Source organism: Hemicordylus capensis, chromosome 3 (genome assembly GCF_027244095.1).
Source record: "Hemicordylus capensis ecotype Gifberg chromosome 3, rHemCap1.1.pri, whole genome shotgun sequence".
In the NCBI taxonomy this organism is placed as follows: Eukaryota; Metazoa; Chordata; class Lepidosauria; order Squamata; family Cordylidae; genus Hemicordylus; species Hemicordylus capensis.
In genome coordinates, this window is record NC_069659.1 from 332,743,024 (window position 1) to 332,815,112 (window position 72,089).

Consider the following 72,089-nt stretch of genomic DNA (forward strand, 5'->3'; position numbering starts at 1 on the left):
AGAGCTGAAGGAATAAGGAGAGGACATTACTTCTTGCATGCCACACACTTTACTCTTGGCCTGCTGTAAAGCAGAGCAATGGGGGAGGGGGAGAAACCCCTTTCCCAGTGGTGCTGGGAAAGATAAAGGGAAAATTGGGGGAGTTGGAAATCTGGTGGGGAAGAACTGGTGGGGTGAGCTGAACCTCTCTGAGCTCTTGCTTGAAAGCACAGTTTCAGTAGCTTGTCCCTCTTTTTCATGTGGGCAATTTCAGTCCTCAAAACTTTGTTTACAATCTTAAGCCTGTAAAATATCATCAACATCTCTGCCTTATAAGACAGAGTCCCTTTGGTTATTTTTTACATCAGGAATATGGAGAAAAACGGAATCCGGATGAGGCAGAAGTGAAACAGCCAACATAATAAGAAATAAAGACTTGCAGACATTAATATTGAAACCTTGGTGGGCCCGATGTGGGTTCAATTAATTAATTGAGTTAATTGGGTTTGGTTTCAAGACTTTCATTTCTTGAAGCATTAATTCTTCCCTATTAATTTCTAGGATTAAATTTACTCAGTGGATCTGCCCATTCTCCTTGTGTGGGTTATACAAGAAGCATAACTGCAATGATTTTGAAGCAAGAGAGAAAATATGAAGGTCAGATGTGGGAACAATCATGACATAAGGGCTGCTGGAACTTCCATACCATCTTTATCCACCCTTTCTCAGGAGAAATGAAGAAGTCGTAAACAGGAACAATTGAAAAGGTCAAGCAGAGTTTTCATGCTATTTTTTCTTTTAAAGCAAAAGGAGGAAGACTCTGTAACAGAATCCACGCCCCCCCCCCAGATAATTTAGTTGTTTTAAGTTGCAAAGTTTCCAGTATCACAGACTCCTTCAGGCATAGGTGTTCACAACATAGCCTTCATTAGATTTTGTATCTTGTTAAAAAATGAGCAGATATCCCATGTTTTGTTTCTTTATTTTTCCAGAAGTTTGCATGTTCTGCATTCTACTCTTCCTAAATTCCAGCTTAACTAGTATTATAATATTAATTTTTTAATTGGAGCATGTGCTGTTTGCCACAGTGGTCAGTTTCTTCAGTTCTGCTTACAGAAGGAGTTTCTCTCCACTTGCTTTCCAGGGACTCTCCCCTCCCCCTGCAGCCACCAACGCCACATCCAGCACAGCTGCCAAAGGTCCCTTGACCCTCAAGAATGGTTTTTCAGGAGGATCGAAAGGCTACAGGAAAGAGGAAGCAGTGGTGACAGGGAAAGGACTTATGCTAGTGATTATTCGCCTGTGGTATATAAAGAAGATATGGATTGGACTTTGTAGGGTTGATTCCCATGGTCAGAGTCAAGGTAGGAGGAGTGTTCAACCTGCAATGTAGCCAAGAAACCCAGTTTGATGAGAACAGAGCTAAGGAAGGAGATCTGGAGACCACTACATAAGGGCAAAAACAAGTAAAGGTTTATTTCAAGAAGTTAAGAAGAGACTCCATGTGAGCACTGTAAAATATCGAGGCTTTCCACACGAGCGGTGTGGAGAGTACGCAGGGCTTCTGCAGGGAAAGTGGGTTTGAGCTTTTTAAATAACTTTTGATTTGAAACTTTTTAAAAAAATATATGTAATTTTAAATGGGCTTTTTTAGCCTGGTCTTTTAACTTTTTAAACTTTTTTACACTGTATCATTTTATTAATGTTGTGAGCTGCCCCAAGCAGTAGTGGAGGGGCGGGGTATAACTGTTTCCAACAAACAAACAAACAAACAAACAGTCTGACTTGGTATAAGACAGCTTCTTGAGTTCCTATGAAGGAAAAAGAAGAGAGAGAACAAAGAAGAAGGGGTCACAGAAGAGTTAGACCAGAGATAAGAGAGTAAATAAAGAAAAAGGGGACAGTCCTACACTCACTACCATTACTCCTAATGTCCCTAATGGTCAGCATGAATTATTAGTGTTGAGAATTGATGCCTATGAAGTCACATCTCCAACACAACCAGTCTTCAAACCCCATGTGTGCTCCTGAGAAACAGTAGTCAGTTGGCAAGATTCAAGGTAGGAGGAGGGGGAAGTGATCATCTGTGTGCGCTTATCTGGATTGATTGGCATTGGGATAGGATGACATCATGCTTTTCCTCCATCCTTGCTACAGTGCTGGGTATGCCATGTGGGATGACCATTGCCATCATACCCAGATCAGATCAGGGTTAGCCTATGATCACTTCCATTTTCTCCTACCTCATTGTTTGCTGACACATGCCCATGGTGTGCCAATAAAAATACCACAAAGACATAGGAAGCTGCCTCATACCGAGTTAGACCATTGGTCCATCTAGCTCAGTATTGTCTACACAGACTGCCAGTGGCTTCTCCAAGGTTGCATCATCTCTCTTAGCCCTATCTTGGAGATGCCAGAGAGGGAATTGGGACCTTCTGAATGCAGGCATGCAGGTGCTCTTCCCAGAGAAGCCCCATCCCCAAAAGGGGAATATCTTACAGTGTTCATATATAGTTTACCATTCAAATCCAAACCACGGCAGACCATGCTTAGCAAATTGGACAATTCATGCTTGCTAGTAAGACCAGCTTCCCTCTTTAAATACAAGGACTTGCTGCTCAGAATTTTGCATCATTTTTATTGGTAATCAAAAAGGTATTACTAAAATGTGGTTAAATGATGAGTTTCTCTTAGTGTGAAAAGGCTTCTTGTTTAATCTGAAAGAAAATGTCCCTCATGCAAAAGTAAAATGGTGATAGAAATTCTTCAAAAACTCTTTGAAATTTCAAAACAGTGGAACTATTTTGCTCTTTATCCCATAAACAAGTCAAATGTGACGAGCTATGTAATAGCTTTTTTATGGTAATTATATCTGTTTGTTTGGTCTTTTAACCAGATCATTAAGCTGCTGAGGGTGCTGGAGGACTAGATTTCTCCTCACAAGCTTTTTAATGGTTCTTATTTGATAGTTCCTGAATTTTTTGTAGTGATAAAGAGATCTTTAAGCAGCTGGAAAAATAGGTTTTTGAAAGGCCCCAAATGCTTTCTCAGTAAATTCTCATTGAAGAATTCTCTCATTTCTCTATTCAAAGATGGGAAGGATGCAAAGAAATACAAAGAAGAATGACTTGTGAAATGTGTCACCAACACAACATTTAGGAGACAAATGTCTTTAGTAAATGGCAGGGGATCATGGGCGTCTGCAGGACCTTTCCTGGAGGCTTCGGAAAGGCTGCAATCCTATACCCACTTATCTGGGAGAAAGCCCCATTGAATTTAATGGGAATGGCTCAATCGGGGTGAGGGGGCTGCCTCCCCCCCCCAGGATGCTCATGGTAGGGTTTGGAATTTCTAAAGTTACTTTTTCAAAAGGCAGTGAGGCTGTTCTCACGCTCAGGCAAAACTGGGCTAACAAAGCCAAGCCCAGTCTTGCCTGTGAAATGAGAACCGGCAGGATCACACCCAATCCTGGTGGCACCTCAGCGGCAAACCCACCCAGGCAGCCACCCTCTTAAATGGGGTTAAGAGAGCGAGTGCTCTCCATTATTCTGATCATCAAATAGCCAGGGCTGGGAGTTGTGGGGATCCCAGGTGCCACTGGGGGAATCCCCATAATGCATCGTGCACTCATGTGGTGCATTATGGGAGTTCTCGGGGTGGGGCAATACCTCCCAGCCCCCTGACCCTCCACACTGCCCGAGGAGGCAGCTACAGATCTGGGTGCGCAATCTCTGCACCCAGACCAACAGAGAGGATCATCTGTGGGAGAGTTCAGCTTTTTGAGGCTTCTTCCCCTGCCCCTTCAAGCCCCTTCTTTAGTGGAAGCGCCACAAATCCTGATAGCTGCTGGCATGGCAAACTATGGCTAGTCTTTCTTAACTGGCAAAGGGTTTTGAGTATTTAATCAGCAGATCACTGTAGGAACATGCGCATTTAGCAGCCAGCCTTTTTCTTAACTTTGTGACATCAAAACCTACTGCTGATATAAAATAGGCAACACCCCAGGTAAGCATTTGTACAGAAGGGACTGTCAAGCTAATATTAAGCCAGGACTGCAGTCCTATGCACATTTACCTAAGGCTTACTGAACCTTACTCTCGAACCTTACTCTTACAGTGCAACTTACGTCCGAGTAAACAGGCACAGATTGTACTACAAAGTCTCAACCTTTTTTCTTTTTCTTTTGGTCTTGCATTTATATAAATAGTAAGGTGAACTTTATAGTTTACCTACCACATCTTAAGTGGCGCAGCGGGGAAATGCTTGACTAACAAGCAGAAGGTTGCTGGTTCGAATCCCTGCTGGTACTATATCGGGCAGCAGTGATATAGGAAGATGCTGAAAAGCATCATCTCATACTGTGCGGGAGAAGGCAATGGTAAATCCCTCCTGTATTCTACCAAAGACAACCACAGGCCTATGTGGGGGCCAGGGGTCGAAATCGACTTGACGGCATACATTACCTTTACCTTACCACACACAACTTGCCCAACACCAACCATACATTCTAAGTCAAATTGCATGAAACCAAAAATGAAAGAGGGAGGCAGTTTATACATCATCATGAGAAAGGGCTCAGTCGTAGGGATGTGCACAGAACTGGCAGGGGGATAACTTTAAGGGTGGGGGAGGGTGTACTCCCCCCCCCGCTGCATTTCCTGCGCCAGTGCTCAGTTTTCTAAAACTCCATCAGGGAGGCAACATACCTCCCTGCCACCCAGTTTGCCCCATTGTCTGAATGTACCTGAAAGTAGCTGATGTGCCCGTGTGCACTGGGTGCGAGCGTGTGATGTGCACACGCATGCAGGTGCGTCAGCTACTTCTGGGTACATTGGACAATGGGGCAAATGGGGCAGCAGGGAGGTACGCTGCCACCCAGATGGATGTTTAGAAAACCGAGCACCGGCAGGGGAAATGCAGCAGGGTGGTGGTCATAAGTGCATCCTCCCCTGCCCTTAAAATTATCCCCCCCACCTGCTGTCCAGCTGGTGGAACTGCCTGTCAGTCGAACCAGTTTGGAGGCCCATAAAGGACCTTCAAACTGGTTCTGTGCACATCCCTACTCAGTGGCTGATATTCTGACATGACATGTGAGTGTAAACCGCAGCTTTGTTCTTGCACTGGGACTGTCATGCAGCTCCATTTATTCCCTTACACATGTGTTTTGCATAATGCAGTGAGTGGGCACCTGCCCTGGAGTGTTATCCTACGCTCTCAAAGCACACTGGAAACAGGTTGCTGCCCTGTGTAGTCCTGCTCGCTCTCCTCACTGTTACAATATCCAGGCCCTCCTCTGACATTTCTGCACAAACACACAGGACCAAACATCTGCAAATGGCCTGCATGCATAAAATGCAATGTGCATAGGCCAAAATCATAGGGCAGAGTACCTCTGTTTGTTTGTTTTTCCTTCTGAGAAAACTGCTATGGGATTTGGGCCTATATCCAATGCATTGCATTTTATGCACGTAGGCTGTATAATCCAAACTGGCCCACTTAAAAGCAGGGATGTCTGAAAACCCTCCTGAGGATTCTCATCAAGTTTTATATAAATTCTTTAAGCTTCCCTCAGATATCCTCAGCTGTTTTGTCCAATTAGGAGCCTCCACATTCTCTTTGAATTTCACATTGAATAGATGTGAGGAAACCCTAAAGTATTTTCCGTAGTCCTATTGACAGAGACACTCTTACCCCCAGACTTCTGGGCCAAGGTCCAGGGCCTCCATACCCCCTGGGGACCCCCCAAACCCTCTTTAGTCTGAACCAGATGGTGTGTTTGCTGTGTGACCGGCCCATGCTGCACCGGGCAGCCGAGCATGACTGTGACCTGTACCAGGTGTCAGGTGTGACCTTGCCTTAGAGAAGCGGGGAGTGGGGAAAGAAATATATGGGATGGGAATATGTTAAGTTGCGTGTTGAAATGTTTCTGTTAATGCATATCTGCATAAATCTACCTATTTTATATTCTTACATTCTTGTGTGTCCAGTTGCTGTTTGTGCCCTCAGATACCCACAAGATAAAAATACTATGTGTGTCATGGTGTGTGTATGTGTAGGGTTGTGTGTCATGGTGTGTGTGTGTGTGTGTGTGTGTGTGTGCTTAACTTGCATAGGCAAAGCATTCCAAAGGCCTTTAGGTCCAGGCTCCAAAGTTACCTAGGTGCACCTCTGCCTATGGATACAAATTATTTTAGCTTACCTTGAAATGCCTCCGATGTTCTGGCCTAGCAACAACTTCTGCATTCACTTTAAATTTCCCTCTAGATGAAATGTGTTGGCAACTCAGCTTCAATTGATTTTTGTATTTCACATCTGAACACTGCCTGCTGTATGCACATTGATATGTTAACATATACATGCTTTTAGAAACATCCTTTTCACTTTATCCATTAGTGCAAGAAAACTCATGCCCCTGGGAGAAAAGTCCAGATGGTATATTTCTCCCTGGCTGCCGATAATCCACATTATCTTTAAGAGCAGCATGTCTTTTATCGGGAAGAGAAAAGTGTTCATCTCCCAGATCACTCAAATTAAATAGCCACAATTCTGAGAACTATAATTCGGATTCCAAATAGCTGCTACTATTGTTATATGCCGCATTAACCATATTCACAAGTTACAGAATAAAACTTATTACAGACAAAAAAGTGAACACAGTCGGCTTTTGTATAAAGAGATTGCAATTGAAGAAATCAAAGAAGTAATGCAACATCATTAAAACAACAATGCTCCATCAAGAAATGGTTTCTCATTGAATGTTTCAAACTTTTACTGCTTCAGTCTTTGGTTTTGTTTTTCAAACAGGTTCTGTCCGGAATTCTTGAGAACAGGTCATGACCACACAGTCCCTGTAAAATCAGTCATACTGACCTAAGTCATGTCATTAAAAATACATCTTTTAAAAGAGGTTTTTAAATGTTTCATCTGCTGCTTATATCTGATAGGTTCTTTAGTTTTTATAGCTCCCAGTTTTTAGCTTTTTAACTTTAACTTTTAATGAGAAACTTTTTTTAAAAAAATGTAATTTTAATTGTGATTTTAGCCTGGTCTTTTAACTTGTTTAACTTAATTAAGTTAACTTTATTAGTATTATTTTACATTGAATCTATTTTATTAATGTTGTGAGTCATACCAAGCAGTAGTGTACTGGAGGGGCGGGGTATAAATATTTTAAATAAATAAATAAATGACAATACAGTACTATGAAAAAATGAAGAGCTTTGCCAGTGGTTTTCAACTGCCCTGAGCCATTTTTGGAAGGGCGGTATAGAAATTGAATTATTATTATTATTATTATTATTCCTACAAAATTAAACCTAAAATTAAAATTAAACCTCAAACTCAAGATTATGCTGACAATAATTTCTCAGCATAATCCAAGGATTTATTCTTGGAAATTGGTCTTACAAATTTCTGGTGAGATTTCATTCTGCTATAGCATTTGACTTCTTTGAGAACTTGTTGTTGTTGTTGTTGTTGTTGTTGTTGAAAAGTGATATAAAAATTAGCTCTGTGCATGATGGAAAATATTGGTCCCAATCTGAGCAGACCACAAGGGGGAATTCTCAAGAGGGCCAAAATGGCCACCCAAAATTATTGACTCATTGGAATGGGCAGAGGAGCTCTTTCCTTTGGACTTCCGGGCCAAAGTCCAGGGCCTCCACAGCCCCAGGGGCCCCCTAAATCCTCTTTAGTCTGTCCTGGGTGGTGTGGTCACCTGGCTGAGCAGGATGATGCTTAATTTGCAGGGGAGTGGGGACCTCCAAAGGCCTTTAGGTTCAGGCTCGAGAATTACCTAGTTGCACGTCTGGGAACGGGTCAGAATTTCTGGCATTTTTATGACATTTTGTCAGTGGTTTTCAGAGGATGCAAGCTAAAAATCAGTGGCAGGGGGAGATACAGAGGGTCAATCCCCACACAAAACCTACAGAGTCTGAAGGTGCCCTGGGAGGAGTTGCTCTACTCCTCCCTGTCCTCAATTTTTTACTCTGGTGGTAATTTTGAGGGACTGGGTGCTGGAAATTGGGAGCATGAGGAATTGGGGGCAGGAGAAATTGGAGGCAGGAGGCACAGGGGGATAGGCATCTCCCTATGGGAGACCCTTTTACCCCATGGGTCCTTTGGGGAGAGTCGCCCTTCTTGCCCCTCCCTCCACTTCTGGAGCAAAAGAGATTTAAAAGGGAAAGAGGATTCCCCCCCTTTAATCTCAAGCTTGTTAGATGCCTATAGTTTAAGAACTATGACTAGTCTATGAATGCACTAGGTTAAGATTTAGCCTTGGTTTCCCAAGTCACCAGGTCTGGTGGGGAGGGGACCACAGAAATCTGTCCAAAGAATGGGTTTGAGATTGATTAGTCCTGTGAGGTCTTCAGTGGATGAGAAGGAGGCTAGTTGGTTAGGGCAGGAATTAGTTTTGAGAGCTGTTATGAACTATGTAAGCTTGGGCTTCAGAGTCTGCTTTAAGCATGGGAGGGCACAAAAATGTGAAACATAATTCTAGGGCTGGGACACACTGATTAAAAATGGTGGCTGATGACAGAAATTCTGTGGCTGCCATTGTCACAGACAGCAGCAAAAAGCTAGTAAAATTTAAATTTAAAAAGCTCACTGCCATTACCATTAAGTCACCAAATCAATCAATGAATTCCATACCTTCCAATGCTCCTCTTTTGGGATGGGAGATTTTGCTGCCCCCTGCCCCCATTCAAGCCACAAAGCTTGTGTTTGGAACATTTATCTCAGCCCTAGCTAGGAGAAAGCATCAGTCATAGAGATGTGCTCATGTTGAATATGGAGATAACAGTATGGAGAAAACACACTTCGTACATCTAAGAAGTGAATTTCAACAATTCACAGATGAATATGGGGACACACTGTAACACACACATTCTTACACAATGGATGGTTCCCTTCCCTAGCTAACTCTGCTACTATTACACAGACTAGATGAAGATTCTAGTCTGCTATATGATTTATCCCATGGCTGACATCCTGACTAATGGAGCACCAGAGCAACAGGAGAAGCTATGGTGCTGCTGAAAAGTTCAACTAACTGACTCTGTCTCTGACAGTCATGCAACCCTCACGGACATATGTTTGAGAGGGACATATTTTGGGGGGAAAGGAAGGTCATCAACATTTCCCCCCTGCACTAGCACCATTTCAGCATTCATCTGGAACTCTTCAGAAGCACTGGTGCTCAACAGTGTTTCTCCCACTGCACTGGCACTTTGTTTGGACATCAGGCACTTACCATTTATTTCAGCCAGAAGGATGCTGGGTCTTTAGTTAGAGATACACTAGAAAAACACAATTGTCCCCAAATAAGACATTACCAGTTCCAAATATTCCTCCATGTCTGTAGCTGGTGAAATGGCATCTGCGCACTGTGTGGTGCCTTAGCATTAATGCACTTGTATTTATATGAATGAGCACTAGAGACGTGTATCCTTCCTAGAATGAGATTTCACTTCCAGAGACCTTGTGATGGGAACTTAAGGCATCACCAAAAGGCAGAAATAGGGACAAGCACTAGAAAATCCGAACAGTTGGAGCATATGTGAGGTAAGCTAACGGTGGGGTAGCAAGTAAGTGATCCCCTGCCATTTTACTTCTTTCTGAAATAAGTATGCACCGATTCCCAACTCTGTTAGAAAATATTTTACGCTCATGTAACCCCATTGATTGATTTAATTAAGCCTGTTGGTAAATTAGGATTTTAAAGAGTCACTCATCCAAATAAACAGCAAATTAGCAAAATGGGCAGCCTGCAAGGTCACCTCCTGATTTTCAAGCTGGGCCTGCAAAGCATCTTCCAGAAATGTACCGGATAATGTGATTCATTAGCAAAATCATCTAAGCAGTTGAATTCAGTTTGGGAAAATGGTGGAGGCTGAAGTCTGATTTGCTTAATGTCTGAAACATCCTGATGTTTCTTACATTCTGCTTGCTTGTAAAGATTTCCATTTTGAGTTGTAAAACTCTAAATGAAGGCAGCTTCATTTTAGTGAGGGAACAAATTGAGACCTCAGATGCTGTGTGTTCTCCTGCTAATAAATTTGATTTGCTCAACCTTCAAATAGAGTTTTGATTGAAAAGGAGTTATTTGGGAGGGCTTTTAAAAATGCAGATAAACAAGATGTGCCACCTAATACGGCAAATGACACTGCAAAACAAAATGATAAGACCAATAAATCTTAACTTTTCATCACTAGGGTTGAGTCAGTTAGGCAAAGCTTTGGCTGCTGAAAGAAACAGAGATATTCATTTACTGGTAAAAAACAAACCTCTGAGCATTTCTGTACCAGGCCAAGTTTTACATTAAAAATACTTTGTGGAAAAGACTGCCAAATTGCTAGAAACAACGGAGGCAAAATCAAAAGTTAAATCAGAACATAGTTTCATTTAATTGTTAAATTTGCATCCTACTTGTAACAGGAGCTGGCCTACTGGTTTACTGGGACCTCTAATCAATGCAAGAGTGGAAGGGCTATTAAAATAAAAGGTAAAGTAAAGTGTGCCGTTGAGTCGGTGTCGACTCCAGGTGACCACAGAGCCCTGTGGTTTTTCTTGGGTAGAAAACAGGAGGGATTGCCGCCTCCTGTGCAGTATGAGATGATGCCTTTCAGCATCTTCCTATATTGCTGCTGCCCAATATAGGTGTTTCCCATAATCTGGGAAACATACCAGAGGGGATTTGAACTGGCAACCTCATGCTTGCTAGGCAAGTCATTTCCTGTGGCTGTTAGAATAATATGCATCATATGTCATAATGGCTATTCATACTTTCCTTGTCACCTTTGGGGATTTTTCCATCATTTCTATAGGTAATTCTGCTGAAACCTTGGTCAACCTCTGGAATGAGAAAATGGTGCAGGGAGCTGACATGATTGCTCCTGAGCTTCATTTCCCACTAAGTAGAATCCAACAAGCTCCCTGGTTTTCTAGAGAGCCGGAGGCAATGAAATGACAGGGATGATGACTAGAGTTATGTTGCAGAAGACTTGAGATGAGACTGATTGAATCCAGGCTATCGCACACATAAGGATCTACTCCATGGCAAAGAAGCTTTACTTTTCGGCCACCATTGCACCCACCTCTACTGTCATGTAGATGTCATCTAGTGCAAGTGTAGTCATAAGGCTGTTACATCCAACAAGATAGGGATGGGACTGTAGCTCAGTGGTAGAGCATCTACTTTGCATGCAGAAGCCTCAGGTTCAGTCCCTGGCATCTCCAGGTACAGCTGAGAAAGGCTCTTTTCTGAAACCTTGGAGAGCCACTGCCAGTCAGCGTAGACAATACTGAGCTAGATGGACCAATGGTCTGATTCAGTATAAGGCAGCTTCCTATGTACTTCCTATGTTCCTATGACCAGTCTGTGGCCCACTGCGACCAGCTTGCAAGACACTGCTGTTCCAGCTTCAAGTTGTTGCATTTGCCTTTGGTGGCTGATTGTCTTATTTCGAAGGATACATTTATTTCCCTTTGTACAACATGAGGACCATTCTTGAAGCCGTGGTGGCAACTACCTGTGCACTCAGTCTTTGTGCTTTCTGGCTGATAAAGGCAGCTAGAAGTGGGCTGGCAGAATGTGTAAGAGGAGTGGGAAGCACCTTTGTATGGGAGGGTCTTTCACAACTTTAAAGGGAAATTAAGGTGAGATTTCAATTTCTTTTCAAGCCACCGGATCTTTAGAAATGTATGGATCCTTGGAGATTGCTCCTTAGTTATATAAATGAAATTTTAGAATGGATCAGTAGAAATATATGTACTTAATGGCTAATGTCCTGACTAAATTTCTCACTGGAAGCCTTATTGAAATTATGTAGTACTTTAGAGTAACTCCTTCATAGTAACTTAGTTACTAATGAGTAACTTAGCCTGGATGTCAGCCAGTTTTCTGAAGTGGGTTCATCTTCAGCCCCTTATTCAAGGAACAGGGGTGCCTCTGAATTTTTTTTTAAACACACATTTTTATTAAGCACACATTTCCATAATTTTGCATTCATCATCGTACAGGGGGAAAGGGAACTGCAGACATGCCCTTAAAAGTTATGTACAGACAAGACATGAGCAAAGGAAATGCACAAAATAAATATTTCAAGATTGCCTGTGTACATCTTGTTCTATCACCCAAATTCTGTGCATAATGAATGTGTGGAGAGAGGAGAAGGATCAGACTGGCATCCTCTGGCCCCATCCCCAACTCTGTGTTAATTCAAACCTCTACAGTTAGCATATGCATGTATAAACTGCGTACACATGGGTTCTCCCTCCACAATCTGTACCCTGCAGCAATGTACACATTCTGCATACAGGGTCTATCTGCCCAGTCTGACCTTACAGCAAACCAGTCAGGTTGGCCAGCTTCATAATCCACACATTTTACACACATAAGTTTGATCCAGAAGCTTGAATAAAATGCATTGAAGTTGTGGCCAGAGGCACCAGGTATGAACATATCCCACCATACATTCATTATTCACCGAACTTGGTCAACTGAACAAAACTAAATATAATTTTGGGGGGTTTGATGTGAAAGGCTTTTGTATAGCACGTTTGAAAAAAAATAATACATTATGTATATATTTCAACTTTTGTACCTGGTGTCACAGATCTAATACAGCAGAATGTATTGAAATATTAAACTTCAGAGCAATGCTAATAATTGAATCAAATATCAGTATTAAACTAGAGTAGCGGAATTCTAAAGAAAGTGCCATTTATTAAAAGCACATAAAGCCTAACTTATCTAAAAGAATATTTCTCTATTTTGTTAGCAGGACAAAAGATAATAGAATTGTAAGGGAAATGCTGTCAAAGAGACAGATAATTTTGAATAACATTTTATAGTTATGATGCCTGAGAGAGGCATTAAAAAGATTATTCATCAAGATTATTAATATAAAATATTAATTATATTTTAATAATTAAAAGGTTATTAGTTTTCAGTTGATGAGTCATGCAGCACCTATTATTGATCATATGAAGTCATCCAAAAACCTTAGGAGAGGAGAGCTGGTCTTGTGTAGCAAGCATGACTTGTCCCCTTAGCTAAGCAGGGTCCACCCTGGTTGCATATGAATGGGAGACTAGAAGTGTGAGCACTGTAAGATATTCCCTTCAGGGGATGGAGCCTCTCTGGGAAGAGCAGAAGGTTCCAAGTTCCCTCCCTGGCTTATCCAAGATAGGGCTGAGAGAGATTCCTGCCTGCAACCTTGGTGAAGCCACTGCCAGTCTGTGAAGACAATACTAGATAGACCAATGGTCTGACTCAGTATATGGCAGCTTCCTATGTTCCTATGGTTTAGGATGAGGGTTAAGATGCTCTGGACGCACCTGCACACTCCAATTGTCCTCACAATCAGCCTTGAATACAATAGGAGATTCACATACCTTCCTACGAAGGAAGGATGATCAGACACAATGCATTCTGAAGTAGCCTGTATGGTCTATCCTATTCAGCAAAGTATGACTAAAGAAAAGTGCCCTCAAGGCACGTTTTATTTTAAAACATTTTGGGATACAAGTATCTCTAACTCCATGACCCAATGTGCTTCCTCGTGTATTATTACACCTGGGACTCCCACTGTGAAACATCACAGCAGCCTCATCAGACTGCAACAAGAAACTCCAGAAGACCACCTCAGTCTTATTTCTGAAGCCTTGCCCCTTTATCTTAAAGTACCTCTCTAGCCCGCCTGGGAATTTACACATAATTTGGAACTTTAAGCTAAATGTGCCTTACAATAGTCTGTTTCTTAGCATATTTGTAGTGCCTTTAAACTAGGGCCACATAGTAATTTAGTCTGAGTTTACTTATAATAAACTCCTTTTTGATTTAATTAAAATCTCTCTCTCAAGCAGATTTTCTTGAGTTCATATGCTTGCACAAATTAAGGCTGATTGGAACTGTCTCCCCTTTTCACCTACAAGGGCTTGAGTGTTCATCTTAATTTGTTAATGGGGCTTAAGTAAGTAAGAGTTGAGGTGAGTTATGAATCAGGGGCTTGCTAGTTTAAAGCTCACACATTTCAGCTCACACATAAACTACATCAACACTTTTCATGGGTAATCATAAAATTTCTCTTCTGAAAAACTAGTAGAAAATGAACTAACTGCACAAGATTACTTTCAAGTCACATCAGGAGGTCGCTATTTTTTGCTCTTTCAGAAACATTAAGAGGAATTCAGCCAACTCTCTTGCTCTGTACCTGGCAAAGCAAGGAAGCAAAATTGTAATGACAGAATCATAACTCAGAAAACAATATTGCATCTCTGCCAGGGTTCACCCTGACAGGAGCTATGAGAACCTGTCCCCTTCCCTTGATCTCTCTCCATTGCTCCTGGGCCCCCAGTAATGGGAGTGAAGCTGGATCCAAAATTCTAAAGATGGAGTGCCTGCTTGGGTGCCTAGGATTTCCCTCCCAATTGACTTACTTGTGAGGAGGGGAAAAACAACCAGAATATCTCTTAGAAGTCAAGGAAGTGTTGGGACTAGAAATGTGCACAAAATCAATTTTGCATTTTGTTTTGAGCTCGAATCAAAATGCAGATGGCCAAAACATTTCCTTGAAACAGTGGTTTAACTCATTTTTTTTTTTGACAAAACAAAACTCAAAATGTTTCAAGTGTTTCGGCCACAGGGAACAATGGGGAAATTCGAAACACCACATTGTTCCCCATGGAGAGCTCCTAGGAATACCAAAGTGGATTGGGTGGTAGGGCATGATGGGTGCTACCTACCATCCAACCCACAAAGGAATTGGGTAAGTGGATGATTTTTAACAAATGTTTAACCTTTCCCCAAAAAATCCATAGGATTCTTTGGAGGTTTGGGGGGAAGGTTAAAAAAGTGCTAACTTTTTCTTTTGGGGAAAAGGCTAAAAAACTCAAAAGATTCAAAATACGGCCCATTTTGAGTCAAAACATTTCAATGTCAAAACATTTTGCACATCCCTAATTAGGACTCTAGTTAGCGATATAAGCCCTCAGTTCTCACCTGCAACTTTGCTGGTTTAACTGCTTCTCTGTGAGCTTGTGTCTCTGGCTACCTGCCTTGAAAACTTGCCAGCCTTGTAGCCTTGCCTGGTTCACCTGCCTTGCTGCCCTAGAGGCATAACTTTAATTGGGTGGACATGTTCTAAGAGCATGGGTTCTAAGAGCATGGTGGACATGTTCTAAGAGCCCAAGGCCACTGAGGGCCCCTTACCTGTCACCCTGCCCCCATTCACCTGTAACCTCTGTAGTGGCCCCGCTAAACCCACAATCCCTGTGCATGGCTGGCTTGCCAATATGTTGCCGCCCTTGCTGTTCTCCCTTCTCCTCCTATGTCGCTATACCACTGGCTTTGCCTAACCTGGGTGTGTACATCTTCCCAGACAGGTGTTCTCAACTTTGGGTCTCCAGATGGGATTTGCCTCTGGTAAGTGGGCAGCATCATTCTAGACTAAATATGTCATGATTTGGCACCATTGAAATAAAGGAGAGAAAATGATGATGACTAAACTTTAAGTCCTCATAATTTCAATGGGGCACTACAGTTAGAAATGACTAACTCATCCTGGATCCTGGCCAGTGCAATTAGGACTACAGCCTTAGCTGGACTTTAGTTGGACTTAGGGAAGAAAGAGAAAGTATTGATAATCTGCTAAGTCATTTTTAATATTGAAATCTGTGTGTTATTTGTGGGATGGGTAGTATAACCAGAATCTTCCATTTGAAATAGGATTATTCTGATGTACTTTGGTGTTATGTCTACTGTGCTATTTTATTTTATTTTAATTAGCTGATATCGCTAGAACAAAAATCTATTTAATATCATCAATGAAAAGAAATAATATTTGAACGTAAAAGGAGCATTTTTTTAAAAAAGGCTATTTGATCGGATTTGCTAGTTTCCTTATTTCTTATTGCATAATCCAAATTAGCATAAATAACTTTAAGAATCTGGTATTTCTTCCTCTATTGCACTAGTCATTTCCAGATAATGTCAGCGTTGCAGTCCATGAGCATTTTGAGAATTAATTAAAATGTCATGAAATCATTCTTTCATTAACATAGATGTGGCCATAAAAATAATTATAATTATTTCTTAGAGGTTGAAGAGAGTTAAGTTTGATTGATGGAATTAATGAATATGTAATTTTGACTAACTAAACAACAGAATTACCATTTTCCCCCTCCCCTTGCCAGCTAGGACCAAAAACTAGAATTAGTGTACTAACAGTCCATAGAACATAAGAATATAAGAACAGCCCTGCTGGATCAGGCACAAGGCCCATACATTCCAGCATCCTGTTTCACACTGTGACCCACCAGATGCCTCCAGGGAGCCCACAAGCAAGAGGTATGTGCATGCCCTCTCTCCTTCTTTTGCTCCCCTGAAACTGGTATTGAGAGGCATCATGCCTCTGAGGCTGGAGATGGCCCACAGCCACCAGACTAGTAACCATTGATAGACCTGTCCACCATTAATCTGTCTAAGCCCCTTTGAAAGCCATGCAAGCTGGCGGCCATCACCAGATCCCATGGCAAAGAATTCCATAGATAAATTACGCATTGTGTGAAGTACTTCCTCTTGTCGGTCCTAAATTTCCTGACCTTCAGTTTCATGGGGTGACCCCTGGTTCTAGTGTTGTGAGAGAGGGAGAAAAATTTCTCTCTGTCTACCTTCTCCACTCCATTAATAATTTTATACACTTCAGTCATGTCTCCCCTTAGTAACCTCTTTTCCAAGGTAAAGAGCCCCAGATGCTGTAGTCTTGCCTCATAAGGAAGGTGCTCCAGGCCCCTGATCATTTTGGTTGCCCTCTTCTGCACCTTTTCCAGTTCTACAATATCCTTCTTAAGGTACGGTGACCAAAGCTGTATACTGTACTACAGATGTGGCCGCACCATAGATTTGTATAAGGGCATTAGAATATTAGCATTTTTATATTCGACCCCCCTCCTAATGATTCCGAGCATGGAATTAGCTTTTTTCACTGCTGCCACAAACTGAGACAGAACTTTCAATGAGCTCTCCACTATGAACCCAATATCTCTCTCCTGGTCAGTCACTGACAGCTCAGATCCCATCAGCGTATATGCGAAGTTGGGGGGTTTGCCCCAATGTACATCATGTTACACTTGCTTATATTGAACCACATTTGCCATTTTGTTGCCCAGTCCTCTGGTTTGAAGAGATCTTTTTGGAGTTCCTCACAATCTGTTGTGGATTTCACTACCCTAAATACTTTAGTGTCATTTGCAAATTTGGACACTTTGCTGGTCACCCCAACTTCTAGATCTTTGATGAACAAGTTAAAGAGCACTGGTCCCTTTACTGATCCCAGGGGGACCCCACTTCCTACCTACCTCCATTGTGAAAACTATCAATTTATGCCTACTGTCTGTTTCCTGTCTTTCAACCAGTTACCGATCCACACATGAACCTGTCCCCTTTATTCCATGAGGGTATTCTCACGATCACTGGAAAGCAGGCTAAGGGAACTTAGTCCACTTTCCAGTCATTGAGAACCAGTGGGCTCACAGACGAGCGCGGTGGTTCCCTGGCAGCTAGCCTGCCAAAGTAGCCCTCCCCTTACCCCAGGTTAGTGGAGCAAGCGCTCCGCTAACCCGGGCTTCCTGTTTGTGTATTGCTGCAGTGCAGCTCCGCAGCACGGCAAAACATCAGGAGACCCACAGCCGGGAGGCTGCAAGCAGTCTAAGCAGGCTAAGCCCACTCTCCCCACAGAACCCCTTCCGGCGGGTCTCAGTGATCACGAGACTCACCTCCATGACTGCTAACTATACTCAAGAGCCTTTGGTAAGGAACTTATCAAAAGCTTTTTGGAAGTCCAAGTATACTATGTCAACAGGATCACCTTTATCCACATGCCTGTAGAAACTCTCAAAGAACTCCAAAAGGTTAGTGAGGCAAGCTTTCCTTTGCAGAAGCCATGCTGGTTCTCCTTCAACAAGGCCTTTTCTTCTATATGCTTAACAATTTTGTCCTTCAATATGCTTTCCATCAATTTACCCAGCACCAAAGTTATGCTGACTGGCCTGTAATTTCCTGGATCCCCCCTGGATCCCTTCTTAAAAATTGGAGTCACATTGGCTACTTTCCAGTCCTCTGGTACAGAGCCTGATTGTAGGGACAAGTTATATATTTTTGCTTTGAGACTGACAGTTTCACAGTTGAGTTCCTTCAGAACTCTTGGGTGGATGCCATCTGGCCCTGACGATTTGTTAATTTTTAGCTTTTCAAGACAGTTTAGAACATCTTCCCTTGTCACCTTGAATTCGCCCAGTTCCTCAGCTGCTAAATCTGAAAAACTCAATTCTGGAGAATGGAGGTATATGGTCAGTATCCTCCGCCGTGAAGACAAATGCAAAGAACTCATTCAGCTTCTCTGCAATCTCCTTATCCTCCTTAATAATCCCTTTCACACCCTCATTATCTAAGGGTCCAACTGTCTCCCTGGCAGGATTTCTACTTCTGATACATTTAAAGAAGTTTTTGTTATTCCCCTAGACACTTCTAGTGATATGCCCCTCAAACTCTCTCTTTGCATCCATTATTGTGTCCTTGCATTTCTTTTGCCAGAGTTTATGTTCCTTCTTGTTTTCTTCATTTGGGCAGGACTTCCATTTTCTGAAGCAAGTCTTCTTCCCTTTTATAGCTTCCCTGACTCTACTTGTTAGCCATGCTGGCATCCTCCTCGACTTGGTACCTTTCCTCCTTCTTGGATTGATCTTCTTTAAGTAAAGAAGATTCAGAAACCTTGGCATGATAAACATTAGTTCCTTTCGGATGTGTGGCATATTCAATGAATGCTCATGAGTGTGGGAGTGGCATTGCATTGGCAGGTTGTATGGTGAACTTTTTTTTTAGTATCTCAGTATTATTTGATTATATTTGGGATGTGGCTGTTTTATAACTACTTCTCTTGAAAACACAACAAAATCTTATGTAGGTTTAATTAAGAATTTATTCAAGAACCATTGCATTTTCTCCTTCTCCTTTCCCTCCTTTTTCTTTCTGACTCCACCCACCACAATCTCTCTACAGGATCCTCACTGGGACAAACATAAGACAAAGCATAAAAGACAAAACATAATAACTAGATAGAATGCAACTGTGGTTTGCAAGAGTACAGGGTACAAAACATGAGCTGTCCTGCTGTAGGAAATTCTAGTAAGACCTTTGCTCCAGCTAAATATCTCTATGACCTGACATCCCCCAAACATCAAGAACACTTAGTGTAGCACACTTTAATGTGTTGCCCTCTGCTTTGTTGGAAGAAAGATATCTAGGTATACCTCACTCCCAACATTTGTGCCCCTGCTGTTTAGATATGGTGGAATCAATAGAGCATGTGCTGCTGTATTGCTTATTTTACAAAGATGTACAATCCCTGCTTGTACTCCCGTTTTTGTTTGATTTACCAGGCACAACAGATGATTATTATATATACTACCTCCTCTCTGATCTTAACCCCCAAACCACTTTTAGGTAGTAAAATTCTGTGCTATGATGTGTGCTATGAGAAAGCAGCAGGTCAACTCTTTAATTAACTGCATACAGAAGTTAGAGTGATGATTTGGGGTTACCATATTTACCCAAATCAAAGATGATTCTGAATTTAATATGACCCCTTTAAAAAGTAGTGGTTAAATACAAGCGATACCTGCCTTTACTTGAAGGGAACAGGATTCTGAATTTAAGTTGAGTTCCTGATTACTAATATGAAAAAAATTGGCGGGGAGGGAACTGATCTTGGATTTAGGTATTGTATTGTATAACATTCATTGTTTGTATAACATTCATTGTTATACAGTATTGTATAACATTCATTGTTAATTGTATATTATGGGTATTATATGTTATGGATGATGTTTGTTGGTTTTGCTTGCTGTAATAAATAAAATGATTGATCGATATTTGATTATATTTGCTTAGGCAATCTTTTTCTTCTTCTTTAAAAACCTGTGTCTGTATACATGGGACCTGAAGCAGTCAATGTGATAAAATCTCATTAATTTCAAAAGGACAGCTATGTGCCCATTCTTTGCATTTATGTCAGTTTGGGAAGGCTGTTAAAAGTCTTTCATTGGGCTGAATTGTTCCCACAGATTCTTCTTGTATATAGGCTTCCATGGGTGCAGTCGTGCCCTGTGTATGTGAAGAACAGAGCACACATGCACTAACTGTGGGTGAACAAAGTGGGCAGCCTACTTCACAACAGCTAGAAGCATAGAATTATAGAGCTGGAAGGGACATTAAGGTCTTCTGTAGGAGTGTGTGAGCTGGCTTGAAATTGTGCTGGCTTGATCTTGAACCGGATTGGCTAAAAGGCTCAACCTCAAGCAGAGCCGGTTCGGGCCAGCTTTGAGGGTGGCAGGGCTCATTAGAATTGTTGTTTTTAAAAATGATGAAGTACCACCACCGAGGGATTTGGCAGCCTCTAGGGGTGCTGTGGCAGCCACAAGGTGGTCTCCAGCAGATCCCCCTCCCCGTGCTGGCTTCCCCCAGGCCGTTTCAGGCTGTTTTGGCCCTGTGTGAGCATGGTGGACATTTTTTTGGCTGCTGCCCATGTGCACTGGCCATTTGTATGACCCAGGCCATGCAGATGGTCAGTGCACATGCACGGCAGCCCCCCAAATGGCCACTGTGTGTACACACAGGATCAAAATGGCCTCAAAATGGGTTGAAATGGCCCAGTGGAGGCCAGCAGGTGGAGGGGGAGCCACTGGAGACCTCTCTCACAGCCACCACAGCACCCCCCAAGGCCACTAAAGTGCTCAGCAGAAATAAGTTATTTCAAAAAACAATTTTACTGCCCGCCCACTTTGAGCTGGGCCCAAACCAGTTCAAAATCAAACTGAACCCGGCTTAGCTCCAGTGTGCACAAAGCCAAACCGGACCCAGTTTGGCTCAAGACCAGTTCAATTCGAGCTGAACCAGGTTTTCCAGTTTTGTGCACACCCCTCGTTTTCTTGTCCAGATCCCTGCTCAGTGCAGGAAACTGCTCCAGCATCCTTGTCAGATGGCTTTCCAGCAGCTGTTTGAAAACCTCCAGTGAAGGAGAGCCTACAATTGAGTGAGGAAAACTGTTTCAGAGTCAAACAGCTCTTACATTTTGGAAATTTGTCCAAATGTCTAGCCCAAATTTGCACACATTTGGCTACTGTCAATAAGATAGAAGGTATGTAGGTCTCCACCCAGAGGTCTTTGAATGTATATAACACTAATAGTACTGGTGTGCAAATAAATGCTGAGATTGAGAATGATCAAAGGAGATGTAGAGCAGTAAGAATCATCTTTTTTTTTTTTTTTTAGTGGGCAGCTTTTCCTATTCTTCCACTGAGCACTCAGTGGGGAAAAGTGCAATACCCATGCACATTTTTATAGGTTTTGGCAGGTGTACTCAGGGTACTTTCAATTGAGCCATATATTTTCCTCTCTTAAATTAAGCATTAGAAAACACTTTAAATGTGTTAGATTTTTGGATAAATATTGCAAGCACTACCATTTTTCTTGTGCATGAATTCTCAGCAGGGAATCAGAGCGAAGTAACAGAAGTGCATAAAGCACAAACCAGTAAAAGTTAAGCACTTTGAAATCTTATTGATTTGATTCAGTTTTGCTGGATCATTAACAAAGTTTGGTAGCTGCCTATGCAAAACCATACGCCAAGTCACTCAAACCTAGCAAGGTTCTTTTATTTTCTCTTATTTTCTGAAGGTTGCAGGAATATAAATCTAATACATTGTTTATGGCTGTTGTTTATTGATGTGAAATGGTGTTTATTTATTTTAATTGTTTTATGTTTTTAATGTGTGTGTAAACTGCCATGACACACAAGCTTTGGTGTTATCTGACAAACAAACAAAACAAACAAACAAAATCTGCCAAACAAACAAACAATATCAGCCAAATAAACCCCCACAAACTGGTGTCCATAATATAAAACAATAGAAGCCCCTGTCTGGCTACACGTCCCTGTCTCCTCTTCCCAGCCTGATTAGGCTTATCGGGACCAGCCTCAGAGCAGGGATTCTGCAGGCCCTGATTTTAAAAGACCAACAATAAAACACTGATATTATTGTAGGGGAAGAATGGCAGTTCATTCCCCAAATAGCAAAGCAAAAACTGTTTGGTGAGAAAGCAGCAAAGCAAGAGGTCTTGAGACAGTTCTTTAGGATTGAAGAACTACAAAGATTTATTTAAAGAAAAGGTTACAAACAAATGTGGAAGAGCCTGCAGCTTCGTTTCAGCTGTAGCGCATGGCTGAAGAGAGAGACCAAAACAAACAGCCATCTCTGGAGAGATAAAATGGAGATGAACACTGGAAGAATAAGTAGGTGTCATAAATCTGTTGGCACGGCTGACCCGACAGGATTTACGATCCCTCCAGCTCCACTTCTGTGAGTCAAGATGGAAATTATGTAGATAAGAATGACGCTCAAAGCTAAAGAAATATAAGCAAAATAGTCCCTTGAAACTAAACTAGGTACCCCCTCCCCCCTCTACGATAACTGAGCAATAACTAAAATAAAGGAGCAAGGAAGGAACAGAACAAGGACTGGCTGAAACAAGAAAGGTTGAACAATTAAAGTACGAGTAACACTGTCTGCAGAAGGCAACATTGCTGACAGTACTGTCTCAGGAACAGTGTCTGCTTGATATAGGGCTCGAGATAACCGACAGCCAATCAGGTTTTCTTGACTCAGCATTTCTATTTCCTCTCCTGTGAGATTTTGCGCCTGCATGTCTCCCACTGAGCCTTTCTCTTGAGACATCTTCTTAACACAGGTGAAATTCCAGCTTCTTCCTGATCAGTCTCCTCAGCCCTCATCTCTGCCAGCTGTCCAGATTCCCCTGTCTGCTGCAATTCCACCTCAGCTTCAGAGTTTGTTCTCACAGCCAAGTCCTCCTGCTGTGCTTCTGAGCCTGCTCTCTCTACCAAGTCCTCCCGCTCCTCCTCTGACTCAGAGGTCTGAGCCATGACATGAGGGGATGAGTCCAGCACTTTTATCCATGACCCTAACCCCACCCACCCCCAGTGGTCACTATGACACATTGCAGCTGAGAGCTGATGCTGCCAGAGTCCTAGCTCCAACACTCCTTCTCATTAGCTCATGCTGCTGTCTATAAGTCCCAATTTCTCTCTCAAGATTTTGAAACAATCCCCAGGCAAGAGCTTAGTTAGCACATCTGCTACCATTTGTTCACTTGGACAATACATCAATTTTACAAGTCCCCTTTCTTGTGCATCCCACACATAATGATACCTAGTTTCAATATGTTTTGTTCTATATTTAATTTTCTCCATTTGTGAGATCTGAATTCAGCTTTGATTATCCTCAAATGTCTCTGTGGGTTTTGGTTCATGTTGAAATCCAACAATAGCTTGTGCAGCCACACCACCTCTTGACATGCTTGAGTGGCATATACATATCTCTGCCTCAGTTGATGAGAGAGCAACTACTGATTACATTCAGCTAAGCCAACTGACTGCTCTACCACCATAAAATAATACATAACCACTGGTTGACTTCCAGTCTGTTTGATCTTCAGCCCAGTCTGCATCCATATAACCTACTAATTTGGGTCCACTACTAGCAGACAACTTTACTTTTAGATGGATTGTCCCTTTTAGATATCTGCCTAGTCTCTTTACCTCAGTCCAGTCACCTTTGCTGGGTGTGCTTACTTTCCTACTCAAGATTCCCAAAGATGCAGCTATATCTGGTCTTGTTCTCATAGCTACATATAAAAGTTTTTCTATCAGTGTCCTGCACTCACTGTTGTTGGCAGAAGTTCACTCTCTCCTTCTGTTTTAGGTAACCTTTTTCTATAGGTGTACTCATTTCTTTGGCCTCTGTAAGTCCCAAATTATTTTATTTTCTGTTTTTGTTTAAGCAAATAGCTTCCATGCTTTTCTCTCTGTGTATGTATCCCAAGATAGTGTGAAACAGGCACAAGTTCTTTTACTTCTATCTCACTATTCAAGAATACCCCCACCCACCCACCAAGGCTGTCCTCTCTATTTTCATAACAAATTATTAGATCATCAACGGAAGTAAGTATATAGGTCCATCTGTTGTCTTTGAACTTCTAGCACAGGCAAGGGTCAGCCTATCCTTGGGTAAATCCCTCATTGACTAGCAACTGGTTTAATTTGACATTCCAGGCTCTTGCAGTGTGCTTTAGGCCATAAATACTTTTCTGCAGCTTACATACAAGTTTTTATTTACCAGGTTCCACAAATCTTGAAGGCTGCTTCATATAAACGTATTCTTTGATGTCTCTATGAAGAAATGCAGTTTTCATGTCTATGTGATACACCTGCATTTTCTTTGCTGTTGCAGTGCTTAGGAGTGTACTTACTGAGATGTGTTTTACAATGGGAGCAAAAGTCTCATCATAATCTCCCCCATATACTGGCAAGAATCCCTTTGTCACCAGTCTCGCTTTGTAACACTGGACATCTCCTTTTGCATTTTGCTTAATTTAAAAAATCCATTTGCACCCCCCACAGTCTTACTTCTCTCAGGTAGCTCTGTGAGTGTCCATGTGCTATTTTTGTGCAATGATTCAATTTCTTCTTTTTCAGCTTCCTTCAAGTTTTGTGCTTCAGTTGCAGGTAAGTTATCAATTTCTTTCCATGTGCTTGGTTCTTGAAATCTTTCTCCCTTTGTAATGTAGGAAAGTTTCTGTTGAATGCTGTACCATTTGTATGTCATGAACCTACCCCTCCTCTTGGCAAAGAGGCACCTTTTAACGTTCTCTTTATTTATGAGGGGGAGAGTAACTGGCCCTGTCCACCCCCAGCATAGTACCTCCAGTGACTGTTGCTGGTGTCTATCTTATGTTTCGTCTTAGATTGTGAGCCCTTTGGGGACAGGGTTCCATCTTATTTGTTTGTTATTTCTCCGTGTAAACCACCCTGAGCCATTTTTTGGAAGGGCGGTATAGAAATCAAATGAATGCATGAATGAATGAATGAATGAGCATCCTTGCTGAATGGCCTTCCTTACAGACTGGCCTTCCTTTTGGTCATATTGCCTTGATTCTTCCTCCAACTGAAAATTGGGCTCTAAATTTGGCAGTTCACTAGTGGTTGGTTTTTCATTTTCACTGAATCATGCTACATTGCGTATTTTAATGGTTTCTGTGGATCTAAAATCCTGTATCCTTTACAACCTATGGAATAGCCAACAAGTACAGTATTCCTTCCTCCTTCCTCAGATTTACAGTTGAGTTTGGTCCTTTTGGCTAGTGGTATATAGGTGTATGCTTTAGATCCAAATACCCTTGTATGACTCAAAGTGGGCTTGTTGCCATGCCATAACTCATGTGGTGTTGTTCCTGTGGCCTTTGCTGGCAATCTGTTTTGCAGGTAATTAGCAGTCATCACTGCCTCTCCCCAAAATTTCATAGCCAAACCAGCATCTCCAAGCATGCATCTCTTCATTTACAAAAGAGAACCATTCTTTCTTTCCACCACTCCATTTTGCTCCGGAGTATAAGGAACAGTCTTTTGGTGTTCAGTATCCTACTCCTTTAGGAATCTTATGACATCATTCCCCACGTAGTCACCACCATTGTCAGTGCAGAAGATCTGTGGCTTTCTCCCAAACCTGTTGCTCACTCTTGCAACATTTTCTTTTATTCTTCCTGGTACTTGTCCCTTTTCACTTAACAGGTTTGTATATGTGTATATAGAATAGTCATCAACGAAAGTAAGAACATGTTTATTCCCTCCTGATGTATTAACTTGCATAGGTCCACAAACATCACTGTGAATCAGATCTAAAGGATGCTGTGTTTTTCTTTCTGTGCATGGAAGAAAAGCAGGCCATGTTGCCTTTGCTGTTATACAGCATGCACACTTTGATTCAGTGCTGCAGGGGACTATTTTTACAGCCTTTACCAAATCCAACTTTTCAGCCTGACATATCATTTTGGCATCTCTGTGGCCCAACCTGTGCCAAAAATTCAGAAATCCTTTGTGTGTGCATTCCTTCACAGTTTGGCCTTTTCAGTCACACATTCTACTTCAAACAATCCATTCTTTTGTAAAACTGCTTTCATTCCTGAGGCCATTCTCATGATGGGAGAAAAACAGGCTAAAGGAGCCCAACCTGGTTTTCTCCCATAGTGAGAATGACCAGGTTCGTGAGCGAGCCCAGTGGTTCTCTGGAGGCTAGCCCAGCAAAGAAGCCCACCCCTTAAACAGGGTTAGTGGAGCAAGTGTCCCCATTTTCCCAATTGTGAGTCACCACGACGACTTGCGAGGAGATTCCCACCGGAAGGCTAAAATGAGCCTCCCAGTGTCCGGAGTCTCCCCGGGATGCCCGTTGCACTCACACGGGGCATCCTTGGACTTCTGGGGACCAGGCAGTCCCTGATCCCTGCAGCCCCTACCAACTCTGTGATGGAGCCAGTAGTCATTGGGCAACCGATCCAGCTGCCCAGCAATTAGCGGCTGCTCATCTGTGGGGAGAGCGCGCTAAGCCTGCTCTCCCCCAGAACCCTCCCAGGCTCTACACATGGATCGTGTGTAGAGCCTCCCTGTTTATGAGTAATGAAACAGTGCCTTCCTTTAAATTTTAGTTCATAGCCCCTTTCTATAGCATATTTTACAGACATCAGACTTGTTTCTAGAGTAGACACATGCAAAGCTTTTCCAGTTGTTAATCCAATGGTTTATCCTTTCTCCAATTTGCAGAGCAACAGTACAGATCCTTTCCCTTCTGCATACATCAGTTTTCCATCTGCCAAATATATAGGAATTTTACAACTTGTATCTAGGTTTATAAATCTCTCCCTCTAATCAAGTTGCTTGTAGTACCTGATTAATAAGATGGATCACTGTAGCAATGCAAATGCCACTGCTGCATTTCTCAGACTTAGCTTCCAAAACATTATCTCTTCTTGCAAGTTATATCTTTTGCTTATTAGCTTTAGTTCCTGATTGCTTGTAAGTTGTGTACTCTCTCTTTTTTTTTTTTTTTTTTTTGGCAGGGTCATACATGCATTTTCTTCACTTTCCTTTGCTTGCTTTTCATCCCTTCTGCTCAAATCAAAATCCTCTAGATGCTTAGTTACAAATTGTAAGTCTGCATCCTCCTTGATTTCCAAGGCACTAGTCATACAATCAAAGTAATGTGACAAACTATTCAACAGCAATCCTAGCAAAACTGCATCTGGGATTATTACTTCTTGAGCTTGCAGTTGCCTGGCTATTTCTAACATTTAATTTATGTGCTTGGACAGACTGACTCCTTCTCTAAGTCTTTTATTGCTCAGTTTTTAAAAAATATTTATTTATTTATTTGATTTCTATACCACCCTTCCAAAAATGGCCAGCGTGGTGTAGTGGTTAGAGTGCTGGACTAGGACCGGGGAGACCTGAGTTCAAATCCCCATTTAGCCATGATACTAGCTGGGTAACTCTGGGCCAGTAACTTCTTTCAGCCTAACCTACTTCACAGGGTTGTTGTGAGGAGAAACTCAAGTATGTAGTACACCGCTCTGGGCTCCTTGGAGGAAGAGCGGGATATAAATGTATAAATAAATAAATAAATAAATAAATAAATAAATGGCAGTTTACACAGGGAAATAACAAAAATAAATAAATAAATATTTAAGATGGATCACTGTCCCCAAAGGGCTCACAATCTAAAAAGAAACATAAGATAGACACCAGCAGCAGTCATTGGAGGTACTGTGCTGGGGGTATATAGGGCCAGTTACTCTCCCCCTGCTAAATAAAGAGAATCCCCATGTTAAAAGGTGCCTCTTTGCCAAGTTAGCAGGGGAATTATGAGCCAGTTGGACAATACTTCACATCTGAACTGTTTCCTTACTAGATGCACTTTGGAAACCACAGACGACTTTTTATATAATCCCTTCAGTTTCCCACATATTCTTTGAATTTTCTTTGTCTCTTAGAAGCACGAAGATTGGGTCTCTCATCGCCAAATCAAATCATTCCTGATGCCTTTTCATCTGCTCTGTCCCATTCTTTCTGCTTCTTTCCTGCACCTGTAGGATACTGGGTACGTAGAACACTGCCAAACCCATGACTCTTGAGGAGCATCTCCATCTTGAAAGACCAGAGCTCGTACTCAGGACCTTACAACTTTTCAATTATCTGGAATCCTTGTTCTGTCACCATTTTCAAAGCTTTTCTCTTTGCTTTGCTTTCTATTAAACTCTCTAGGCTTTTCTCTTTTATATACTGGCTTCTGGGCCTCATAACCCTTTGTAGGGGAAGAATGGCAGTTCAGTCCCTGTCCCCAAATACCAAAGCAAAACCAGTTTGGTGAGAAAGCAGCAAAGCAATAGGTCTTGAGACAGTTCTTTAGGATTAAAGAACAACAAGGATTTATTTAAAGAAGGTTACAAACAAATGTGAAAAATCTTGCAGCTTAATTTCAGCTGTATCCCATGGCTGAAGAGAGAGACCAAAACAAACAGCCATTTCTGGGGATACAAAATGGAGACGAACACTGGAAGAACAAAGAGGGGAGGAGTCAAGCACTTTTATCCATGACCTAACCCGCTCCCCAGTGGTCACTATGAGACATTGCAGCTGAGTGCTGGTGCTGCCAGCGTCCTAACTCCAACAACAATTAAATAGAGTGATAACTAATGTGAAACTCATTTGACGACATTTAAGGAATTATTTTATTATATTTTAAGCTTTGTATCTTACACACTGGTCTTTTAGGGGCCCTTAAGTGGATTACCTAATACAGCAAAATCAAAAAGCTATAAATCATAATTAAAATTAATTAAAAATCCCACCACAAAAACAAATTAAGATGAACAGAGGAGTCCAAGCAACACTTTATGCAATTTCCTCAGAAGTTTGGGGGGAAAGAAAAAAATTAAGGTCATCGGTGGTTTTCTAAATCATACAATAGAGTAGGTTTGGCATATTTCCTGCAGAAAAGCGTTCCATAAAGGGGATGCAGCACTATCCAAAGCTGGTCAACACATACCTGCCTGTGGGGGGGCACATATCAGAGTAGATGTTTTTTATGTTGTCCTGGACCCAGGTGTTAGACTTCGAAAATATTATTCTACCAGAAGAATTTTTTGAAATATTCTTCCTGTACAAAAGGAAAGGACTGCTAAGAGAATGAATCTGGCATGAAGTCATTCTCACTCAAATAATATCTCAATGACTGCTGACATTCAACTTGTATTAGGGTGTGCAGAACTTGTTCTATTTGAACTTGTTTTGAATAGAACCGGCCCCTTTCAACCATTTTGGACTTGAACTAGACCATATCCAAACAAAGTGTTGTCAGTCCACGTTTGAGCTAAACCCACCCTGGTTCTAACAGAACTGGTTTGAAACCGGTTAGGTGGTTCACGGGGGCATGCTTGTGAATGGGAATCCAGTGAAGATTCTCCTTTACAAGCAAAGGAGGGGACCCTGCCTGCCTTAAAAGGAAGTCCTAATGGGGCTGTGAAGAAGGCACCTTGTAGTGAGAGGTGGTGGCGATGGGTGCAGTGGTGTCCTGGCTCCTCCAAACTCTACAGACTGGGCCTAGTGCTCTAGCATGGCCTGGTTCCAGCCTCCGCGCATGTGTGGAGGCTGGAACCAGGCACACTATAGCACCAGGCCTGGTCCAGAGAGTTCAAAGTAGACGTGCCACCACTACTGCTGTGCCATTCTACACCTTCGCTCCCTCCAACTATGAAGTGCCTTTCACCACCCCTATTAGGAGTTTTGAAGGCAGGCAGGGTCCACCCCCCCTTGCTTGTAAAGAGGAATCTTAATTGGATTCCCCTTTACGAGCAGGCCCCCTCAAGCCTAATTGAACCGGTTCCTAACCATCTCAGCCTGGTTTGGCCCTTGGTAACTGCTACCTTAAACAAATGCAAACAAGGTAAGTGCTCAGCAATCATCATGGCCATTCTCAGCATTCCTGAGATTTAATGGCTCTTACACTGGCCCTGTTTGCACATACCACCAAACTGGAGTTGAATGGGGCAGAAATTGGAATTCGTGTACGTCCAAATGCATGAAATCTCAATTTCACAGCAAAAGCACCCTGTGGTTTCCCTCGCCAAACTCCAATTTTAACTTTCAGTTTGTAGTGAATTTTGCTGCTCCAACCTGAACTTTGAAGGTGGTAGTGTTATGTCCAAACACAGACACCACTATAACTTCAGTTTCATGCCTTTTCTGGAATCAAAATAATAGAGAGAGCAGCCCAGACCTGCCCAGGAATATGCCTGCTCCATGCCTGCTGTGCTTCTCACTGGCCTCTTCCCTGAGCACTTGCCCCGTCTCTCATCTCCACAGTCCTCAAGCTGCTGCCCAGCAACAGAGATGTCACATTGTCTTATCTCCAGCTTCTAAGCCTGTCAAAGGGAAAAGCCACATTGCGGGATGCCCGCTTTACACTTTGTTTCCCGCTCTGGCAATGAGAAGAGAAAAGGGAAAGGATGGTAAGAGGGGCTCCCCTACCATGAAACTGGAGCTTGCTATGCTGCAGTTGAACAAATGTTTGCCATGTGATTCACCATAGCAAAAATTAACCATAGGTTCGACAAACTCCAGTTTCATGTTATGTGTGAATGTGGCCAGTGACTTATATAAAGTGACTGATATTTTAGATGCCAAGTGAAGTCTTTTCTGTTCACTCATGCTTTTAAAAATTGCTTTAAAAAAAAAAGTTTTAAAACGTTTTATATTGTATTTGGTATTTTATATTGTAATTTGTTTTGCTTTGTGGGTTTTAAGTGGATGTTTTGACTGTGGTGCTGTTGTGAGCCGCCAGAGAACAATGTGTTATGGGGCAGCTAACTAATAAAGTTTCTGTTGGTTGTTGTTGTTAATCTCATAGATCTGCTGCCTTGACTGAGTCTTGGCAACTTGTTACTCAAGAAGGCTACAAGGTTCTCCCTCTATGTGCTTGGATAACTAGCCTTCTTTGGCTTGCAGCCTACTAGACTTCAACTTTAGCACACACGCGATGCCTGCTTATCTCACATCTATACAAGGCATTTCCGGCCTTTGCCCTGAGCACCCGATACCCCCACCTTCAAAGTGTTATCTCCCACCTGGCACCTACTTTGTCAGGTATCTAACAGACTGAGCTGACTTATCCTTTATGGGCTGGATGAATTATGTTTCTGAGGCTCACATACTGCGCAGCATTCCATGGGCCTTTTGTAATCTCGGACGCTGCTGTGGCTTCTAAATGCAGGTTGTACTATAGCACACTTGCACAAATGCTGAAATTGCACAAAGAAGTTGTGCAGTCTCACGGCCATTGGAAATACTGGCCATGCAATTGCTCAACTCCCTCGTGTAATTTCAACATTTGCAGAAGTGTGCTATAGTGCAATTTGCATTTGGAAGCTGCAGCAGCCCCAGACATTACAAAAGGCCTGTGCAATGCTGCACATTATGTGAGCCCCTGTGTATTTTATGACTGACAGGTTTTCTTGCCTTCTTTTAATCAGATGAAGTGGCTCTGTTCTATCATGCTGTTGCTTCATACTGCGGAGCTGATTTTTTTTGCTGTTGTTCCTTTGTAATGTATTTTAGATTGTTATTTCCACTGGTTATTTTTCATATCATTATTTCACCATTATCTTTACTTTGTAGTGTATTTCGCTACCCCAACCCTGTCTTTGACTTATGTAAGATGGAAAATGTAAGGTATGTGTGTGATTTTTGCTGATCCCTCTTTCCCTTTCTAGCTCCCTACAATCCACAAAAATCTACTCCAGGGTGCTCACAGATTCATAGGAATACAGTGGTATGAGGCATGGGGAGTTGGAGAGAGAAGAGGGGATTCTCAAACATTTGACCCCTTACAGCAAAAATCAGAAGGAGTGGAAGACAAGATTTGGATGCAACCCATTGTTAACCATTTTGGAAGCTTATGTAGAAACATAGAAAGCTGCCTTCTTCTGAGTCAGATCTGAGTCATATCATTGGTCCATCTATAATGACTGACAGCAGCTCTCCCAGGCTTCAGGCAGGAGTCTTTTCCAGCCCTACCCAGAGATGCCAGAGAGTGGAACTGGAATCTTCTGCATGCAGGCATGCAGATACTCTTCCACTGAAGTATGGGCCATCCCCTAAGGGGAATGTCACACAGAGCTCACCTCTCATTGGATGGTGGTCTCCCATCCAATAGAAACCAAGGTAGACCTTGCTTAGCAAAGGGGACAATTAATGCTTGCTACCACAAGACCAGATCTTCTCCCCATTTAGAAAGCTCCAGGAAAATGTTATAACTGAAAGAGAGATTTCAACATTTTAATGCTGAAATTTCAACTTTGAAATTTTCGAGTTCCCTTCAAAATTCCTCAGCCGTTTTAGCCAAAAGAGCAGGCCCCCCGATTCTCCATGATTGTTGCTTTAGGTGAAATTTGGGTGGTAGCTCTAAATAACAGCATCCATGTCACTTTTATTATTCCTACTACCTGTCTGTCCTCTGTGTGTGGTTTATCACAAGCCTAGAGGAAGGAATAGCTTAATAAATTCTTGTTGGCAGTTACTGTCTGATCCATCCCTTAAATCTTGTTATCAGATATTAAGCATCTGGATGACCCAATTTAACCGCTGTGATTATTCAAAGCAACGCTCTATAATAGTTTTCAAATGGTAGCTAAAAATTGTAAGCTGTATTGTGCATTAAAAAAAATGCAAATAAACAACATTAAAAGACTCATCGTAATTAGTAGTGTTCATAAAGCAGTTTCTGTAACCACAAGCAACCTAATTCCTTAGAGTAGAGTTTGTATTAAAATAGTCTAGATTTGTTTTCCCCCCAAAATGACAATTGGCTGTTCTCTTGTTTTGCTCTCAAAAATACAGGTGGAGCACTTCCTCAGCTGTTGGCATCAGTGAAATTGGGAGCGTCCCACTGAAGTAAACAATTTACATGCACTCAGAATGTATAATATTCCGCAGCTGATAAACAGGCATGCTCAATTTGTATAAAGTTCTTAGTATGGTGTAACAGGGAGAGGTCTGAATTAGTACAACTTTACCACACAAACACAGAATCCATTATGATACTACATTTATCTGCTTTTCTTGATGGCAAATTCTCAAAAAAACAAAAAACCACAGCCCAAAACCCTATCCTTGAGCAATGTTCGTGTTTGCAATGGACAAGGGAGAGCATTGTATCTTATCTATTATGCACCCATTATATGGTGACCCATGAGCAAGATTTCTGACAAACGGGCTTGCACTTTTTATTGAATTTTCAGATTGTGTTAAATGTCCTGATGGGCCAGGACCAGCCATGACTTGGCAAGCAGGGGTCGAGGTCAATTTTCAGCTCATTAATTATTACACTAAAATTAATTTTGAAAATTAATGTGAGGAGGCAGAGGGTTGGAGTCGGGGACAGGTGGGAGAAAAGAGGGATGAGGGATGGTGTTAGCAGGCTCCAGCCCAGGTGCAGGCCTAACCAGGCAGGCGAGGAACATCTGGTCTCAAGTGGACAAATGCATTGAGCTGCTGCTGCTCGTCACTGGACAGGCCCAGAGTTCTTCATGACTCCAGCTGTTGCTGCAGGACTTTCCCTCCTGTGGGCCAGCAAAAAAGTACCCGTGGGCCAGATCTGGCCCCCAGGCCTTAGGTTGTGCAGGCTTGTGTTAAGGTTTGCTTCCTAATCAGATTAAGATAAATATGCCACCTGCAGAATCATTTTATTTGCTGTTGCAATTTACATAACTTGAAGCAAATTTGTCCCGTCAGTTGCCATTTTCTGTAATAGTGAAAATATGTTTTAACTGCTGTGCCAGTAGATAGTGTTAGGAGATTGGCTTGCCAGTAGATTGCTGGTAATGGCCAGATGCCTGTGTTAATGTTTCAATGGCTTGGAGACATACAGAGGTGGCTCTGGAATGTTCTGGAAGGAGGAGAGCCCTCAGAACTTGTAAGGTGAGTCTTATTCTACCCCCTGCTAAGAAGAGGAGTTGGAAATTAGGAACATAAGAAACATAGGAACATAGGAAACTGCCATATACTGAGTCAGACCATTGGTCTATCTAGCTCAGTATTGTCTTCACAGACTGGCAGAGGCTTCTCCAAGGTTGCAGGCAGGAATCTCTCTCAGCCCTATCTTGGAGAAGCCAGGGAGGGAACTTGAAACCTTCTGCTCTCCTCAGAGCAGCTTCATCCCCTGAGGGGAATATCTTGCAGTGCTCATGCATCAAGTCTCCCATTCATATGCAACCAGGGCAGACCCTGCTTAGCTATGGGGACAAGTCATGCTTGCTACCACAAGACCAGCTCTCCTCTCTTCAACCATGTCTCTCTGTGTGTGTGTGTGTGTGTGTGTGTGTGTGTGTGTGAGAGAGAGAGAGAGAGAGAGAGAGAGAGAGAGAGAGCAAACAAAAGAAGTTGCTTGGGAGACAGACTGAGTTTGGATAGAGCTGAAGAGAGATGTTCCTTTCATGAGGCAATATCACCCAGACTGTTGGTAATGGGGACTTCCGTTTTCAGTTCCAGACTGAGTTGTCCAGAGCAGCTCAGGACTTCAAAGCAGCCATGACAATTATGGGCCTATCCCAAGTGGTCTAGGGAATGGCATGTGTTGCTTATTACACACTTGATTTGGTCTTGTGCTCTGATCAGGGTGGTGTTCTGTGGGTGGGGACTCCTGTTATTTCCCCATTGTCATAGATGGACCACCATCTGGTTAAGGTGGTATTTGCAGCCACAACACCTTTGCAGGGGATTAGGGTTAGGGTTAGGACCTATTAGGCGCATCTGCCCAAGAAGCCATAGAATCTAACAAGCTAGAAAACCTGGGTGGACTGGAGTCCTCCACAGAAACCCTGTGGGTGACAATACAAGGCCTGAAAGGAAACGTGCTACTGGGGACGTGCTATCGCCCTCCGGATCAAAATGCTGACAGTGACTGGGAGTTGCAGCAGGAAATCAGGGAGTCGTCAAGGAGAGGCAGGGCTGTAATCATGGGTGACTTCAATTACCCACACATAGACTGGGTAAATTCACAGTCAGGTCATGACAAAGACGTCAAATTTCTAGATACGCTAAATGACTGTGCCTAGAACAGTTGGTCTTGGAACCAACCAGAGAGAAGGCAACCTTGGACTTAATTCTGAGTGGGACCCAGGATCTGGTGCAGGATGTCAGTGTCATTGACCCTTTAGGGAACAGTGACCATAGTGCCATCAAATTCAGCATACATGTGGGGAGAGAATCACCAAGGAAGTCTAAGACAGACATTTTGAATTTCAGAAGAGGAAGCTTCTCTAAAATGAGAAGTATGGTGAAAAGGAAGCTGAAAGGGAAAATCAGGAGAGTCACTTCGCTCCAGAGTGCATGGAGTTTACTCAAAACCACAATACTAGAAGCCCAGTTAGATTGTATACCCAAAAAGAGGAAAAGTACCACTAAGTCCAGGAAGATGCCAGCATGGCTAACGGGTACTGTCAAGGAAGCCATAAAAGGGAAGACTTCCTTCCGAAATTGGAAGGCCTGTCCAAATGAAGAGAACAGAAAGGAACACAAAAGAAATGCAAGGCAACAATAAGGGAGGTGAAAAGAGAGGAACATTTAGCTAAAAGCATCAAGGGGAATAATAAAAACTTCTTTAAATACATCAGAAGCAGGACACCTGCCAGGAAGGCAGTTGGACCATTAGACAATGAGGGAGTGAAAGGGATTATTAAGGAGGATATGGAGGTTGCAGAGAAGCTAAATGAGTTCTTTGCGTCCGTCTTCACGGCAGAGGATACTGAGCATATACCTGTTCCTGAACCAGGCTTTTCGGGGATGGTGGCTAAAGAACTGAGCCAGATAGAAGTGACGAGAGATGATGTTCTAAACTGTTTGGAAAAACTGAAAACTAACAAATCACCAGGGCCGGATGGCATCCATCCAAGAGTCCTCAAAGAACTCAAATGTGAAATTGTTGACCCCCTTGCTAAAATATATAACTTATCCCTGCAATCAGGTTCTGTACCAGAGGACTGGAGAGTAGCAAATGTAACACCGATTTTCAAAAAGGGATCCAGGGGTGATCTGGGAAATTACAGGCCAGTGAGCTTAACATCCGTTCCAGGCAAATTGATGGAAAGCATCCTCAAGGATAAAATTGTAAAGCACATAGAAGAACAGGCCCTGCAGGGAGTGAACCAGCATGGGTTCTGCAAAGGTAAATCTTGCCTGACCAACCTTTTGGAGTTCTTTGAAAGTGTCAACAAGTGTGTGGATCAAAGTGATCCAGTTGACATAGTATACCTGGACTTCCAAAAAGCTTTTGACAAAGTTCCTCATCAAAGACTCCTAAGGAAACTTAGCAGTCATGGGGTAAGGGGACAAGTACATGTGTGGATTGCTAACTAGTTGAAAGATCGGAAACAGAGGGTAGGTATAAATGGAGAGTTTTGGCAATGGAGAGAAGTAAGATGTGGGGTCCCCCAGGGATCTGTATTGGGACCGGTGCTTTTTAATTTATTCATAAATGATCTAGAAGCAGGGGTAAGCAGCGAGGTGGCCAGATTTGCAGATGATACCAAACTCTTTCTGGTAGTGAAATCTATAACTGATTGTGAAGAGCTCCAAAAGGATCTCTCCAAACTGGGTGAGTGGGTGACGAAGTGGCAAATGCGGTTCAGTGTTGGCAAGTGTAAAGTGATACACATTGGGATGAAGAACCCCAACTTCAAGTATATGCTGATGGGATCTGAGCTGTTGGTGACTGACCAGGAGAGGGATCTTGGGGTCGTGGTGGACAGCTCGTTGAAAGTGTCAACTCAATGTGCAGCAGCTGTGAAAAAGGCCAATTCCATGTTAGGGATCATTAGGAAGGGGGTTGAAAATAAAACAGCGAATATTATAATGCCCTTATACAAAACTATGGTGCGGCCACACCTGGAGTACTGCGTACAATTCTGGTCACCACATCTAAAAAAGGACATTGTAGAACTGGAAAAGGTGCAGAAGAGGGCAACCAAGATGATCAAGGGCCTAGAGCACCTTTCTTATGAGGCTAGGCTACAACACCTGGGGCTATTTAGTTTAGAACAAAGACAACTGTGGGGAGACATGATAGAGGGCTATAAAATCATGTATGGTGTGGAGAAAGTGGATAGAGAGAAATTCTTCTCTCTCTCCCATAACACTAGAACCAGGGGTCATCCCATGAAATTGATTGCCAGGAAATCAAGGACCAGCAAACGGAAGTACTTTTTCACACAACGCATAATCCACTTGTGGAATTCTCTGCCACAAGATGTGGTGACAGCCAACAACCTGGATGGCTTTAAGAGGGGTTTGGATAACTTCATGGAGAAGAGGTCTATTGACAGCTACTAGTCGGAGGGCTGTAGGCCACCTCCAGCCTCGGGGGCTGGGTGCCTCTGGGTACCAGTTGCGGGAGACTAACAGCAGGAGAGAGGGCATGCCCTCAACTCCTGCCTGTTGCTTCCAGCAGCATCTGGTGAGCCACTGTGCGAAACAGGATGCTGGACTAGATGGGCCTTGGGCCTGATCCTACAGGGCTGTTCTTATGTTATTGTATCCAATAGGATACCAAGAAACCTTGGAAAGGTTTCAAGTTGCCTCTGCCAATGATCCTGTCAATGCTCTGGTGCCAACATGAAATAATGAAATCACAAGAGCAGTTGACACAATTGCTCCTAAGCGTCCAACCTGCTACAAAATTAGCACTGTGGTATTCAGAAGAATTATGGGAGCTGAAGCAGAAAGGCAGACAACTAGAGCACAAGTGGAGGAAGAATTGACAGAAATCCAATAGATTACAACACCAAGCACATTTGAAATTCTATGCTCTGGCAATATGAGTGGCAAAGAAGCAGTTCTTTTTGCCCGCATTTCTTCCACAAGTTCACATCCAGCCGGGTTGTCTAGGGTTGTGAGAGGGCTAGTATGTGCCCACTCCCCCTTGAACTCAAATTTAGAACCTTCAATCACTCACTGTGATGCTTTTAATGACTGTTATTGTAGATAAAATCTCTCATATTCAGGCTGAACTGAATTCCACATTTATTGCAGAGTCTACTGTGGAGATGTCAAGCAACTCCTCTTATGGGATCAGATTAGATCACTTTCAATTTGTGACTGTACGTCCTACCACATATTTTCTTGACCCTTGTCCAACTTGGCTCATTTCATCTACCAACAGTACTATCAGAGAGGGTCCGGTACATATTATAAATGCTTCTCTGAGGGAGGGCAGGATGCTTCCTTGTCTTAAGGAAGCTATTATTAGACCTTATTTGAAGAAACCTGCACTAGATCCCTCAGAGTTAGCCAATTATAGACCTATCTCCAGTTTTCCATGATTGGACAAAGTGATTGAGAGGGTAATCAAACAATTTCAAACTGGCTTTCAGGCAGTCTATGGGTTTGAGACTGCCTTGGTTGGCTTGATGGATTATCTCCAATTGGTTATTGACAGGGGAAGTGTGACTGTGTTGATCCTTTTGGATCTCTTGGTGGCTTTTGATGACATCAACCATGGTAGTCTTCTGGGTTGCCTGAAGAAGTTGGGATCGGGTGGCATTGTTTTACAGTGGTTCCATTCCTACCTTTCTGGCAGATTCCAAAAAGTGAGGCTATTCCCATGATCACTAAGGGAGCTCAGCCTGCTTCCCAGTGATTGTGGGAACCACCAGGTGCTTCCGGGCGGCTAGCCCACCTAATTTCCCCTCCCCTTAAAGGAGGTTAACAGAGCGAGTGCTCTGTTAACCTCATTTTTTTGCTCGTGTGTTGCTGCATTCTCTCTGCAAATCGCCCAAATCAACGAGATTCGAGTACAAATCGAATTGTACCCAAATCGATTTGCACATCCGTAAATCTTTGCTCTGAAAATTAAACACAATCACTTTTTAAAAAGTATTTTAATTGGTTTTGAATTGTTTTATATTGTTTTTAGCACTGTGTTTTTATGTCTTTTTATAAGTTGTTGTATACCACCCAGAGCCCCTGGATGGGGCAGTTTATAACTGTAATACATACATACATACATACATACATACATACATACATACATACATAAATAAATAAACCTCCACAGAGCAATCTCTTCCCATCCAAGTATAACAACCAGTTTCCTACCACTGATTAAACCCATTCCCAAATATTTTTTAAAAATGGAGGTCATTCATACAATCAAAAACTGTGTTCTACCTGGGTTTCGGAGCTGTGCATGCTCCCAATTTTTAGTTGTGTGGAAGCAAGGTAAGAGGAAAACCTGGGTAGAAGTGATTGTATGGAAGCAAGGTAGGAGGAAAAACTACCCAGGTTTTCCTCCTACCTTGCTTCTACACAACTGAAAATTGGGAGCATGCACAGTTCCCAAACTGGGGTAGAACACAGTTTTTGATTGTGTGAATGACCTCATGATAAGATTAACTTCTGAAGGTGAGACTCACACCCATAGTGAGCTCTGCCCTTAGACGATTCAGTTTATCTGAATCCTAAGATAAGGATTCACATTCTAGAAGGTGGAAGGTGCTCAGCCCAGCCACTCACATAGCTCAACCTTTAAGGTATAAACACCACTCTCCAAAATAGTACTTTGTTCAGCTGTTGTTAAGCATTTGGATGCTCAGCGTTTGGTCCTGCATTGGGTTCATCATTTCATCCAGACTTTTTGGTTAGCCTGGCCAGCCTGCTACCGCTCATTTAAACTTATGCCCAAGCTGCTGTTCCTGGGAATTGAGGTTGCCCTGAATCTTATTATTTTGTCCATCCACCCCACTGAAAGCTCAGACTGACTCCTCAATCTGTGGATGAGTCCTAGATATTCCCAAGCATGAGAATCTCTGAACTGAAATTGCTTTAATCACTATTTTCAGGCCACTCATTTCCATGCAAGCCAAAAGCCTAGCTGCCCAGGGTTCCCCTTGCCAAATGGATCTCCCATCTCACTGCTCCAACACAAGGCAAACTTGCAAGATGGGTTGATACAGCCCCTTCCCACAACTGTCAACTTTAGAGGAGGGATTCCTTCCTCCTTGTTCCATTTCCTTTTTCTGTTTTTTTACCAGTAAAGCAGAGCCCACAGTAGCCCCTTAATTATTTGGTTAGCGAATGTCTAGATATACCAGTCCTGACCCTCTTTGACAAGTCGAAGCAGAGAAGAATTTGGTCTAAACCCTCAAAAAATACCCACCCAGATTCTCTCTGCTAAATTGTAGCCCTCTCACATTAATCTTCTCACAAGATCTAGCTTGCCCTGTGCTTTTTGCACTGTTTGCAGCCGCTGTTAATTTAAGCCACCTGATTCACTGGAAATACAGTTGCATTGCATTAATATATTTTGTCTATCCCCTTCTTTTCTAACCCACCTTTTTCTCCAATTTTTGTTTGTTTGTTTGTTCCCAATGTCAATTAACTTCCCGCCTATCCCAGAAACTATCCCAACGTAGTGTGGCCAGGTTAAGCAGCTAGCTTAATACTAAGGAGACTCACTAGGAGTCACATCTTTTAAAACTCTATAGTTGTTCCATTCATTTCAATGAATGCTATTGAATTGCTTTTCTGTGTCCTTTTGTATGCAAATGAGTTTAGTCTAGTGAAATTCCCCATGCCAACCATTTGGTTTGCTAGCATTACAATTAGGTACCTATTCTATTAATTCCCAAAAGAGAATGTACATTTTGATTTCCGTTCAAAAAATGTTTAGTATTTGGCATTCGTATGTGACATCAGAAGCTTGTCATTTCCCCCTTGGGCCGTCCCCACGTCAGAGCCCAAGTTAGCCCTTGCTGTAAAGTTCCCGCAGCGTACAGGTATTTTGCCCTACATGTCATCTAACAGTCACCTTTTCCCCCTGTGATGCCCTGTTAAATTAAACTACACAAAAATACTCTCACTTTCCTGTCAGTTTGGAAACGTACAGGTAGGTCCTTGCATCATTCAAGCCCTTTGTGAGTAAAGCAGTGCTTTCTAGTCTAACCTACTTTTTTTGTTCTTCTCTCCATACAGAAATGCCCCATGGTCCCTGATGGATGTTCCAAAAGATTCTTATCACTGCATAAAGTGGTGAAAAAATTTACATCTCTGAGAATGACTGAATTGGGGGGTAGGAGCGTGAGAGAGATTTCCCCCAACAGACTAACATGGATGGGACAGTCTTTAAAGGGAATTTTTAAAATGCTCAAAATGCCTGGGAAAATATGTTATGCAAATGATTATGTATCTCTAGTGAACAGTTACCTTTTTTAGTGGATAAAAGAAATGTACCATAGTGCACTAGAAAATACTCTGTATTTAAGATGAGATTTTCTGTCTCAGGGAAAAAAGTAAACTACTGAGTAATATAGAAACACCCCAGGGCACTTCAGACTTAAAGCTATGTATAGATATGAAGGTGCAGACAAGTGCTTGTGCTAGCACAACTTCAGCGGCAGGGATTGCATTAAGATTGCCCTCATAAATGCATGTCTATTTTAATCATATTTTACACTGGTTACTAATGGATGCTGTCAAACACAAGCAATATACAAGTAAGTATAGTTTATTCATGTATACCTCCTCTGCATAAAATACACTATAATCTATATATTTATTTCTCCTGGGTGTGCCTTCGAATGTGCATCTCAGCACCCAGTCTGGCTGGGTAGCGGAGGCACCTGATTGGCTGGTGCACCCCGGAGAATTTACCAAGTTGTGGCAGGTCCGGCCCAGCTGTGGAGGCGAGGCGAGGTGGCGGACCCGGCCGTGAAGGCAGCACTTGGCCCGGCAGCCTGGGCCCGTCCCACCCAGAGACTGGGGCAGAAGGTGGGGGTGGGGGACAGGTAGCCGGCCTCAAGAGGCCGGCTGCAGAGGCTGGCAAGTGGTGGCAGCAGGCCCGGTGGGCCGCGGAGGCGGTACATGGTGCGGCACTCGGCCCGGTGGCAGGCCAGGGTGCGGAGGCGCTGGGCCCAGCCGTGGAGGCGGCTCTCAGCCAGGAGGCAGCGGGACCAGCTGCCAAGGCCAGGTGCCCGTGGGATGCTGGGGTGGGAGGGACCCGGGCGGTGGGACTTCCCTGTTTGCCGCCCAGGAGGAGGACCGCTTGGTAAGACCGCTTGGTAAGACCGCTTGGTAAGGAGAGTAAAATGGTGAGGAGGGAAGGGGGGGGAGAGAGGGGGGGAGGGGAGGGCAAGAGAGTGGGGGAGGGGAGGGTAAGAGAGCAGGGGGAGGGGAGGGCAAAGGAGGGGCAAGGGCAAGAGAGCAGGGGGAGGGCAAGAGAGAGTGGGGAGGGGAGGGCAAGAGAGGGGGAGGGAAAGAGGGAGTGGGGGAGGTCAAGGGGGAGGGGGAGGGGAAGAGAGTGGGGGAGGGCAAGAGGGAGTGGGGCAGGGGAGAGGGGAAGGGCAGGAGAGAGGAGCAGGGGGAGGAAGGACAAGAGAGTGGGGCAGGGAGGATAGGGGGAGGGCAGGAGAGACTGGGTTGGGGGAGGGAGGGCAGGAGAGACTGGGGCAGGAGGATGAGAGAGAGGGGTGGGAGGAAAAGGGAGGGCAAGAGAGAGTGGGGCAGGATGGATGGGAGGGAGAGGAAGAGGGGCAAGAGTGTGGGGCAGAAGGGAGGGAGGGGAGGGCCAGGAGGTAGGGGAAAACAGCCAGCCCCAAAGGGCGCACAGATGCTCTGTGCAGGTTGGCTAGTACTGTAAATACAGTAAACATAGTGGCCAACATTTTTAATTCTGTGCTTGCTCACTGGTGGCTTAGCGCAAGGGCAAAGGAGTCATTTGCCTACGGTGGCAAAATTCAAGGAGCAGCATGCCTGAAAGTCCCCCTCCTGCCTCCTTTACTTTTTTTTTAAAGCCACGTCAGGATCAATAGTTCCTGCTCTGCCTCCTACTCTGCTATAGACTTCAGCAGAACTATAGACCACTAGGAATGTGCAAGCCAACTTGGTTCAAGCCAAGCTCGACATCTTTCTTGCCTTGCCAGGTTCAGGGTTGAACGGGACTGATCTTGGCCGGTCCGATTTCGAACCAAACTGGACCCAATTCGAACTGAGCCAGCTTGGAGCTCTACTGTTAAAGGGGAATCTGGTGAGGATTCCCCTTTTACCAGTAAAGGGACAGGGGTGGCTTGCCTAAGGGGATAGCAGGCGGGAGGGGAGTAAGTAACTACTTACATGTACCAACAGTGGTGGCTGCACTTTTAAGTAGTTACTTACTTCCCTCCCACCTCCTTTACATTTAGGCAAGCCCCCCTGCCCCTTTACTAGTAAAGAAGAATCTTCACAGGATATAGCCAGCCAGCCAGCCAGGTGACGGGGATCGCCCTTGTCACAACAGCCATCCAGACGGAAGATGGGTGACCTGGGTGTGTATGTGTATATACTGTAGCCAGCATGTATGGGTGTGTGTCCTGGAGCCAGCCAGCCACAGCCAGCCAGGGCAGATGACAGTGATGTGTTTGAATCCACAAAAGTTGAAAATTGTGTAAGTACTTAGCTAATGTGTTTACGTTAGCGGAAGTTTAGAGCTTTGTAAAGATAAAGTGATGTCTTAAGTTAGGAAACAGAAGTCTGTGGCTCATGTTGATAAGGCATATCCTGTTTTCTCATTGTTGTGTGACAGATGTTTATTCGAGCTGTGTAAGCACTATGCTAAGGTATAAAGACCTATTGAAATTGTAATTCAGGGTCCTCAATCTTGGTGAGAGAACCATTGAGCACCGCATTATCTGCAGTAGTGCAAATAGCAATAGCAATAGCAATAGCACTTACATTTATATACCGCTCTATAGCCGAAGCTCTCTAAGTGGTTTACAATGATTTAGCATATTGCCCCCAACATTCTGGGTACTCATTTTACCGACCTCGGAAGGATGGAAGGCTGAGTCAACCTTGAGCCCCTGGTCAGGATCGAACTTGTAACCTTCTGGTTACAGGGCGGCAGTTTTACCACTGCGCCACCAGGGGCTCAAATATTAAAAGCCTTGGAAAAGTTTCTCCTGTCTGGTTATTCTTAATATAAGGACCCAGACAAGAACCCAGAAAAGTGTATTTAGGCACATCAACAGGGATCACCAGACTGCCCAATGGGAGGTGCCTGCCCATGTGGGCAAAGGAACAGGGGGCACCAAAGCCAGGCTTTGCCTGAGGTGCTTCCGATCCTTGGGCTGGCCCCGCACAAGTGTACAGTCAGGAAACCTCTTTCTCATTTGCTTTATAGGGAACTTTTGTGGAAGAGCACAAGAGCACCATTCTGAAAATCCCCAGCTTTTAGTCGCACTTTCTTGCGATAGTGCAACATTGTTCATTGCTCATATCCTTGTTAGGATGTTGGACAGTCTGAGATGGCGCCAGGCATACCTGTCTGGGCATGCTATTGCACAATCTGGGAACACAAATGAAAATGACCTGTCCCTTTTGGATTCTCAATGTAACTCCAATAGCAAAGAAATATGAATGAGGGCCTCAGAAGATGAATTGAGGTCATGTGAAGGTTCATATGGGTTTAATTTGCAAAACTGCCTATGGGTCTTTCATTATTGAAATGACTTTAGGAGGCTACATCAGTGGATTTCATTGAAAAGTACAAATGTATACCACCCTCATTGAATGGTGGCTTGTTCTTTCTTCAAGAGCGGGTGAGGGGAAATATCTCACATATTGGTGAGAAGATGTTAATCTGTGAGATCAGCACAACCACCTTAAAGCAACTCATCTTTACAAAGATCAGCTTATCTGATCTGATCCAATCCAAGTGATTATTGAATCGTTCATACAGTATTAATACAAACCCAGATCAAAATAGCTGATGCATTGCTATTGGGTCAATGCATTATCCCTTAGGACAGGGGTGGGGAACCTTGGTCCTCCAGCTGTTTTTGAACTACAACTCCCAGCATCCCCAGCCATTGTGGCTGGGGATGCTGGGAGTTGTAGTTCAAAAACAGCTGGAGGGCCAAGGTTCCTCACCCCTGCCTTAGGATATGGGATTTCAACATTTTAGGCCATTTTTACAAATATTTCAAAAATTCATCACAAATTAAGAGTTTGACCAATTCTCTTCAAATATACTACAGGAGGCCCTGACCCCCTTCCCCACATGTGTTACAGGTTCTAGGCTCTAGGACCAATCAATGTCCATGTTCTAACTGAACTGGGCCTGGTTTGATTGAAGCTGGTTCGGAACTCTACTGGTAAAGGGGAAACTGGTGAGGATTCCCCCTTACCATAAAGGGGGCTATCCTAAGGGAAGAGGGGGAAGAAGTAAATAACTACTTACAAGTTTTGCTAGTGGCAGATGTGGCTTCAGGGGCATTGGAGAAAGCAGCAGGGGTGGCAGCGGTTCCCCTCACCCCTGCCAGCCTCCCCCAGAGTAGGCAGGGTCGGTGGGGCCCAGTTTGTGCTTTCCTCTGCTGGGTTCTGGCCTCTGTGCATGTGTGGAGACCATTTTAGTGACCATTCCTCATGCAGTGACCATCCCTTAGGAGAACCCCCTGCCCCTTTACTGATAAAGAGGAATCCTCCCAGATTCCCCTTTACCAGTAGGGCTCCAAGCCTGTCGAACCAGCTTGATTTGAACTCAAACTGCATCCAGTTCAACCAGGGGAAAACCAAACTGGGCTCAGTTTGGCTTGAATCCAGTCTGGTTTTGAGCTGAACCAATAAAACTGGCTTTGTGTATACCCCCTGATGCCTAGCAGATAGCATTTTCTGCTGTTTGTATTTTAACCTGCACTGGATATCATGAAAATGCAAACATTGTTGTTGTGGGGTAACTCTGTACCCCACATTGGCCAGCCTTGGCAATCATGGCAGAGAAGTACACATACGTACTTACTGTTGAAAGGGCATCCATTACGTATGTTTTGTTCTCCTCCTCTTCCTGTTCTCTTGCTTGATCTTCAAGCTTACTTGCTTTCCTGTCCTTGCTGGTAGGAAAGGGGCATTATAGGCAGTGATAACTGGATGACATGGAACCTTATTTTGAAAGGTCAAAAGTGCAATGACTTGGCATTCTTGAGACATCAGGTCAAGAAGAGGATCCTTCCTCTTGAGAACATATGATAAGGATGTTTTCTTGTGTCCAGGGGTGACACAGGGTCAGATAACATTGTTAGGTGTTAAGAGGTAGTCATTGCTAGACGAGATTATTCCAAAGTTGCCATTATAGTGAACTCTGAATGCATCCTGACCAATAGGTCCAGCAGAGCATAGTGGTTAGAGTGTGGGACTAGGACCGGGAAGACCCAAGTCTGAATCCCCATTCAACCATGAAACTCACTGGGTGATTCTGGGCCAGTCATGTATCTCTCAGCCTAACCTGCTTACAGGGTTTTTGTGAGGCTAAAAATAACCATGCACTTCCTCTGAGTTCCTTGGATGAAGAGCGGGATATAAATGTAAACAAACAAACAAACAAATAAGTGCCATGAGGTAAAAATGCTTTCCCTGCAGTTGCCCTGTTTTCTCCACCTGAGGGCTTCTCAGTTGCACTTGATTGGCCACTGCTTGAGGCAGGATGCTGGACTGGATGGGCCTTGTGTTGATTCAGCTGGTCTCTTCTTATGTTCTTAATGAGTCCTGGGAATGGCACAGGTGCTTCTGGAAGCTTTAATCTTTTCTGAGGTTGCAGCCATTTCTGCAGCCTCAGAAGAGACTACCCTGGTGTGTGTGTGTGTGTGTGAGAGAGAGAGAGAGAGAAGACAATATAGCTGGACAGTATTTATTGTAGGAACCAGGAGTGATTTTCATAGTGCTGTACGGCTCTCAGTAAGGTGCAGAAGCCCTGCCAAAAAAGAAAAGAAAAAGAAAAGGGAGAAAAATTAAAAATGAACCAGTCTTCACTTGTATTGTTAGTGAGATCCATTTCCAAAGCAAGATTATTAAAATATAGATAGAAGGCAATTTAAAAAAAACTGCAAAAGGTGTTTTTTGTAAACTCTCAACTGCAGCTGAGTGGGAGAAATTAGTAAATGCACAGTGAATGTTATATTCACAGCAATATAGATTTTTTGATACCATACTCTTCCTTTAAGAAAGAGAAAGGTTTCTTAGTTTATTTGAATCAAAATAACATGATTAGTAAATGACAAATTTGCTAAGGATTAACCTCTGTACAATTGGAATCATAGCTTTCGAGTTAAAAATTATTTTTCTGTTTAATTAAATCTAACACTGAATGCATGTTCAAACAACTAAGTATACATGTAATAAAATATGCTGCTTTCTAGTCCTTCTCTTCTAGGTAATGTTTTTAATCTAAGGTCTCATAAATGATCACTCTCAGAAGCCCTATCACAAAATTGAATATTTCCTGTTGTCATCCATTTTGTAAGTTGAACCAAATATGTTTTGTATTGTTTCCAAAATATTGATACAGATGGGGAAAAAATCTGTCTTAACTATTGCATTTAGATTCTCTTGTCCACATTTGTGCATTTCTGGAACTAGGGCTGCACGCATATAGCAATGGAAATCTGAATAACTCCAATCAGCTCTTTGCTGAATAGCTCTGATCTGCAGTTTGATGTGGAGGAGGAAGGCTAAATCCACCCCACTGCAATCCAGTCATCGGACCAATTTGATCTAAAGATCAATTTCATCCTTGGCTTACATTACTATCTGTAATACAAATAAACCTACTCCAGTGGGTATCTTCCACAATATAAGGTGGAAGGCCTTTTCCTGTTCTGTTGCTTAAGATATCCCAGCCCAGTGATGTATATACAGTTGGATCTGCCTCCTTCAGTATTGCTTATGTGAGTCTTTAAAAACTAGTCATATACTTGAGGGCAAGGACAGGTTGTTTTCACCTGCATTTTCTTGTATGCTCTTCTTTGATCTAGCATGAAAGTCCTTGCAATTTATGAGAGAAGGCAGCAGATGATACCTCAGGGAATTAGTAGTTATGTAAGACTTCATCCAATTCATTATTTCAGGAGTCTTTCTTCAAATAGCATTTTTGGAAAGATCTTGCCTGTTGAAACTACCATGGGTTTTTAGCTTTTCTGAAATCTACCATATTACATGCTCAGTGAATTTCTACCTATTCACGTTTGACTACCTGACAGTACCTGTCATTTGTCTTTTTATGTCTTGAAAGCCACTGATGGCAGCATAATCAAAGATACTCAGTAAAAAATATATCCTGGAGCAAAGACCCATAAAACAATCCTGAGTATATTTAAGATTGGATCATCAACGTCCATAACTTGCCGTTTCACTTTTCTTGTATCTATCAGCACTTTATTGCATCGGTGGGCATACAGGCAAGTTTGTCAACATTAAAGGAGACATGCCTTCAAGTTGGAGAATGAAAGGCACGGACCCTTCCAAACCTCACTGAGAATGTAATAAAAATAAGTATGTGATCCCCCAAGCAGGGCACATTATATGACAAATGAATAAGGCATGTTTCACCTCCCTTGACCTTGGTACAATTTTAATGACCAAAGGCTTATATTCAAAGGTTCAGTACTCTAAAAAATGATAGCAGTGACAGGTTTAAGGATCTGTCAGCTTGTCTCCTGCAGTAGAAAAACATCTTTGTAAAACTTGGCTGTAAAGATTGTACAGAGCACGGTCTGTCAGAAAACCATTTTTCCTTGGAGCAAGGCTTATTTGTTCATATGTATTTTTCAACCAAATGTTGGTCGGGAGGTTCTTTTTTTAAAAAAAGGAGAAAAGTGGATCCAGCTGTCCTACAGTATTAATTTAAACTATAAGTAACCATGGAAGGTTGAAAGTGTGCACTACATACTGAATGGAATATTTCCCATCTCTTTGTCATTTAATAACCGTACAGAAGGAACCATAAGAGAGAAGCCCTGTTCAGACAAGAAAAAAGGTATGCTGTACACATGTTCAGTGTCCCAGAGAGTTCCCAAAAGTCCCACTTCGGCTCAGATGCGCCAGGTAGCATTACCCTCCTCGTGCTTTCCAAGCTTATGGTCAGGGGCAGATTAAGCTCTTTGCCGCCTGTAGGCGGCCAAAGATTTGCCACCCAAGCAGCAAGGGAGGAAAGAGGGGGAGGAGCTTAAATCATTTTAAACATTTAAAACTGCTGCCATGCTCAAGCGGAACGGCGAGAGCTCCCTTGCACATGCACAAGTGTGGCAGTGAGAGCTCCCTTGCACCAGCCTGCCTCCCAAATTATGATGGTGGTAGGTCAGGGCAAGACAAATTTTCAAGCACGTGGCATGGATAGAGCAGCAATGGCCCTCCTAACCCAAGCCCGCCTACCTCCCAAATGACTGCAATCACCGGTTTCAGGCCTTTCTGCGCACACACACATGTGTGTGCAGAAAAGCCCAGTCAGGTGATTGCACTCCTGTGCAGTGGTAGTTTTAAGGATTAATTTTTTTTCATCAATCAAAATTTGCTGTTGGGGGGATTTTGCCACCATAGGCAGTTACCTCTACTGCCTCTCCCTTAATCCGCCAGTGCTTCTGGTATTAGAAGAGGCAAATGTCATAAGCATGATGTCAGCAATATCCATAATCACAAGGCTGAGGCACAGGGTTCTAACGGTCCCATCTAACATGCTCCACACATCTAACATGTCCTCCTAGACAAGTCCTCCTAGAGGGAAAAAAGGAATGACATGTCCTCCAAGACATGACTCCTAGACGTGACTCCTACATGTGTCTCCTAGGCGTGACTCGTAGACATGTCCTCCTGACGTGTCCTCCTAGACGTGTCCTCCTAGACATGTCCTCCATCTAAAGTGTCCTCTGCTGATCCTGGGTGCCCATCTAAAGTCCCATCTAATGTATCCTCTTATTCTGCCCAGGCAGCCGGTGAAATACCACCCTCCTCATGCTCTCCAAGCTAATGGTGTTAGAAGAGGCAAATGTCATAAGCATGATGGTGGCAATATCCATCAGAAGAAGAATGAGGTATCTCAGCTTTTTGAGGTTCAGCTAGAGTGCTTGGTTGCTGGGTTGCTAATGAAAACAAAGATATGGCATAATGGGAAAATGGTGGAATAGTGAGAACCAGTGGGGCAAAGTTATTCCTGGATATAAACTCTAAAGAAAGGCAGAGTGGGACAAATTGGGGGTGGAGCAGCACTGTATGTTAAAGAAAGGATAGAATCTAACAAACTAGAGCCTTCAGAGTCAGGCTGTATATAAATAACGTAACGTAACATAATCTAATGTAACATAACATAAATAAAACATAGAAAGACTGGATTATATATCTTGAAAACCTGATCAAAACACTGACAGTAACTGGGAGTTGCAGAAGGAAATCAGGGAGGCATCAGAGTCAGAGCTGTAATAATGGGTGACTTCAATTACCCACACATAGACTGAGTAAATAGGCTTTCAGGTAATCACAAAGAGGCCACATTTCTAGGTACACTGAATGACCCTAGCACAGTTGGCAACCAATGTAACCAACCAAAGAGAAGGTGACCTTAGACTTAATCCTGAGTGGCGCCGAGGACCTGGTGCAAGATGTCAGTGTCATGGAATCTTTAGGGAACAGTGACCATAGTGTGATCAAATTCAGCATATATGCGAGGAGAGAATCACCAATGAAGTCAAGCACAGACACTTTGAATTTCAGAAGAGGATTTTTTTCTAAAATGAGGAGTTTGATGAAAATAAAACTGAAAGGGAAAATTAGGGGAGTCACTTCACTCCAGGATGCATGGAGTTTATTTAAAACCACAACAATAGAAGCCCAGTTAGAATGTATACCAAAAAGGAGGAAAGGTACAACCAAGGAGGATGCCAGCATGCTGGGAGGATGCCAGCATGGCTAATAAGTAAAGTCAAGGAAGCTATAATGGGGAAGAAAACTTCCTTCAAAAATTAAATGCCTGCACAAATGAAGAGAAGAGAAAGCAACACACTCTGGCAAAAGAAATGCAAGAAGACAATAAGGGAAGCAAAGAGAGAGTTTAGGAACATTTAGCTAAAAGCATCAAGGGGGATAACAAAAAAATCTTTAAATACATCAGAAGCTGTTTTTCGGGGGGGGGGCACACCCCTGATTGCCGCCAGATTTCACTTTTAAAAAATAAACCTGCAAAGCAAAGTCCTCTTCTAGAGTCACTTGCAGAGAAAGATGATGTAGAGTGAATATGCCTATTGGGGAAAAATGGCATCATAGCAACAGGCTTTGCCCTTGAACTGGACAATTGTAGAGACCCTGTGATGATGGTTGACAGCAGCACCAGAGTTTCCAACCATCTTTTGAAGGAACTGCCCTGCAGGTGGGATTCTTGAGGGAGGGGCTTTAGAATGGAGCAAAGAATGGCAGTCAAACTGTCTAACTGGTAGCTCAGAGAGTCAGATAGGGCTTGGATAGAGCCAGTAACCAGGAGGGTTAGGCCTAAGAATAGAATCTCTAGTGAGGGTCTCTGGGTTGGGGGCTTGGATATTGGAAGGTGAGTAGTAAGTTGTACACACCAGTGCATTCCTCTGGTTAGCAAGCGTGACTCTTATCTATGAATGCAGGATGTATGGTATATATACAGAGCTTCAACCAGGGTAGTTTTTTCCAGTAAAAGGACTAGGAGTCAGGGAACGCTTGTTGAATCTAACACAAGCACCTCAGTAACACACAGGGCTGTTGTGAGGATAAACGTAACCAAGCATGAATTGTCCAGAAGCATGAGCTGTGCTCTTTGCTAAGCAGGGTCTACCCTGGTTTGCATTTGAATGGGACACTACATGAGTGAGCACTGTAAGAAATCCCCCTTAGGGGATGGGGGTCACTCTGGAAAGAGCACCTGGATGTTTGCATGCAGAAGGCTCCAAGTTCTCTCCTTGGCATCTCCAAGATAGGGCTGAGAGAGACTTCTGCCAGCAGTCTTGAAGAAGCCACTGCCTGTCTGTATAGACAACATTGAACTAGATGGACCAATGGGCTGACTTGGTATAAAGCAGTTTCTAACCATGTTTCTAACCATGCACACCATTCTGAACTCTTGGGACGAAGAATGGGATATAAATGTTAAAATGAAATAAAATAAATAGAATTCCATATTAGGGATGTGCAAACTGATTTGGGTACAAATCGATTTGTACCCAAGTCTAGCTGATTTGGAGAAAAACAAATCACCCCTGTGGTCCATTGGCTAAATTTTGGTACAAATTGAATCGCGCCTGATTCAATCCAAATCGATTTGAGATTTGGATCCCTCCTATTAATTCCCCCAGATTCCCAGCTTTCATTTTAAAAACAAAGCTAAGCTTTAGCCCTTGTAGAAGGGGAGTTATGGAGCAAAATGTGTGGTCACTATTTTTCAAGTGTTTGGATTCTTTGGTGTTTAATAACTTTCCCTCAATGAGTCCCTATGATGATTCATTACACAACTTCATTTCTTCTATTCATTTTGTCTGTCTTTTCAACAGTGCCAACTGTCAACTGCCATGTGCCAACTACGATCCACTCCCACCAACAAGGCTGTGGGGTACTACTCAGTTTACGTTGTAGGATTTTTTCTCCTCACGTGTTTAGGCTCTTTGGTATCTAATAATCTTTCCTCATAATGGATCCCTATGAGGATTTATTACACACCAAATAGTCTAAACACCTCAAAAATTCCTAAAATATAAACTGAGTACCCAGTGGCTTGTGGGTTGGGGGGTAGTTGGAACATGGGATGCCACTAATTCCCCACCCCCACCTGCAAAGCAATGGGGTCAAAATGAACAGAAGACATGAAGGTGTGTAATGAAGGCACCAAAGAATCTAAACACTTCAAAAATACCTAAAAAATAAACTGAGTACCCAAGTGTGTGTGTGTGGGGGAGGAGTTGACACATGACAGTTGACAGTTGGCACTATCCAATGATAGTCAAAATGAACAGAAGAAATGAAGGCATATAATGAATCCTCACAGGGATTCATTATGAGGAAAAGTTATTAGACACCAAAGAATCTAAACATTTCAATATTCCTACAAATTAAATTGAGTACCCCACTGCCTTGCAGGTGGTGTTGAGGGGGGCATAGTTGGCAAATGGCAGTTGACAGTTGGCACTGTCCAATGACAGTCAAAATGATCAGAAGAAATGAAGGTGTGCAATGAATCGTCATAGAGTTTCATTATGAGGAAAAGTTATTATACACCAAAGAATCCAAACACTTGAAAAATAATGACTGCACATTTTGCTTCATAACTCCACTTCTACAAGGGCTAGAGCTTAGCTTCTTCTTTAAAAAAAATGAAAGCTGGGGATCCGTGTTAGCGTTAGGATATGGCAACTCTGAATCTCTATTGTTTCCTATGGCAGAAATGTTCAAAATCAGTAAAAACTAAAAGAAAATCATTAAAAATCAACCAAATGTCCCACTGTTTTGAAATTTGGGTGGTAGGTGGCACCTACCAACCAGCCAAATTTGATGCTGCTAGGACCTTGTTAAATGGTCCAAATCAGTCCAAATCAAATCAAAGCAAATACAAATCGAATCTGGGGTGATTTGGAGGGGGTATATTTGGATACAAAACAAATCAGGGGTGATTTGTTTTGGGCACAAATCGAATTTAAAAAATTGATTTGTGCACATCCCTATTCCATATTGCTGGTAGAGTGATGCTCTTTATACTGTTGTGTGTGTGGGGGGGGGGTTGTTTGGGGTTTTTTGCTGTGGATAACTATTTATTGTGTGCTAAGTTTAAAGTCGAACTCTTCCATTATATTAGAATATGCTATATTTTCCATACCTTTGATATATCCAACAATGTGGTTTTATTTACATATGGCAGTGTCCATATGCATGTGTATGTTCAATACAGTTGTGTGCTAAGAGCATGTTGATATTTTTATATTGATAGAAAGACAGGATAGGAAGGCAGGAAAATAAATAATTAAAACACACAACCAAGATCCTGCTAGCAGAGGGATCGATATAGAGCAGGTGTAAGGACTCGGCAGCACTAGGACAGAGGCGCTCTTAGGCCCGGGCCATGGGTCACTGGCCCGGTCCTCTGCTGTGGGGTGGGGGGGCTCTGAACACTCCCCCACATGTCCTGCATCAGAAATGGCAGCAGGAGCCATATGCGTGTGTGTTAGGGACCAGGCACCAGAAAGAAAAACCGGCAGCGCTGCACCCTGCCACCTATACTTTGTTGCCCGGTGGCGGGTGGGCGGGGGTAAAAAATGTCCCCAGCGCAATGGCCGGCAGGCCTCATTGTGGCGTGCGACGGCAGTGGGGTGTGTATGTGTCTTGTCTTCAAAAGGCAAGACCAGCTGCATCTGTGTGCGCCCTCTCTCTTCCGTCTAGGTGGGGGCGGGTCAGCAGCCACCTGCCTGCCTCGTGTGCAGTGAGTAGGCAGTGAGTAGGCAGGCAGGAAACTAGGCAGCAGCAACAGTGGGGGAGGGGGAGAACATGATGGAACTGAGAAGGGAGGGAGCCTGAGGGACGAGCTGCAGCCACAGCTGTATTGGGCTCAGTCACTCTTCAGTGAGGCGAAGCTCTCACAAGGGGCCAAAGAGAGTCAGACAGGCAACAATAGGCAGAGCACAGCGGAGATGACCCAACAATCAGCGACTGAGTCAGCAGTGAAGAACCGCTGGCGTGTCTACTGATTACTGTTACTATTCTAGTTCTCCAGAGTCCAGACTCCTTCCTGTTATGCTGTGTGGCTGACTGGGGTCTTGGAGGATGGGAGGAGGGCTGGTGGGGAGACTCCTGCTGTTGTGTGGGCTTATGCTGTTGTGTGGGCTGCGTGTGTCCTTTCCTCTGATATGCTATTGTGTGGGCTGCCTGTGTGGTTTGGGGTCTTGGGGCGTGGGGGAGCTGGTGGGCAGACTCTTCTCCTTTGTTTTGCTGCTGTTGTGTGGGCTGCTTGTGTGGTTTGGGGTCTTGGAGGGTGGGGGGAGGGCTGGGTGGGGGGTCGTGAGGAGACTCCTCTCCTCTGTCATGTTGTTGTGTGGGCTGCCTGTGTGGTTTGGGGGTTTGGAGGGTGGGGGGAGAGCTGGTGACTAAGATATTGTCAGATTGACTGGTCCCGGTATGTTCTTCTCATATCCTCATCCAACCCTTCTTCTTGCCCATGTGCAAGTAACTCAAGCTTGTGTATTATTAATTTTTCCAGTTATGGCTCAATACAGGATTGCCAATAGATGTTATTTCCCAGTTTGTTTGTTTTTTGCGGGGGCGGGGGGGGGGTAGATTTAAAAAAGCACAATGTGTAGTAGACTTGAGCAGGTGGGAGTGGGCACGCACAGCTGTGTATGTAATTGCACTTTCTTTCTTTGCAGCTTTCTTACTGTTACAGATGCTCTGATAACAGCTGTGCCTATTTCTCCAAAATGCTAGTTTTAGCCAATTGCTAAATGGGGGGGACCCAATTAAATATGTGCATCAAATTGGAGCAGCATTTTGAAATGTATAACCTATCTCTATGTATAATTCTCTTAGATGTAAGAACATAACAACAAAAGAACAGCCCTGCTGGATCAGGCCCATGGCCCATCTAGTCCAGCATCCTGTTTCACACAGTGGCCCACCAGATGCTGCTGGAAGCCTACAGGCAGGAGTTGAGGGCATCCCCTCTCTCCTGCTGTTACTCCCCTGCAATTGGTACTCAGAGGCATCCTGCCTCTGAGGCTGGAGGTGGCCTTTGGCCCTCCGACTAGTAGCCAATGCTAGAGCTCTCCTCTATGAAATTATCCAAACCCCTCTTAAAGCCATCCAGGTTGTTGGCTGTCACCACATCCTGTGGCAGAGATTTCCACAAGATTATGCATTGTGTGAAAAAGTACTTCCGTTTGCTGGTCCTAAATTTCCTGGCAATCAATTTCATGGGATGACTCCTAGTTCTAGTGTTATATGAGAGGGAGAAGAATTTCTCTCTATCCACTTTTTCCACATCATGCATGATTTTATAGACCTCTATCATGTCTCCCCGCAGTCGTTTTTTTCCTAACCTAAATAGCCCCAAGTGTTGTAGCCTTGCCTCATAAGGAAGGTGCTCTAGGCCCCTGCATCTTGGTTGCCGTCTTCTGCTCCTTTTCCAGTTCTACAATGTCCTTTTTTAGATATGGTGACCAGAATTTTCACAGTACTCCAAATGTGGCTACACCATAGTTTTGTATAATATCAGAAGTTTTATTTTCAATCCCCTTTCTAATTATCCCTAGAATGGAATTGGCCTTTTTCACAGCTACCGCACATTGAGTTGACACTTTCAATGAGCTGTCCACTATGACCCCAAGATCCCTCTCCTGGTCAATCACTGATGACAGCTCAGATCCCATCAGCGTATACTTGAAGTTCGGGATTCTCATCCCAATGTGCATCACTTCACACTTGCCAACATTGAACCGCATTTGCCATTTTGTCACCCACTCACCTGGTTTTGTGAGATCCTTTTGGAGCTCCTCACAATCTGTTTTGGATTTCACTACCTAAATAATTCGGTATCATCTGCAAATTTGGCCACCTCACAGCTTACCCCAACTTCTAGATCATTTATGAATAAATTAAAAAGCACCAGTCTGAGTACTCTCACTAATTCCATGCGTGGCAGCTCTCGTGCGAGTTCACGAGCAAGAGGAGGGGGAGAGGAAAGCGACAGCAGAGAAGATAAGGTGAATGGCCAGGCGGCCAGGCAGGGAGAGAAAGTGGTGGTCAGGCCAGCAGGTTGGCGTGGAGAGAAAGTGGTGGCCAGGCCAGCCAGTGGTGGGCGGAGCGAAGGGGGAGAGAAAGCAGCAGCCAGGCTGGCTAGCAGAGGGGGAGAGAAAGTGGCGGTCAGGCCAGCAGGAGAGAAAGATGGAGGGGGGCCAAGAATGAGGGAGAACTAGAGGCACAGATGCTCTGCACCTGGGCCAGCTAGTAATAATGATATTTGTTAGCTTTATTTGTTAGCCGCCCCATAACAAATTGTTCTCTGGGCAGCTCACAGATAATTGCTTTCAATGCAAAATTGCTAATGCACCATTGGATCCAATTTTGTCCATATTGTATTGCACTGGAGGGTTGGATGGCTATTTCCATTCTTTTCTCAGTCATTTACTTATGTTCCAAAATGTGTTTCTCTTTGAAGCTGGTGATGTATCATATATGGAAAATGCCAAGGGGAGGAGAGCAGTTGCGTGAGTGACATCTCTAGCTGCACAATGCTTCAGTGCCTCCTTGGGTTTGCAACTGCTCAAGGCATGCTGCAGTTGGTTCATCTGCATCTCTGTTCCCTTCCAACCACAGTGCTTGGGAGAGGGACATAGAAATAGGCTGCCTGCCAGCCTCTGCATTAATTCTGCTCCCCTCTGTCTTATCTAAGCAAAGCAGAAATGTGAGGAGAGGGTGCACCTTCTTCTCAGACACCACTTCACATACCAGCCTACACATTGGGGGACAAAGTCCTCTCAGGAGGAGCTCTGAATGCCTTCAAGCATCCAAATAAAGAAAAGTTGTGTCTATTCAAAGCAAAAGGATGAAAAGGAAAGGAAGTAAGAAACCCTCGTTCATCTGCATGAAATTAAGGGTGGTATCAAGCCCTAAAAGATCTACCATGCCCAGAACATTTATCCCATTCTGACTTACAATACTATATTTACAGAATTTTTGGTGATTTACTATTATTTCTTATGGGCCATTATATATTAATTTTTAATGAATTTGTTTCAATTCCCCCATTCATCTCTGTGTGTGTGGGGGGGGGGTGTGTCCTATTCCATTTTCCTAATTCCAAAATTCTGAAGTATTTCTGAAATTAATTGCAATATTTTAGATTTAATTCTGACTTTACTGATCCAATTTTTTAAAAATTGGATTTGGATTTTACCTATTTTTACCAATTTTTTGAAATTTTGGGGAAAAAATGATTTTTTGAATCTGAATTTGCACAGGACTACTGCCTGCTTCCTTGCTGTCAAAAGCAAAGATACAGGAAAGCAGCTTTCCTCCTGATGCATGGGGGATTTAAGCTGGTCATGAAGTAGCAAGCATGAATTATCCCCTTTGCTAAGCAGGGTCCACCTTGGTTTCCATTTGGATGTGAGACTATATGTGAGCATTGTCTCCTGTAAAATATTCATCTTAGGGGATGGGACCATAGCTTAGTGGAAAAGCATCTTCTTGGCATGCAGACGGTCCCAGTTTCAATCCCTGGCATCTCCAGTTAGGGCTGGGAGAGACTCCTGACTTAAACTTGTACAGCTGCTGCCAGCAAATGAAGACTGAGCTGGAGGGACCAGTGGTCTGACTCAGTATAGGGCAACTTCCTCTTTTCCTATTCAGAGAGTCAACCACTGGAGAAGTTGGAGAAGTCAGTAAGGCAATGTGCACTCATCCCATATACGATGTTACAGTAGGATTCTCTAGTGGAACTGTGACTGCTCCATGTTCCAAGGTTCTATTTTGTTTGGCCAAAGAGGTGATGAGCATTTGGCCAGCAATAATTGACGTGGGGTGCTTGGCACACATCCACAAAGACTGTGTTCCCAATTGCCCACACCATTGCCAACAGGCCTTCTCTTTCTACACAGTGCACATTACCTCTATGTTCCCTTTGTAGGAGACACTAAAGCCACTCAGTCACACAAACATCCACGTTCTTGTGGAAAGTATGAGAGAAAAATGTGAGCCATTGCATTGGCCATGCTCCTGTTGTTCAGGAACATAGCCAGCATGCAAGGTTCTATTTCCCCCTCATCCATTCCATAAATGAACACAGAGAAACTGTATGTCCCTAATGTCCCTATTATTAAGGCAGGATTCTTAAACCAGGACAGAGTTTCCCTGTATTGTGGGTGGTGGGGGAGAGACATGGGAGACATTTCTAGAAGTCATTCTTTAAGGTGAGCATTATGAGTCACCAAGGTTCTTAGCCTGAGCCAAATTTCAGGCAATAGTTCTAGAGATATGACATATGACAAGTTGTGCGTAGCAAAATTTCCTCCTCCTCACAACTGTTAAAGGCACTGGAGCATTGACCTTTATTTCAGCTGGTTGTACTATTCAATAAAACTAAGATTTGCCACCTCATTTTATCTCCAGTGAAGTTCAAGTTGAATTTAGAGGTTCCTATTTTCTTCAAAGCATGATGGAAAGCCCAAAGAATGTTAATAAGATTAATGAAATTCTACAGAAGAATGTCATGCACTCATTGCTGAATTGCATCTAAAGCCAAATTCAAGGTGAATTTGAAGTTTTCTGCTTGGGTAGAACCTTAGAAGAATATCTAGGGAAGCTTAAACAGTCGAAATATGGGCTGTTCACACAATCAAAGAATCCCAGCTGACCAGAAAACCACAGATTGCTGAGCCATGCACACACCTGTGAATCATGTTGTATGAACCCAGGATTTTTCCTTTGATCCCAGATCCACATGGCAACTGTCCATCCAGCATTCAGCTGGAACTAGTAATCTTAGATCAGAACTTGTCTGGTCAATCCTGCTTAAATGCTGGTTTGTTGCTGCACAGATCTGGGATTGGCAAAAATCCCAAATGGGATTTGCACAACATGTCTTGGTTTGCACAACATGTTCTGTGGTAGCGCATGCAGCCCAGCCATCTGGGGTTTTCTTCTTTTTTTTGTAAACTTGGACTCCTTTGATTGTGAGAAATGCCACCAAGAGTAGTGAAATTTCTCAAGGAATGGTCCATGTATCCCTAAAAAAAAGGTTTATAATAAGTAGCTGTACTAAATTGATTGAATTTTTTCTGTCAAATCCTAAAGCTTTACTTTAATGTCTTGGCATTATGGTTTCTGTGGATACTGTTAGCATAAGTCAAGTGAATGCTGATATTCCCGTGAGTTGCAGTCTAGCTTACATAGGGAATTGGGCAAGACATTGTAATGTATAAACAGTGAGGATTAAATTTGAAAAATTATATATTCTGGGACCATACCGAAAAGTCAGGGGAAACTAGAAGCACTATATTGCTCTCAGATACTTCAGAAAATAATATTGTGAGATACTATATTTTGATTTGAAAGTGAACCTACTCCCTTTAGATTGGTGTTCTAAGATCTGTCTGTTTGCTATTTCTGTTCTAGGCTTCAGCTGTGAGGACCAGTTATTTCCTTGCTAGAAGGAAGAAAAAAAAGGATCTCAAGAGAATTGGTTCAGGGATTCAGAAACAGAAGGAAAGATTTTATACAGATTTAGTTCTAAGATGAGAACTGCAATAAGGACAATTTTCTGTTGAGGGAGCAGCTGATGTGGAAGTTGCTGGATAACATTTGTGGAAGACAAAAAGCTCTTACAAGGTTGACTGAGCTGTTGGAGAAGTTCAAGATAAAAAACGGGTGGATTTTGGGATATAAACAAGAGAAATGAAAATTTTGTACTGAAATCCCATGATTGCATGGAAATTTGCATAAAGAATTAGATGTGTTTACAAAACTGGAAAACCTGGATCAGTTTTGTATGCACTTGAACTGGGCCTGATTTGGTTCAAACCGAACTGGTGGTCATGCAAATGCATGGTCATGCAAATGGCCTCTGAACATGCATGGAGGCCATGTTATTGACCTCTACACAAGTGCAGAGGCCCAAACCAGGCCTGAACTGGCCCAGCCTGCTCCAGAGGGGGTTGAGGGGAGTCATTGCTACCACCATCCACCCCTGGGGCTGCAGCAGCCGCTGCAGCGGTGGCTGCCGGTGGCACTTCTAAGGTGAACACTTACTCCCCTCCTGCCTCAACTAGTTTTAACCAAGCCCCCTGCTAGGGATCTGCAAACAGGTTTGATGTTGAACGTGTTCGACCATTTGGGGTCGAAGTGAAGCAAACCCTGTTTGGTCTTACCCCGGACCAAACACCCCCCAATCATTTGGGGGGTTAGAGATTTTTTTAAAAATTCACTTACCCACTCCAGGGGAGTTGTTAGATGTGGCAGCGGCGGGGGGATCTGTGGAGGTTCCCCCTCCCCCCACTAGCTTCCCTTTGATGCCTATACCGGCCAGCTGGCTGGCTGGTTTAGGCCTTCCCCCATCAGCGTGGACTGGGTCACACAGAGGCCAATTGTGCAGGCGTGGTGGCCTCCAAAATGGCCACCGCACTGGAGGGGGAAGGCCCAAATGGGCTGAAGAGCCAGCCAGACAGCCGTATGGGCATCAAGGGACACCAGTGGGGGAGGGGTAAACTTGGTGGACCCCCCCCCCCCCGGCTGCCTCCAACAATTAGTAAAAAAAAAATCACAAACCCCCCAAACGGTCGGTGGGATCGGACTGACGAGGGGATGGTTCGGTTTGACCTCGAATGGTCGAACCAAACTGGTTCAATGTAGAACATGTTCAACGTCAAACCTGTTTACACATCCTTACTACCTAGACAGAGCTTCTAGTGCAGAGGAAGCACTAGTTTTTATCAAAAGCTGGAGCAGGACGGGTTGGCCTTGTCTTTCATTTTTCCGGCAGTTATCAAGCAATGAACATGACTGTGCAAGCAGCTTTAGTTTATCTACTTATAGTTCATAAGAACCTAAGAACAGGCCTGCTGGTGCAAGGCCTCCATAATGGCCACTGGGCCATCGCGTGACAGTCGAAAACCAGCCAAAAAGTGGCCAGACCGGCCAAGAGGTCATTTTGAAGGCCTGTGGGGAGAGGGGGAACCTACACGGACACCACCCCCCACCCCACCCCCACTGCTTCCAGGAACTCCCCCAAGGAGAGTAAAAGTTTTTTTTAAAAAAAATTAACAGAATTAAGCTCGCGAACCCCCATGAGCCTTCGGGGGTGTTCAGTCCAGGGTGGTTTGATTCGACCCTGAACAGTTGAACCAAACTGGTTCAACGTCAAACACGTTTGACGTCGAACCTGTTTGCACGCCCGTATTGTCTAATGATCCAGTGGCCTCCCTGGCAGGTTTCCTGCATCTGATGTATTTAAAGAAGGTTTTGTTATTCCACTTGATGCTTTTAGCGAACTGCTCCTTAAACTCTCTTTTTGCCTCCCTTGCATTTTTTTTTTTTTTTTTGCCAGAGTTTATGTTTCTTTCTGTTCTCTTCATTTGGACAGTCCTTCCAATTTTGGAAGGAAGTCTTCTTCCCTTATATTGTTCCTTGACGTTACCTGTTAGCCATTCTGGCATCCTCCTGGACTTAGCGGTACCTTTCCTCCTTTTGGGTATACAAACTAACTGGGCTTCTAGTATTGTGGTTTTGAGTAAACTCCATGCATTTGGGAGCAAAATGACTCTCCTGATTTTCCATTTTAGTTTTCTTTTCACCATACTCCTCACTTTGGAGAAGTTTCCTCTTCTGAAATTCAAAATGTCCATGTTAGACTTCCTTGGTGATTCTCTCCCTGCATGTATGCTGAATTTGATCACACTATGGTCACTGTTTCCTAAAGAGTCAATGCCACTGACATCACGCACCATGTCCTGGGTGCCACTCAGGATTAAGTCCAAGGTCGCCTTCTCTCTAGGTTGGTTCCAAGACCAACTGTTCTAGGGCACAGTCATTCAGCATATTAGAAATTTGACCTCTTTGTCATTATCTGACAGTGAATTTACCCATGTTCCTTAACTGCCATGTTATACTTGGATTTCTTGGGTTTCTTTTGCCATCTGTTTCTGTGATGTAGAACTAATAATTTCTAGTGAACTGTCGGCCACATGCACTTCAGCTTGCCTTGAAAACAACTTGGGCTTTTGAGTACTCCTGTTAAACACTGGAGATAGCTTACAATACACAGTAGAGCCCTCGTGGGGCCTTTCCTTAGTATAGCAGGAAATTATGCCTGAAATGTCATTTCCAGCCAAGAAGGGGTCCCTCAAGGCTTCTCCAGAGTGGTAGTGAGCAGTTCCCAGCAGTATCTTCCTTTAGAAACTATATCTGAACAACCATTTGAAGGGTAGGGTGAGGGAATGGGAATTAATTTAAGTCTATCTAGGATGTTGTTGTTTTAAAGAAAAATTATGATTAGAATAAAAATCTCTCTGTCTGAAATAGAGGACCCATAGAACAGCCAGCTCTGAAAACTTAATACAGTTTCATTATCCAGAAGGAACTGAGAGATAATGATGATATTAAAATAAAATGTTCTCAGTGCTATTTCAGACTGGTTAAAATAACTATTTGCCATAGACACTGGAAAGTAGAGTTATATATACAAGAATATCTGTACATCCCAAGTAACTGGGAGTTTTAAAAGTAAAGGTCAGAACATCTGTCAAAAAAGCCTTATTGCACATCTGTCACTTCAAAGCCTAGCATCTTTCTGTGGAAAGTGTGAGGAGTCCAGATGGCACATGTGTGAAACCCCTGAGAAAGTTAATGAATCTCATAAAAATTCTGGAGATTCCCCTCAGAACTCTTATAGATGCTTTTTACAGATCTGAAGAGAAACTTCCAAATTCAAGTTTTCCTTTTGGCAAAATTTTGGGCATCTCTAGATGGAATGTGCTCCCATTGAAAGAAATATGATTCTTCATACCATCGGAGATCATGGGTACTGAACTTGGATTTTACCAGGAGATTTGAATACACTGCCCATTCAGACATTATTACTCATGTACAGCCTGCGAAAGTGTGCCAAAAATCTCCCACCGCATGTCACTCACTCACCCTAACACCCTGGGCAGATCACTCATGGTTACAATGTTCATCTGAAGATGGGCAGCTCTATAAGCATGATAGCAGATGATAGCAGGCTCAGGCACCCAAACCTGCTTGATCACAGAAGCACCCACCAACATGCTTACAATGTCTACCTCTTCTAATAGTGTAACTGTGAGTGACCTGACAGAGAGGCTAAATGATGCACTGGGGTAGAGATGTTCAGTGAGTTATCAGAAGCAGTACATGAGTATTTTATTTATTGTTGAATTTTATTTATTGTTGAATTCCTATACCGCCTTTCATTAAAAACAACCCCAAGGTTTTTTACAAAAGTTTAAAACATACAATAAAAATGACAATTAAAATATTAAGCTAAAAATATAAAACAAATCTAATGTAAAAACTATAAAATACAAGCATAAAAACACATAGGCACAAGAATAAAAACACACAGAAGCAGCATAGAAATGGTCATGTAAAAGCCTGGGTAAAAAGCCAAGATTTAAGAAGCTTTCTAAAAACTGTGATGGAGTCTGAGGAGCAAATGGCCACTGGGAGAGCATTCCAAAGTCTGGGGGCAACAACAGAGAAGGCCCTGTCCTGAGTGCATGACAGACGAGCCTCCTTCATTGTAGGCACCCGGAGCAGAGGCCCCTCAGATGTCAAGCAGGCAGCAACCCTTGGGAGCAGGCGGTCCCTCGGATACCCCGGGCCCAAACCGTTAAGGGCTTTAAAGGTCAAAAACAGCACCTTTGGACCCGGAAACAAACTGGCAGCCAGTGCAGCTCTTTCAGGATGGGTGTGATGTGTTCCCACCGGGCAGCTCTGGACAAATCCCTAGCTGCCGCGCTTTGCACTAGCTGCAGTTTCCGGATATTCTTCAAGGGCAGCCCCACGTAGAGCGTAGAAAGTAATACTCTGAGAATAACTTCTGAATCAGGCTTGCATGTTTCTGGTTTCCCTCAACTTCCCCTGACTCATTAATCATTAATGGAGAATATTTACATTGATTTGCTTAATCCGGGATAAATGTGAAATATGATTGACTATGGAAAACTAAAGTAAAATTGGGCTGGTACAGACAATACTTGAGTATTTAAAGCAGGCCTGCTCAACTTAGCCTTCCCAGCTGCTTTTGGACCACAGCTCCCATAATCCCCAGCCACAGTGGCCAAGGATTATGGGAGTTGTAGGCCAACATCTGCAGGGGGGGTCAAGGTTGAGCAGGCCTGATTTAGAGCATGTGTAGAGAGGTCATTTGGATGAGCATCCCCCCAACCCCACCCCACCTCAAATGATAAAGGACTTTGCCAGGAGGGCATTGGGATGTCCTTGGAGGATATCTTGACAGGTGTGCTTTCAGTGCATCCCTCTCAAATCACATGCACATGGACAGAATTGTCCAAACCAGTGAGTATTGTCCGAACCAGCCTATATAGTCTAACATGTACCTTGAATTTCAATATAACTAATCTGACCAAGGTCAGAGAAGTACTAGGGAGGATTCCATCACTAGATAAACTACTGGGGAAAGGAGCCCAAAATGATTTTGTCAAAAATACTTCATCATAGGATGTGCACTATAATTTTCTTTGGAATCCAGGCTCTTAGGTCCTGCTGCTGCAAATTCAGTATTTAGAGAATGAAAAGCAGAGTAATTTTCTTGTGGGAAAGAATGTAAGATAAAACAATATCCTATGTTTGTTTTATCTCATTTCTTAACTTGTTCATATTTTCTTCATTCACCAGCTCTGGTTTCCATTAGGGATGTGCGCGAACTGGTCCGCAGGCCATGTTAGAGGCCTGCAAACTGGTTCGCAAGTGGCCCAGTCTGGTGGTTCGATGCCAGGGTGGGGGTCTTGCTTAAAGGGCAGGGGGGTTGTACTTACCCCTCCCACCGCGTTTCCCCCTCTGGCACTCAATTTTTCAGTGAAATTTTTGGGGCGGCAGCATTCCTCCCTGCTGCCCCTGACCCCTTGTTGACAGGTAAAAGCGGAAGTAACTTTCATGCATGTGCCCGCCACTGACGCGCGCCGTACACATCACACATTGTGTGCGCATGCTGTGCGGTGCGCACATGTATGGAAGTTACTTCTACTTTTACCAATCAACAAGAGGGCAGGGACAGCAGGGAGGAATGCTGCCGCCCCGAAAATTTCACTGAAAAATGGAGTGCTGGAGGGGGAAAAGTGGTGGGAGGGATAAGTACACCCCCACCCTAAAGTAAGACACGCACACCCCGGTGTCGGACCGCGGAGGCGCGAGTGCTCATCCCTAGTTTCCATGATGACATGTATAATTGTGACAACTAGTCTTGGGGGAAAATATTCTACAGTTCAATTTTTAAAGAAATATTCTGCACCTGCAGCAGGAAAGAACTGCTAAAAGAATAAAACTTCATCAGTAGATTCTCAACCATGGATATTCTCAGACAGCCAACATTCAAATTTGTAAAATCCTATTGCTTGAGGAGACAATAATGTCCTCAATTCGGGCCGACTTGGACTAATGTTCTTGTATTCGGGTCGACTTGGACTCCACTGTTTCTGCAGAGTCTTTTAAGCTGGTGTCCAGCAATCCCTCTTGCACTATTAGATTGGATCAGTTTCAATCTGTGATGCCTGAGGATGTGGGCAAGCTGCTTGGGGCAGTGTGGCCTACCACTTGTTCTCTGGATCCTTGCCCAACCTGGCTGCTTCGATCTAGCAGAGAGATTGTTGGAGATGGCCTAGTTAATATCATAAATGCATTGCTGAGGCAGGGTAGGATGCCTCCTTGTTTGAAGGAAGCAATGATTAGACCACTTCTTAAGAAGCCTTCCCTAGATCCCTCAGTGATGGATAGTTATAGGCCGGTCTCCAATCTCCCATGGTTGGTAAGGTGATTAAGAGAGTGGTGGCCAACCAGCTCCAGGCATTTTTGGAGGAAACCAATTATCTAGACCCATTTCAAACTGGCTTTAGAGTGGGCTATGGGGTTAAGTCTGCCTTGATCGGCCTGATGGATGGCCTTTACTGGGGAATTGACAGAGGGAGTGTAACTCAGTTGGTTCTTTTGGATCTCTCGGAGGCATTTGATACCATTGACCATGGTATGCTTCTGGATTGCCTGGGGGAATTAGGGATAGGAGGTACTGGTTTGCAGTGGTACGGCTCCTATCTCTCAGGCAGATGGAGCCTGGTGATAGTTCCTCTTTAAAATGGGAACTATTAAATGGAGTCCCTCAGGGCTCCATTCTGTCACCAATGCTTTTTAATATTTACATGAAACCGCTGGGTGAGGTCATCAGGAGATTTGGTACTGGGTGTTATCAGCATGCTGATGAAACCCAAATCTATTTATCATCATCATCATCATCATCATCATCATCATCATCATCATCATCATCATCGTCGTCATCATCATGAAATGGCATTCACTCCCTAAATGCCTGCCTACAGACAGTAATGGGCTGGATGAGGGTTAACAAACTGAAACTGAATCCAAGCAAGACGGAGGTGCTCATTGTGAGGGATTGGAATTTAAGGGATTAGTTAGATCTTCCTTTGCTGGATGGGGTTACACTCCCCCAGAAGGAACAGGTATGCAGCTTGGGAGTGCTCTTGGATCCAGGCCTCACCCTGGTATCTCAGGTGGAGGCTATGGCCAGGAGCGCTTTCTATCAACTTTGGCTGATTCAACAGCTGTGCCCATTCCTTGAAGAGGAAGATCTCAAAACAGTGGTGCATCAGCTGGTAACCTCCAGGCTCAACTACTGCAATGTGCTCTACGTGGGGCTGCATTTATACATAGGCCGGCAACTTCAGTTAGTTCAAAATGCAGCAGCCGGATTGGTCTCTGGGGTAACCCGGAGTGACCATATTTTGCCTGTCTTAAAACAGTTGCACTGTCTGCCAATATGTTTCCAGGCAAAATACAAAGTTCTGGTTATTACCTTTAAACTCTGAATGGCTTGGGTCCGGGCTACCTTAGAGAGTACCTTCTTCAGTATGATCCCCATTGCTCATTGAAGCAACCTGGAGAGGTCCGTCTCCAGTTACCACTGGTACGTCTGGTGGCGACTCAGAACCAAGCCTTTTCTGTAGCTGCTCCTGGCCTATGGAATGCACTCCCAGCAGATATTCACAGTTTAGGTTTGTTGTCAGCCTTTAAGAGAGCCCTAAAAGCTTATTTGTTTGGCCTGGCCTTCCAAGGTTTGTAAAGTGTTTTTAAAAGTATTTTAATTGGTTTTAAATAGTTTTAATTGTTTGTGAACTGTTTTTATATTGTTTTAGCACCACCACCCCCAGAGCCTTATTTTACATATGAATGGATGCTGATGATTATCCACAAATACCATTGTAGCACCAGGAATTAGGGATGTGCAAACCGGTTCAATGTCAAGCCAGTTCGACATTGAACTGGTTTGGTTCAACAATTCAGCGTTAAACTGAACCACCCCCTGTTGGAACCTGGACCAAGCTCTCCCCCCTCCCTCCACTCTCGGCCGGCCGTTTGGTGGGAAGCTTGCAAATGTCTTTTTTAAAAAAATTATTTATTTATTTTTATTCATTTTTATTGTTAAATTTATACCCTGCCTTTCATTTAAAAAATCCCAAGGCGGCTCACAATAAAATTTAAAAACAAGATTATAAAAAAGACACATTCAAACATTGAGCTAAAAAATATAAAAACACATCTGATTAAAAATAATAATAATAATAATAAAACACAAGCATAAAAACAGTACAAAATACAAGAAACAGCAGCAGAGACAATCATATAAAAGCCTGGGTTAAAAGCCACGATTTGACATGCTTTCTAAAAACTGTGATGGAGGCTGAGGAGCGGATACCCACCGGGAGAGCATTTCCCACTTACCCCCTCTGCGGGGCTTCTCTGAAGCCACACGGGGGCCCATGGAGGTTCCCCCTCCCACTCTGGCCTCCATTATGCAGTAAAGCACCCTGTTCGGGTGGTCTTCGGCCCTTTGCAGGCCTTTCTCCCATCGCAGCCTCTGCAGGTCAGAAGCTTTCTGCTGGGCTTGAAAACTCTAGAAAATTATAAGGACCTTCTGAGCATGCTCCACAATCCATTAAGAAGGGGAGGGGAGATCATAGTTGCCAGTTCAGGGAACCTGGTAGTAATGGAGGGGGTTATGCTGACATCACTTTCCTCTTCAGACAAGGTCCGCTGTAAGTGTGAGCAGCGGGGTGCACTGCTGATTGATGTGTCAGGAACAGGACTGCCTTCCCCTTCATGCCGCTGTAGATGGATAAAGCAGAGTGATTTTATAATGTCTGAATTTGGCTCCTCTCTCACCCCTACGTGGAGATGCCAGGAAGTGAACCTGGGACCTTCTGCATGCAAGCAGATGTTCTGCCACTGAGCTATGGCCAATCCCCTAAGGGGAATATCTCACAGCACTCAGATATAGTCAGCCATCCAAATGCAAACCAAAGCAGCTTCTGCTTAGCAAAAGGGACAATTCATGCTCGCTACCAGAAGTCTAGCTCTCCTCCACAATGTTGAGCTAAGGCGCACCACTAAAGGGAAGCAGGAAGAGGGGAAGACCTGGGGACTGAAATAGCAACTTGGTGGGGACACTTTTTCTCACTCAGTCCCTCACACACTCATCGCTACTAACCATCTAGCCATTGGCACACTACGTGGCAGCTGTTGACCCTTCCTCTCCCTGTGTCCCTCACAGACAATTAGGCAGCCATCCATCAGGTGAAACAGCAAGACCATTTGATTCTGCAGTCCCAGAACAATGTAGATGTCAAGCGAAGCTGACAGCATGACCAGCAGTTGCAGCCACTGAGAAATTCCATATCTAGGACAGTAGCGTGCAATAAATAAAAGTACATACAGTAATGCAAAAAGAGCAGCAGGTAAAATTTGAAGCTATATAAAGAAAATACTTGGCTTGGACAAATAAAACCTGGAACTGGAAAAAACATCAGTCATAACTAGGTAAGCTTCTCTAGGGAATAGATTCCACAACTGAAAAGACTCTACCGGAAATCAACCAGCACTTCAGTTCTGAAAATGGAGGGATTTGCAGAAAGGTTACTTGGATCTCAGGCATATCCTCATAACTGGGCAAGCATGTGGGGCAGACTAAAAGTACACCTAGGGTTCCTGAACCTTTGAGAGACGTTTCAAAGCATAGGCAACCATTGCCAGAAACTTCATTGCTGTAACCATTAGATCCCTTTTTTGCACTCTAATATAGATATCTCAAGATTTGCCACACTGGCCAGGTTCAGATGATTGTTTAAACCATGGTTTAGATTATTGTGAACAAACTGCAGAGAGCCTTGGACTTGCACACTTCCCCACTCCCGTTTCACACATAAAGTGAGGAGTTTCTGTGTTCAATTTTAAATGAACCACAGTTTCCTGTTCTGTCTGAACTCAGGAAACTGTGGCTAGATCAAACAATCCAGGATCAACCCATGGTTTCAGATCCTAGTTTGTTCTGTAACCACAGTGAGAGAAAAGCCACAATTTTCTAAGTTCAGACTTAACCAGGAAACTGCCATTTATTCAAAACTGAAAGTGGAAGGTTTCAGTTTCCTCAGCTTCCATGCAAAGGCAGAGCAGAGGAGGGAAGAGCATGAGCATGAGGTTTGCTATGGCTCATTCACGATCATTAGCCGTGCCTGTCTTGTTAGCTTTGATGTTGCTCATCATAAAGACAAAATTATCAATCTGCTTTGCACTTTCTAGGAAGTTCTAATTGTTATGTTTCAGGACTTCTGAGGTTCAAGCAAGGGAAACACTCCAAGCAAAATAAAATTATTAAAAATATCCAAATTCGGAAAAAAAAATCAACATATTTATTCGTTTTTAAATTAATTAAGATCCATTGTAAAAGAAACTTTCCACTCCTTTAGTATTTAATGGCCATCAGCCAGAGTAAATTACTCATGAGCAGTCCCATTGAAATTAATGGGACAAGTTAGTCATTATTATTTTACATTTATATCCCGCTGTTCCTCCAAGGGGCCCAGGGCGATGTACATGGTGATGTCTATCCTCCCAACAATCCTGTGAGGTAGGTTAGGCTGAGAGATAAGCAACTGGCCCAGAGTCAGTTTCATGGTCACTCGTTCCCCTCAGGCCACTGGCAGTTCACCGGGATTTGAACTCGGGTCTTCCCTGTCCTAGTTGAATACTCTAACCACTATACCACACTGGCTCTCCACACAAGTCATAACTAACTTGTCCAATAAATTACAACTAGCTTAACCCGTGCAGAGCATCTGCATGCTAGTACTTGATTGTTCCCCTCTACGCCCTACCACAGACCCCTCACCTCAGAGATCTCTCCACTCCCTGAGCCACACTCCTGCTCCTCCTCTTCCATTCGGTTGCTTCCATCCCCCCATCCCTCTTGGTCGCTCTGCCAGCCCTTTACTCCACCCCCCTTGCCCTCTTGTTCTCAGCTGCAGGTGTTGCTAGTGCCTATTGGCCAAGCTGCAGCCCCCTATCCCCAGAGACCTCCCCACCCTCACCTCAGCCTCGCTCCTGCTCCTCCCCATGGGAGCAGAAGCAGATGACCGGGCCCTTCCTCACTGCTGCCACCGCCATGGTCACTCGTTCCCCTCAGGCCACTGACAGTCCTGAGGCCCGTTGCTTTCCTGCCTGCCTCCGCCAATGGCCTAGGTAGCGCCCCCCCCCCCAAGCAGCGGTGGTTGACTGGACCCTTCCTTGCTGGCAAAGGCTGCTCATTCCCCCTCAGGCTGCTGACAGTCTTGGGCCTGTCCCTTGCCCTTCCTTCTTTGTCACTTCCCCTCCCTTCTTTTTCTTTCTTTCTCTCTCCTCCTCTCGCTCTTCTCCTCTATCTTCCCCTCCCTTCTTTTTTTCTTTCTTTCTCTCTTTCCCCCCCCCCCCCCGAATTATCAGATCTTGTCCATCTTGTTTCCTCATCTAATTCACACAATGACAGCCTCCTTCTCTTGAAGGGGCTCTTTCCTCCCTTATGACCTCTGTCTTCACAGACCCCTGCCCACTATCCATAGATAGATAGATAGATAGATAGATAGATAGATAGATAGATAGATAGATAGATAGATTCCTCTCCACTACAATCAAGAACATCTTCCAACCAGTAACAGTTGCATTACAACTGAACTTAACCATCACAGGCTCCTCCTCCCTATCTGCATGTGGAATTCCCACTGCCCAATCACCATGGTGCCACAGGCTCCTCTTCCCTATCTGCATATGGAATCCCCACTGCCCAATCACCATGGTGCTTCTGCTCTCACAGGCTCCTCCTCCTTATCTGCATATAGAGTCTCCACTGCCCAATCAGCACAGTGCTTCTGCTCATGAACTCTTGCAACTCTCGCCACGCACAGGATTAGCCACGGGTACACCTTAGAGAATTAGAGAGAGAGAGAGAGAGAGAGATGGGACTACTCATGAGCAATTTAGTCTGGCTGTCAGTCAACATCACCAGACCATATAAATGGCTAATGCTTGCCACTTGAACAATTACTTTAATTTCCAGTCCCTTCTGCTGGAACTTTAATTAATTGAATGATGACTCTTACATAATGCATGAAAGCTTTGGAAGATGTGGCTGAAACTTTGCTTCAGCTGGTAAAGACCAGGAAAGGATTGGCAATCAGAAAAGAATAAGCATGCATATGTATTCAGTACTTGGTTTGGGCCCCTTTTGCAGCAATT

At 43.5% G+C, this 72,089-nt stretch overlaps 1 long non-coding RNA gene across 1 annotated transcript; it reads left to right on the forward strand.

The window, feature by feature from the left end:
• Positions 1 to 51,219: 51,219 nt before the first annotated feature.
• Positions 51,220 to 60,693, forward strand: LOC128352028 (uncharacterized). Its single transcript, XR_008320178.1, has 3 exons — positions 51,220 to 51,327; positions 58,893 to 59,032; positions 59,898 to 60,693. It is a non-coding gene; the product is annotated as an uncharacterized LOC128352028 (long non-coding RNA).
• Positions 60,694 to 72,089: the final 11,396 nt, after the last annotated feature.